The sequence below is a fragment of the Passer montanus genome, unplaced genomic scaffold, assembly GCF_014805655.1.
Source record: "Passer montanus isolate IOZ18808 unplaced genomic scaffold, ASM1480565v1 scaffold2, whole genome shotgun sequence".
Classification (NCBI taxonomy): Eukaryota; Metazoa; Chordata; class Aves; order Passeriformes; family Passeridae; genus Passer; species Passer montanus.
In genome coordinates this window covers 23,958,963-24,015,948 of record NW_024366591.1, presented here as the reverse complement: position 1 = coordinate 24,015,948, position 56,986 = coordinate 23,958,963, and the positions used below count along the sequence as shown (strand labels likewise).

General features: G+C 39.0%; 1 long non-coding RNA gene across 2 annotated transcripts; it reads left to right on the top strand.

Moving 5' to 3' along the window:
• The first annotated feature begins 10,652 nt into the window (after positions 1-10,652).
• On the top strand, positions 10,653-38,612 carry LOC120501319. 2 transcript variants are annotated; one of them, XR_005627260.1, is made up of 5 exons: positions 10,653-10,776; positions 11,617-11,634; positions 14,942-15,051; positions 30,881-30,979; positions 37,852-38,612. It is a non-coding gene; the product is annotated as an uncharacterized LOC120501319 (long non-coding RNA). The 2 variants fall into 2 exon arrangements; XR_005627259.1 differs by lacking the exons at positions 10,653-10,776; positions 11,617-11,634 and having other exon boundaries at positions 14,618-15,051.
• The last annotated feature ends 18,374 nt before the right edge of the window (positions 38,613-56,986 follow it).

Here is a 56,986-nt window from a genome sequence, read left to right as displayed (position 1 = left end):
CTCCTGATGTTGCAGTAGGAGTGGAGAGTGGAAATGTTAACAAAGGTGTGTTTAGAACAGAAGAACACAATATAAGACTGTAAAGACCCCATTCCTACAAGGCAACAGTGATGGTGTGATCAGCATTGTGATTATTGAAAAGAAGCACAAAGCTGCTCCCCCAGTGACACCAGCACAAGCCCAAAGTGATAGCACTAGCTGGTCAGCAGGCATGAAGCTTGTGCCACTGCAGATATGGGTGAGGATACTGAGTTGTTGAGTGCTGGGAGCATCCGTGGCTCAGTTGCAGCTGTCAGACCTTGTGAGGGGAAGTTGGAAAGTTGGAGAGCAAGAGGAGATGCTGAGGCAGGACCTCCAGAGACAGTGGTCAGCCTCACTAGGCGTCCACCACATTCTTCACCTTCTGCCAGTGTTACAACATGAGGGCAAAGGGAAACAAAAATGTTGTTGCTTTATGAGCAAAGATTGAGAATTACTGGACTGGAGCTCAAGAGGAGAAAGAAAGAAGTATCTTAAAAAGTGACATCTGTAAATATTTTTCTTGTCAGTATAACATTTCTTCTTTTGAGAGAGAAAAGTCAAACCCACAGGTTTCAGGAGTAAGAGAAAAGGCCACTCAGGTTTCCAGGTCAGGTTTGGGTCTCCTGTTCTGCATGTTCTCTCCGCTTGGTCTCCAGCTCCCCTGCTGGGAGCCAGGAAGGGCAGAGCATGGCCAACAGGCCAGGTTCTTCTGATCACAGCTGTCCCTCTGTGTGCTTGCCTGGTGTGTGGCCCTTGCTAATGCCGGCTGAAATGTTCTGCTTGTTTTTATAGAATTGTCAAATAGTTTGGGTTGGAAGGGACCTTTAAAGGTCGTCTGGTTCCAAACCCCCTGCCATAAGCAGAGACAATTTCAGCTAGATTATGTTGCTCAGAGCCCCATCCAGCCTGACCTTGAATGTTTCCAGGGATGGGGCAAGACCACTTCGCTGGGAAATCTGTGGGTTCCAGTGTTTTACCACCCTCATCATAAGAGAATTTCTTCCCTATATCTACTCTGAATGCACCCTCTTTTAATTTGAAATCATTACCACAGGCCTACTAAAAAGTCTGTCTCCACGTTTCTTGTAGACCCCCTTTAGGCCCTGGAAGGCTGGAACAAGGTCTCCCCGGAGTCTTCTCTTCCCCAGGCTGAACAGCCCCAACTCTCTTCACGGGAGAAGTACTTCAGCCCTCTGATCGTCTTTATGGTCTCCCTCTGGGCTTGGCTCAATGTCTTTTCTGTGCTGAAGACTTCAGAGCTGGATGCAGTACTCCAGGTGGAGTCTCACCAGAACGGAGCAGAGGGCCAGAGTCACCTCTCTTGACCTGCTGGCTATGCTGACATTTTAAAATTTTTTTTAGCAATGAGCACTTCCCCTTTGTGCAAATAGGGGCCACACGGATAGTTTGGTCATTCTTCTGGTTTTAGTAGGGTTCTGCAGGGGTTTGGACCACGAATATGCTTTACCACAAGATATATGAGAGCTGCTGTCCCACTGTCATTTCCTGGGTGTGTGTGAATGTTTCAGGGGCAGCCATCTCTCTGTCTGTCTGTGTGCATATCTGGATAACTGAGTGCAGTTATATGGCCATCAGCTGAAGGTCTGCAACACTGCCCTTGCTTTGGCTCAGCTTTCAAGAGCTTATATGACTGCTGGGTGTCCTGGCATGGTGGATACAAGGCCAGCCCACTCAGAGAGGGTTACATGGGAAGTGCCAAGCACCATTACCATATGGATTTTCTCATGGCAAGAGAGGTCTTCTCCTGGCCCAACAAACCTCCTATAGGATTTTACCCCAATCTCATTGTACAAAGTTGCTCTTGTATGGCAGTTGAAGACCACAGTCCCCTTGCTGCAGTCTGAGCTTTTCAGTCCACTTTTCAGTGAGCCATGAGTTTCTTTCTGGTTCCCCTTTGACAGACATGTAGAGACATATCTTGTAGTGGATCCCTTTTCCCAAGACATTGTTCTCCTAAATACACCACATTACAATCTAAAAATCCAGGTGGGCCGAGATTTTCTTAGAAGTACTATCAGGTCTGATAAAGTGAATTGACTTGATAATGGAATGAAAATCTTGTTTTTTTAAAAAATCAGTTTACAAAATGGAGACCGTTGAGCGGGGAGGGAGGGGAGAATTAAGTTTAGAACTTAATTCCTCCACACTCAACAGGCTCATTTACAGGAAGAATACAACAAATCTCTTGTTTTTGCAGCACAAGGCCTTTATACAGGTAAACATGTTGAGAATGCTGCCTGTAGTGTTTGCCCAGCTAGACCATAAAGAATTCCTGGTAGCAGAGGGTTCTAGTGCCATTGCCCAGCCCCGGCAACCTCTACTTTCCTCCTGCCTCTATCTGCCCTATGCCAGGGAGGGAGACTGCCAAAGTTGTCCTATTCCTCTGAAACTGTCCAGCAGGTTTATTCTGAGTACAGACAGAGTGGTCTTCCATTTTGCAATTACAGAAACAAGAATATCCTGTTGAGCTTTCTCACTTTCCTCCCTTTCCCACTGCCACCGCTTGGTATGACTGTAGGGAATATAAATGGAACAGGAAATTTGACCGCATCCAGGATCAATGTCATTAAAGACACATCTTGTTTTAAAATCTAATTTTATATAACTGCTGTGTTATATAATATGCTTTTGTTTGTCGTCTTGATTTTTATCGAGGTAGTGTACATTCCCCTGGACCTTTTCATGAAGGAATGTTTATACCTGTGGGCAGGCACTAATGGCAGTGAAAGGCTTGCATTCATGGGAACAGCATTTAGCAATTCATGGTTGCCAAGGTAAGCAACAAAGGCATGCCCTCTGCCACTCCACTGCCTCTAAAAGAAACAGTCTCTAAGGTAACAGGCTAGCACCCCTTGAGGCCAAAAATCTTTAGCTTTTTAGACAGAAAAACGCATTAAATAATACCAAGAAAAGCATTTTTTTTGTCAAGGAATTTTTTCTTCACAACAGAGAAGGGGCTCAAAGTGTTCTATTTTTGGTTCTGCTCAGGAATTTAATTCAGCTGCTGCCCAGTCTTTGTGCACTCAACACCCCTTTGACAGTTTGGTTTCGGGGGCACATAGGACTAATGAGCCAAGGCATGACTGCAGTTGGAGACTGGCGCCTCCCAGGCCTGTGACTGTTGTTCAAGTGAATAGGCAATTTCTCTGATTAGCTTGGAATTTGCAGCATTATCCAGATGGTTATTTGGCATGAGCCCTTTTTCCAGGATCACAGTCAATTTGAGAGATTGAGTCACCTGAAGAAAAGGTCTGCAGAGACAGCAGTCGCTAGATGCTGCTTGTGATAGGGTGGGAGAAAGGGCTTCTCCTCAACTTCATCTTGCTCTGCAGCTGCTTGCCAACCTCTTTTATCTTACTGTAGCAAAAGGGAAGAAGTAGGTGAGTCATCACATTTTCCTAGTGTGAGACATTAATTGGGAGAAGAAATAATTAATTGGGAGAAGAGTAAAGGGCTTCTTTTTAAAACTGAAGTCGAACAAAAAGTGAAATGCCAGATCACCTTTCTACTAATGTTGGTGTATCAGAGACTCACTGCATGCTGAAGACAACTTGTCTTTGCAGGACATTCATAGACTCTAACATGGGTACAGTTTGCTGCATGTGGGGAAAAGAAAAGAAGCATTTTCTGCAATATTTTTCTTTCTAAATGACTCAAGTTATCAAAATTGCTTGACAATTGTAAAGTGGCAATTCATGGGTTGTAACAGGGTAATACAGAATCTGATGGATGTAATATGTCTTTTTATACCTAATGGAGTACCTGCAGTTCCTAGGGTAGTAACAATGGTCTTAGAGCTGTTCACAAAAGGAGAGATGTGTCCTAGAACCCTTTTGCAGCTTGTTCAACAGACTTGATGCTGATATTAATACGTTTTTACTCAGGACAGAGGCAGGTTGATAATCAGACCTAGTTGTATCTTCAGGTGTTCAACACACGCCTCACATTTCAGTCAGTCTGTGAATAAGGTTCAAGCTGTTGAGCTAACTTACAGAGTGCAAGGGAAAGACGATTTGCCTGCTTTCTACTCAGTCTGACAGAAAGGTTGCTGCCCTCACTGCATTCAAAGAAAGCACACACAGTGCTGACAATTCATTTTGCTTACTTTCATTTCATGTTCTATAAAGTAATTATGGTATAATTTTAGACTTTCCAATGATTTAAAGAAAAATAGCTTTAAAAGAAGATTAAACAAGGAAGTGAATTAGTAACATCATCCACCCCAGAAACACCAACAATGTGACAATTTGTTATTATGCAAAAGATGCAAAGTTGAGGCCATGCCAAGAAGTATCCAGACACTCTTTTTAAGTTCAGCACCTTGTCATGTGCACATTTTGATGCAGCCCACGTTCACATGCTGTTGTGCAACAGAGGTCCTGTTCCATTTGAGGCATAGATTGACTGGTGCTCACTAAAGAAACAATTTGGTATTTGTTTATTGCACATCGTTATTCATATCTCAGATGCAAAAAAGGAATTAAATGTCATCTAAGGCAAGATGGAGACACGTTGCCGTCTGAGCAATCTGTGCTTTTCTTCTGAGGAAGCAATATTTTAAGCAATAGCTTTGTGTGCTTACCACATGCCCACAGCACTGAGCTGGGCAGTCATAGTTACTTCTAGCTAGAGCAGGATCAAGTTCTGAAATGAGTCTGGTCAGGAAAACAAAGCACTGAATCTCTATTTTCTTACGCATTCCAAGGAATATCACTATAGATTTGGCTGAAACATTTCAGAAATATTCATCTTGAGGAAGATATGCCATATGGAAAACTTCACTTCGACACAATTTTAACTAACAGATTATGAGTTCTTGAAGCTGATGTTTGAAACAGCAGTAGTTATAGGTAGCTGTATTAGACTTATCACAAACTTACAAATAATAAGAGAGATTAATTTACAAAAACAAGTTTTTCAAAATTCTGGCTTCAGTTTATTTCCTTGAACTTAGTGTTGATATTTTTTGTTGACTTCACAAGGTAAGTTAACATAAGTTAACATTCTGTGACTATAATTATAAAGTATTATTTAATATCTAAGCTGTCATTATTAGCTGAACAGTCTAAACACCTTTCCTTCCCCCCACCCCAAAGAACAACTATAATTTTACTGTGAAAAGACAGAATCTTGGGAAAATTAGAGTAAAAACTGATTGCTCATATTTGACAATGTGGTTTATAAAGATTGTTTTCCAACAGCTATAAAATACTTTCATTTCCCTGTCAGAAAGATGAAAATATGTAACCACCATTTGCTTAAGAGCTCTTAACTGTAGCTGGAAAATATATTTGTTTCATATGATTTAATTACTGTCACATTTGTCTCATATTTTTGATCTGTGCTTTTGCAGATCATAAGGCACCGTGTACACATGCATTTATATAGTGATCCTTTTCCAAAGCACACATAACCTGACATCTTAGGGCTGATCCAAAATTCAGCAAGGTCATGAGGAAGACTCTTAGCTAACCGTCATTCTATCCCCCTTATGCTCTGAGCAAATATTTTCCCCCTAATGTACTCCCTAGATTTCAGTAGTTGCTCCCAGAGTAGGTACAGGGACCTAGTTTTTAGGGATTCTTTTTTTCACATTCAGGTTTTATTCCACCATTTAGCATAAAGTTGATGATGAGATTTCAAATAATGGGTGTTTTGTACAACAGATGGCTACTGGAGCTTTTAGAATACCCTTCCTATAATATTTAAATTGAACTAGTGCCCAAATACTTTTGTCCCAAAGTTGGGAATTTCAGTTTAGTATCAGACACAGGCAGGAGAGCCCAGTCTCTTATTCAGACCTTATCTAAATAAGTCAAATGTCCTGATACTTCAAAATTGGAGAGGAAGCAATTTGAATATAAGAATTCTTGGACAGCTTTCCAATATTTCTGGTCCCAGTTGCCACTATCACAGTTTTATTTTTTATTTTGTAATATTGTCGTTTATTTCCCTGTCTAACCCACATCTGGAAGAAAGTCCAAAACATTTGTAAAAATAGACTAACCTAACATTTTAGGCAGTGAGGCAAGCTTTAGACAGTACTGACTCTAAGAATAAGCAAAGACCTTTAATTTTGCTTCAACTACTTTGCCCTTCTTCACATCAGCGCTGGTCAGGAAATCTCAAGATATTAAAAAGCAGACCTCTTAGATGACCAAAGACAAATATAATGATGCCTAATGGAATATGTATTAGTGAATGGAAAATAATGGTCAACTGTGTTATCAAGGATACCTAATTGTATAGTAGTAGATACTCATGGGGAATGAGAGGAGCCCTTCTCTCAGACCAATGTATTTATGGATAGACTGAGTCTACTGAAGTGTTTCTCTGAAGATGCTTATATATGCTTTTTTCATGCATTTACAGATAAAAATATCATTAAATATTGTTTTTCTTTTAATCCCATGGATTATGAGCATGGTTGATAAGTACAAGCTAGTATCTTATCCCTGTGCACTACTGCTTACCCACCCATAGCTAATTTACCTCATTGTTGTAAATGATTGTCACCTTGTGGTGCTTTCCTGCTATTTGGGCTTCTAAAGATCTCTTCACTTCTCTACATTAATGTCTTACTGCAGCTAGGATTGGTTTAGAGGTGATGATACATGGAGCCAGGAAGGACTCCACTTTATTTTCAAACCAGGAAACAACTCAATGACCTTACAGCTAAAACCACCTTTTGTTTTTAAACTGAGGAGAAGTGATGGGAAGTCACTGAGAGACAGTAAATGTTAGTTACTTTTAAATTCCATCCTAGCTGTAAATGGTGCTCTGACAACACATAGAAAACTATTTATTTTGGGACTTACAGGACTTCTGCAGAGTTGGTGCAAATACAATGAAAATTATAGTGTTTACATAATCTATAAATAAAACAGTAAAGAAACCCAAGTCCCACCAGGATAAAAAGTCAAAAAGGAGTAGGAACAAACAAGATAATTAATACATGGATTGGTTTTTTCTCCCATAATAAACAATGAAGTCCTTGATATATTCATATTTGCAGATATGTATAAACGTGCAAAACACTGAGAAAATGGAAATGTTTATTGAGTTCCATTTCCCAAAATACTATGAACAGGAGGCAGTCAAAGATTTCACAGAAAGGAACTGGTTTCTTAGGTTCACAACTAGAATTTCTTAAGAGAGTGGGTTAGGTCCTAGAAAGGCACAAAAGTACTCAGATAACATTTTCTAGAGATAAAATAAAATAAAATAAAATAAAATAAAATAAAATACATCCTTTCAGACAGAAACACAGTGTAACACTACATGTAAGAAATTGTCCACATGAATATGTGCATTCTTGCTCACTCACCCAAAACATAAACTCTTCACTAAAAATGTGACCTCATTATCATATATAGTAGAAAGGTAACTCTTGAAGTTGAAAAATATCAGGTGTTTGAGGAGGCAGAGGGAATTACATATTTTGATTCTTAACTTTCCTTAGGATTATTTTTTGACAGTTCACCCAACACTAATGGAGATGCATCTAAGTTCTTTGGATTCAATGCAAAAGACACTTTCTTTTCACTCGAATTTACTTCCTATAAAATGCAAGTGTTTCCAGTTCTAATCTTCGAAGTAAATTACACCCAATGAAAGGATAATGCAAAAAGTTTCATTAGGCTCATCTCCATAGATACAGGATTAAAAAAAAGTCTATTTTCCCTGTAGACATCTGAATGTATTTATGGTAATGGTATATATATATATATTTTTTTTTTTAATACACTGGTGAGGGAGTCACCAAATATACAGATAAAGCAAGATTTGAAAAGTGAAGGTAATTTTAGTAGAATCAATAAAGTTTCCTCTGGGATTTGAGAAAGCTGAAGTGAATGACCTGGAATGCTTAAATTGTTTACACTTCCCACAATGTTGTCAGGAAATAATAAAATACATTTGAAAGATTCCATATGATTTTCATTAAATACCAGTAGAATTCAGGCATTCCATTTCTGCCTAACTCAAAAAAGGAAATATAAACTATGTCTTTCTTTATACAGTGTATATAAGTATGAAGAAGGCTTCCAGTCACTGAGAGCTATGCAGAAAGATAACATTCTTCTTTTTTTCCTGCTGGTACTACATATTCAGCTTGAAGGAAGGCCTACTGGAAAGGCTTTGGAAAGGTGTATTTTGTTTCTCAGTGGACCACTACTGCTCAGGTTGGTTAGATAAGAGATGTAAATTCTGGAAGTGGCAGGCTGTGTGCCAGGATTCACAGATGAGACAGGATGTGTTTATGCATTGCTACATTTGCAGACTTTCATAAAAATTACGATAAAGGCACCATTTCTAAAGCTAGTACCAACAGAATAGAGAAGATGGTGAGACTTAGCTTGAACTATTTGGCCTAGGAAGTTTGCAAAGTGTTTGCCAGGTTTTTTACATTCTTATCAGTAAGTTTTCTAGTATTGGCAAGGAAAATTCATGCCCATTAACTAAAAATTTTGGTTCTCTAGGCTTTATAAGCAAATGTCTGCTCCTGAGTATGTGTTTAAGCTTTACACCTGAGCTGCTGATAAGTGATTTCCAAAAGCCCTGTGTGACTGCCTTTTTCCACTTGCAGTGCAGTCAGGGAAAACTTACCTTCAATTTTTAATGCGTCCTTCACAAGGCTGATTTAAGGAATCTCCAGAAACCTCTTTTTGGCCACTATTTCTCTAAAATAATTTTTTTCACAAGCTACCATAACTTCCTTATGAAGTGTGTGCTTTGACTCAGACTAAGAAAATGTGGAAATCAATGGGGCAGTTAGTACCAACTTTGCTGAGAATAGGGTTAGGCACTTGGAGTTTTGAAAGTATCAGGCCAAGAGTGGCAGAGACAGCTGAAGGCCTGTCAGAACATTGTTCCTGGACTTTAAACTCCTCTCACCAGAGCAGGTACCTAGACTTGCTTGCACAGTAGTGACGAAGATTGGAATGACTGTCCTGGCTTGTAATTTCAAACCAAGACAATGACCCACTGAGATTAAACAAAAACTAATGGAAGGAGGTAATTGTCACACCAAATTCTGATCAGCTCTTTTTTTTAAGGCTACGGAAAAAAGTTATGAAAAAATGCAAAAGTTTTCATTTTTGTGTTGGTAAGGAGAACATTCTGAACCAGTCAACCTTTTGGAAACTTTCAGAAATCATGCAGAGCCCTTCAGCAGACAGGGATGTGCTCAGTTGTCATTTGCAGGACCACCTATAGCTCATTAGGAAGAGGAGTTGAGAAGCTAGCTGTTAGTTAGAAATGTCAGAGGCTATGGGTAGGTCTACACTGTAATTCAGGTGCTAAGCCTGTTTTCATTCTCTGACATCTATTCATTTTCTCCCATGGAAACCAGAGGTTTGAGCTACCGTTTGGAAGAAATCAAGTCTTTCCTAAGATGAAATCCATTAATAATTATTTTGGGGATAATTTATTTTCAGAAAACACTTGTTCAGGTCTACGCAGTTTCTCTATGTAATTCTAGCAAGTTCATTCTCTTGACTACCCTCTTGCTAACTCGTAACATGCTCCATGGTGTGCATTACTTACACATCATGCTATAAAGACACCACTGCAGCAGGCTGAAATGTTTTGAAAGGTCACAACACAAAATAATTACATCTTAGGCCGTGGGGCCTCTGGTGTACTTCAGAGAAGACAGTAGGTGAGGTACTCCAGAGTATAGCCCTGAGCAGTATGGATGCAGTCACTCTGTGCCACCTGGTGTAGGATTGCTCCCTGAGAGGAATTCTGTAGTAATGTGTCTACAGAGATAAAATTGAGAGTTCCTAAACCAGGAAAGAAACAGAGGAATTTTAAAGGATCCTCAGAAGAATTAGTAAGATCTTAAGATAAAAAATATTTACACTCTATTCAGACAATAAAAGGGATGATGGATGAAAAGCACACCAGTTGGATAAAAGAAGCTCATTCTACTTTTGCCAATTCTTCATTGTAATATGCCTCAACCAGGCCCCAAATAGAGATTTGCTCTACCATAATTCCTGCATTCAGTTACCATTGAAATATATTTATTGCTGGTGGTTAGCAGCCAGCCTTTGAAATGGTGCACTAAGTGCCTCATTTTTATATTATTTAGTTAAAAAAAGTCATAATTTAACTTTGTTTTGCAAGTACTCTGACAGACCAAGGAAGGCTTTCTTTATTTTGCTGTCCAGCGGTTGTATGAGCCCCTTGCAGAACATTTGGCATCCGAACACTTGAGTGTTAAATGCAGCATCCTTTCTTCTTGAGCAGGGTGATGTGCACTGAAGGCTCAGCCCTCCTCCCTTCCCGTATCCCAGATCCTTGGAGAGAGGAGAGGCAGAACAGTTCCTTGAGCCAGCATGAGGCTTTGCTTCAGAGACACTGTAGGAAAGACTGTGCCATTCTGGCAGAAGTGAGGAACAATTATTCTTTCTGTTATTGAACCTTCTCTTCAGGAAAAGACATGGACCAGGGAGATGAAATACTTTGAACTTTATCTGTGTCCAGCAATATGCCACCATCTGGGATATGCCACCAACTATAGGAAGCAACCTATGTGAAAATGGAGAATGTGCTACAAATGTGATGGTCTTTTTCAATAATTTCTGCTTCTCAGAGAGATATGACAATCCTGCACCAGCTGGTGTGTGGCAGGCAGTCTGGCCAGGAATATTGGCAGAAATGTGAAATCTCTTCAGTCCTCTGCGTGGCCTTCTAAGAAGCTGTGTGGAGGTGATGTTGTGTCTGCAGGTAATGATGTTTGGCAACCTGTCTGCCCCAGCCACATAGTCTTGAAGGAAAGGGGATTGCTTTGGGTGGGTTTGGTGGGTGCAATCACTATTTTATTGACTTCTTTCTTAGCAATAGAGGTATAAGGAACTGAAGGATCTGTTGCAGATACAGAAGAAATAGTGTGCATTTACGCTAAACTTTAATTGGAGGCTATTAACATACAGCATTTGACCTGCATAGGAAGAGCAGTGCAAAAGGGAGGAATAGTTTTTTTGCATCCCCTAACTCCCAGGAGAGTACACAAGAGGAATCATGTCAGATTTCTTCTTGGTGCATTTACTCTGCTTACTAGCTTGGAAAGTTGGTTTTTTTTGTTTGTTATACTGGATAATATTGAAATGCTGGGACAGGGAAAAAAAAACCTGAAACTGTTCCATAGGCTGGTATAGTCTTATAACTCTAAATAGTAAAGTAAAAAAAGTATTATGTCTGGCAGTTCTTTTTAGCTGTAATAGACATTTATAGTTACGAGTACAATGGATATTTTTAGCCATCACTTTACCTTCACCTCCATTAATGATAATAAAAAACAGTTCTACAGCCATTCCCTAGTTTTGTTTTAATTGTAGAAATCTTAGTTTAATATGTAAAATTTCATTATAAGATCTTACGGCTCTTGTTCAGAAAGGCTTTTCTTCCTCTTTGTGCAACTAAGTCCTTTGTAGAGTTCATGCATAAACACTTCTGTGTACTTCAAGATTTGTGAATTGATCTTTTGGTTTTTTCTACTACTACTACTATTAATGTTATTATTATTGTTATATCATTTTGTTTTGTTTTACTTAATTTTATTTTTAGCTGCTCATGGTTCTACATGTAAGTACTTCCAAAGTGAGTAAAGTTGCTGAGATGGGTATCTCATTCAGAGAAAGTAAGTAGACTTAATGCATGCATAACTTGATTCAATAATCATGACGCTCTACACTGGCACAGCTTTCCTCGTGCCCTCTTCCTCACCTTCCTTCAACATATACTGTGGCACATCCTGAAAGAGAAGTCTCCCACTACCACTCCCTTGATATTGATATAAAGGCAGCTTCACATCCACCCAGATTCTTCCCTTTCCTCAGTAACCATGAAAACACAACATCCATCTTTTCCTCTCTGACTGTGTCTTTGGACATTAAGCCAGGTAAGAGTATGAGCTATAAATTGAAGTGAATTATACAGCTGGGTAAATAAAGTGGGATGAAAGGGAGAAAAAGGGAAATGTGTTTCCTATCACAGAGTTTAAAAAACAGACTTGGCACACAAGGGGAAAAAACAAAACAGGAAACAAGTTTCTACATATAAATTAAACTTTTTCACCCTCAAACTTTTTAGATAGCTCAGGAGTAATAAGTACGTGTGTTTCTTGGACCAGCAAAGCAAGCATTCCAACACTAAATGGCTTCCTGTTCAACACGTTCAAAGCCAGAGACTGTTTTTGGGGGTTGGTTAGAAATATGTGTGAAGTATGCACTTTTACTTCAGGCCAAATCAAATGTTTTTAATCTCCCTCCCATCCCCCTACCCCCCCAAAAAAAGAAAAAGAAAAAAAGTCAAAAAAGGAAAATGTGACCCAAGTTTTTTCTTTCCCTGAGGAAGTTCAATGATTAGCCTTCAGTTAATGTGCAAATATTCTCACTTCCATGTAAAGATACTTAAAAGGCAACTGGTCAATGTCATTCTACACTGGCATTTGATGCTGTTGAACTATAATGAGTAGGTGCACACAGGAGCAGAAGAACTTGGCCCCATGCAAAGACAGGAAAACAGCAAATATTTTAGGGTGTGAAATGTGTTGCAGCATTTTCCCCCATTAGTGTCAAAGCTATAATTCACAAATTTTTGATCCATTTTCTTCTTCTACCACATCAGCCTCAAATATTTGGTACTACATCTTGTTTGCCCATAGATCTTTAGGTTTTTGGTTGCTTTTTATTTTTTTTTCAGGTTCACAACATTTGATTACATGGCCAAAAGTAAAAGTAAGGCACACATGGGAAAAAAACACGGAGTACCATATGCCATGGATGTGTCAATGTGAGGGGGTTTTCTAGTTCCTCAGTGAAGCCACAGGGTACTTTTTGCAAAAAGAAAAAAAAACAACACAAAAAACCAACAAGCCAGAAAAGTACACCTTTTCTTTTCTCCTTACAGCTGGCAGGCAATAGGTACGTCTAACTAACCTAGACCTCAGTTTGTCCCTTTCTATAATTTCACTAATTACTGCTTCTAGCAACATATTTTCTGCCAGCTCCAAGGAAACAGAAGCCATGTAAGTGGTAGCCAACTATTTTCTTTTAGTATTTTTCTCATTCCAGTGTTTTTGAGCAAACTGAGGTTCTAAACACTGTTCTGTTTCAATATTTGAAGAATGCTATGTACTGAGTACTCTCCAGGCTGGTATGTTGTTGTGAGGCATCAGTCTTGTCTGTTGCTCTCGTCCCACCTTGAATGAACTGAGCTGCATACTTTGTTTTTGCTCTTTCTGCCTGATTTTTACAAAAACCCAACCAGCTAAGAAAACAACAAAACCCCTTTTCCCCCACTGCTAGGTCCTTATGAACATTTAAGTTTGGGTTTTCACTTGAGGAAAATGAGTCCTAGGCAGAGTCTCAAGTCTCACCTAAATCAGTAAAATTCGACTTGTGCTAATTTGCACCAAAATAAGCCAGGGTTTTGTTTAGGCCCTGCCAAATATAGTACTATTTTCAGAGGTTCTGCTGAAGTTAATAAACTTAAATAAATAAATAAACTTAGTAAAGTTAGTGGAAGTTAATAATGCTAGATAGAATTCACTGACGACTCATCCCTGGACCTCTACGTACTTCAACATCATACCATACTTGATATCCAGAGCTATTCCTGGGAGTGGGGAGGGCAGCAGGAGAGACTGGTAAAGAATAAGTTTTCTTCCTTGAAAGTCCAGCTTTCCCAAGAAGAATTGCAAGATTTCAGTTTCTACTGATTCTGTGGCAGCTGCTCAGTGAGGTTCTTCTGCTACCGCCCTGGAGCGCTTGAATTCAATTTCAGTTCAACTCCATTGTCTTCTACCCTTCAGACTCCTTCTTTTCCACAAACCCATTTTCCCATATTCCCAAAATAAAACCACTGTGTTTGTTTGTTATTCTGAACCTTGCAACTTCCTTTCCCTGATCTTCACCATTAACACTTTAGAGTTTCTTTTCTTGTTTCTTCTCATCTTATATAATATTTGTATATACCAGTAATTTTTCTGGTGTGTTAAATCAGCCACTGGCAAACTAATATGAATTTGTAGGAAGGGGAATGGGTTTAAGTATGTCCTATGGAAACTTCAAGGTCCAAACTTTCTGTACAGTCATGTTGGCCAAACTTCAGGCTCACAGCAATAATCAGTATCAACAGATCATAATCCAAGATCATACACTTTGATATAACTAATATGTTTCTTGTAACTCAGCCTGTTCTTCTAAAATTGAAACTCAAACCTTTCATTTGCAACAAGAGAAAAGAAAGATCTGAGAAATATTATGAAGAAGCACACAATTTTTTTGTCTGAGCTGTAACAGTTATTCCTGGGCTGTCCACATACACACTTTTGAGGGAGGACAAAAATGGAGCAAGAAAAAAGATGAAAAAAAAAAAGAAATATAGAGTTGGAGAGAGGCAGAATAAAGGAGAGGAAGGAAGGAAGGAAGGAAGGAAGGAAGGAAGGAAGAAAGAAAGAAAGAAAGAAAGAAAGAAAGAAAGAAAGAAAGAAAGAAAGAAAGAAAGAAAGAAAGAAAGAAAGAAAGAAAGAAAGAAAGAAAGAAAGAAAGAAAGAAAGAAAGAAAGAAAGAAAGAAAGAAAGAAAGAAAGAAAGATGTGGTTGAGAACAGAAAGCCAGCTAAAATTGGAAAAGAAAATGAATGCAAAAAATAATATTTCAGGGAGAATTTATGGTAGTTTAAATCCCTATTTGTTTTGCCAGATAGAGAAATCCTAAGCCTGTTACATGATCTTAAACATCTTTCCAAGTGCTTCAGTGAATCACTGCCATTACCAATATGGGCAGAAATTTACTATATCAGCTTCCCAGACACTGAACACAGTGTTGGCAGAGCTGATAGGTATTAACTCAGTGAGTCAGATAGGGTGTTCTTTTTTTATCTTCAAGGCACACAGGAGCAGCTCCAGCCATGTTGTCCCTGCAGCTGCTGCCGAAAGCTGGCTGGCCAGTGTGATGAGGCTGGAACTGCTGATGACTGGTACGGCAAGACTTGCATGGTAAGTTCAAGCTGTTCCAGAAGGCAATGAGACTATTACTGACATCCTGGAGTAGTTCCCTAAGGTCATGTCAGTCATACTCAGGAATCTAAGAAAACCCTAACAAATAATACTATTGCTATCATTATAATGATACATGGTTTCAGGCATCATTATCTTGGTTGATAATGTTTGTCAGTCTCACAAAGCTCCCTCACTGGAGCTTTGTACCTGTGTCATTATTTACTGTGGAAAATTTCATGTTTAACTTTTTTCTTGCCCAGTCCTAGCATTCACCCCTTTCAGATACAGATGTCTAAACAAAGTTGTTTTGTTTTGTGGAAGCAAAGTCTCTACATTACTCTTTACTTAATGGGAATCTAATTTTTTTGTTGGCAGGAAGGCTTTTGACTATTTTCTGTACTTCTCCTAAAGAAATAGCTATGGTTGAAGATGGTCAGGGTAGAAGACAGTAAAGAGTACACTCTGCGCTCTGTAGAAACACAGCATGAGAGCAACCGGAAGGTGCTTTGAAGCAGTTGCATGTGCTGTGGAGATATTATGTGGTTGACTTCTGCCAAATGGATTCAGTGGATGAAGTAACAGCCAAAGTCTCAAGTTGCTCTTCAGGAGACAGAAGATTTTGTTTTCTCTGATTTTTCCATTATTTTCTGGTTTCAGCATTCCATCATTTGAATCATTTAAGAAGTCTGAATTTCAAAACCAAATACTCACTGAGAAAGTTAGGCAATGCTGACCTATAGCTAGGAAACAGCAGCCATTTCTTCCAGATGAATGCATCACTCTGTGCATAGCTCTCCTTGTACTTTCCCTCAGGCACAGTTGGCCACTGTGGACAAAAAAGAATGCCAGGGAGATGGGTGCATTTACTCCTTGTGAGCAAACCTACCTACCAGAGTGCACCCCATCTCTGCCTCCATACTGCATTACCCTGAAGAAATCTCCTGTGAGTAACCCCAAAGCATCAAACCTACAGGGCTTATTAGCATTTAGTAGAAGGGACTTTGGTCTTTTTTTTTCAACAGTGCTTGGGTTCATCCTGTTGGTCTGTACCATTTTGAACAAGGATATTGAGGACCAAGGGCTGTATTCATTAAGTGATTTGGACAGTCTTATTTATATAGCAATTGCTTTTTCAACAGAGTCACAACCATCACATTTCTGATGAACAACCAGATGGGTACCAATTCACGTCAGGGAGATCAGGGGTGCTGTCCCAGTCTGTCTTAATACAAGTTTCCAGCTATTTCCAGCTTACAAAAATTCCAGGGTCTTTTGCAACTCACCAGATTAAAGGCTGCAAGTCTTGACAGTGCGACTTCAGGTTTCCTTGAGTGCTATACTGCAAGAACAGCCAGCAGGAAGTCAGCAACAGACTAACAGGAAATAAATTGCAACTCCCACAGGAATTTCTTTCCTAGTCTGCTTGGATTACTGATGCACTAGTGTAGCTTTAAAAAGCTGTTGCTTGACTGGTATCCACTGGTAGATGTCAAGGTTCTGGGTGCAAGGACTGCTCCATCTGCACCTGACGGTGCTCTTCTGCCTGCAGTGCTCCTCTTCCCCTTAGTGTCTTGATGGGAGATTGAACCAAATTTGAGTGCAATGCCAATCTAGGTGGTTGATTGTAAGTGATACTTACTCTTTATTAGCAGCAAAGCCTTTTCAGGACCCATACACATTGTAAACTAGCAAGTCTCCCTGTCTAGGTGGTTGATTGTAAGTGATACTCTTTATTAGAAGCAAAGCCTTTTCAGGACCCATACACATTGTAAACTAGCAAGTCTCCCTTACTTCCTGGCTCTCAGTCAGTATGTACACATACACACACACACACACACATGTGAATGAGCCCAAATTGATCAAATTAATTTCGGGAGTGCCCAAACGTCACTGAGTGTGCTGGAAGATGGCATCAATGCAAGGCTGGTACCATGACTGTTACTACATTTGAATGCTGCCATCACTAAAGAAATGCTCTAACCTGGTAATTCAGGAATGGGAACTAAACCATTTTAGCCAGCTTGTTATCAAGACACCGTGTATTCACTGTAGACTAGCTCATCAGCATCTTGTCACAAAACAGGGACTGGAGATTTGCTCTTTCTTAGTGGTGCTTGATAGTCCATGATTCCTTCTGAACCATATAGAGCAGTGCTGTCAAAAGACATCAAAGGTGGGAAGATGCAAACAGGAGCAAGTAAGAGGGAAAAAGCCCCCAGAAGTTGACCCTTTGGTTATACTGGGTGTCCTTTTCCTTTTCTTTTTGTGCATTTAGAAAGTGGCCATTTTGCAAATAGATTAAAATACATGCACAAGAGCTGGGAACATCTTGTACACAGATGTGAGTCAGTACTTGGCAGGTGGCTAACGGGAGTCAGATTTCCCAGACAATAATTACATTTTCAAAATAAGAATTAAAGAGACAAGAAAAAAGGACTTATTCCCATTAGCTGAGAGTGTGAGCTCTGAAGTGAAATTATCCTTTCTTTCCACATAATTTATTCTACATCACTTCAGAGGTTGCCTGCATAAAACATCCAGGAATGATAAGCTGAATCTTTCAAGGACTTCATTTTCTAAATGGGTACAGGTTAAATGACTACTTGTTTTGCTCCTCCAAGCTGTCCAGCCATTTCTGATCTAAAAACTGTAAAGACATGACAACAATATAATATAGTGTTCAAAAATGTCACAATAGGACCCAACTATCAGTGTAGTTAGTCAAGGAGAACTGCATGTGGCACACCATTTGTTTTATTGTTACTGTGGATCAGAAAAACTTTTCCATAGCAAGACTTTCCATATCAAATTGAGGACTATGAATTCAAGCACGTCTGCCACTTCTGTGGAAAACAACATCCAGCATCTTCTTAGCCTTGCAGGATCATGACTTGGGCTTACAGTGCATTTCCCAATTTCATCATAAAGAGACAAATGTGGCCAAAACCACAGAGTTGTAGGTGGGTTGTGATTCTGTTCATTGCAATTTGACTTTTAATTGCTATCAATTTTAATATTTGGTTATTCTGTCAGAGTCAGTTTTATTAATATGTCTGAAAACTCTCTTTTCAAAATCAGTTCTTGAGAAGATGCTTGCCTTTGGTAGAAAATCTGCCTGTCTGTCTGCCTGTCTACATGCCTATCTCTTTATCTACTATCCTACACATTGATAGCTATGGAAAAGTAGAATGCCAGTAGTCAGAATAAATTAGTTTTGGGGCAGAAGTATACTTGAAAGTTTGTGTTCAAATTTCCTGATGTAATGGCACGCTCTGGTTGTTGTAATGAAACAGATCTCCTCTCCAGGTAGGGAGATTTTGTTGTGCCCTGGAAAATGTGTTTAACCAGAGAACTCTGCCTAAAGAGGGAATTAAGAGCATAAAGTCCCTCCAGCATGCTGGTATTATGTTGCCATATTTTCAGTGGAGTATTATAATATTTAATATTTTTGTTAATTTGTCACCAAATTTTCTGTCAAAAAATTTTCGCTTTCTTCTTCAACCCCAGTTGTCAAGGCAGCTCTAGGTACTTTTCCTGTTTTTTTGTTTGCTCTAATGCAGGATAAGGGGTAGGCCATGGAAAAGTGTGGTCATTATAGTGCTGGATTTTCTCAGAAGCTGCATCTGAGAAAGTGTGAGCCACAGGAACAATATTAGGCTACACATCCTTCACAGGATTTTTTAAGCTTCTAGCTGCAGTTTGTCCAGGATGTTATAATATTTTTCTGTAATATTGTCCTTTAACATGCATATATCAGTCCAAAGAAAGATGAGTGAGTAGAAACTACATCTTGATGAGAGCCAGATATCACCACAAAACCAGTGGGGTGTAATGCTTTCCAAGTCACAGAAGTGCCCTACCATGAGATGGGTCAATAGCTCAGAACAGGATATATTTTTATTCATTTTAATAGGAGAAAAGGGGATTTAGTGAGACAGAAAGTGCAGAAACTAGCAGACAGATTGTATAAAACCAAAACAAAACAAACTTGTAAAAGTACTTTGCTGGGAAAAATGAGATTAAATATTGCCTGCCATGTGTTATGGTACTTGAAGACTAAAGCAAAGAAATTTTTTTGTATCCTCAGCTTCCTTTTTCTAAGCAAATTCCTGGGGATACTTACCACACTACAACTTCCAGTTGTTTCCCATGACTGAAAGCTTCCAGGTTACCCACCCACTGTTAAAGGAAGTGCTTGTCTTGGCAGAAACATCCCTGTCAGTCCAGTCCTGACTGGGGCCAATGGGAAACTTCTGGTTGTCCAAAATACAGCTGGGCTGAGTTCTAAGCTAACTTCCTGAGGCTCATGAAGATGTGGAAATTCTCAAGCACAAACTTGTTTTTGGAGTCATTGTGTGCATGACAGATATGATAAAAAACAAATTTGGGCTGCAGCTTGGACATACCCAAGGAAAAGGGGCAGCCCTTCTACATCTGGTCCTCAAGGCTCCTCATGTGGTCTGTGAGAACAGCTTCCTGAGGTGGTGACTTCATCCTGCCCAGGGAAAATACACCCAGGGTTCACTGGTAGCCTGTGGAAAGATTCCAGAATCACAGATTGGGTCAGGTGGAAGTGGGCCATCTTGTCCAGCTTCCCTGCTCAGTCAGGGTCATGCTGCAGCACACAACACAGAATTGTGTCCAGGAAGTTCTTGAATATTTCCAGTGGGAGAGACTCCACTCACAAGAGAGATGTTCCAGTCCTTGTTGGCCTCTGCTGGACCAGCTCCACGGGCTCCATGTCTCTCTTGCACTGAGGAGCCTACAACTGGACACTCCAGGTGTGGCCTCACCAGGGCTGACTATAGGGGCAGGATCCCCTCCCTTGTCCTGCTGGCAGTGGTTTTCCTAATGCATCCTAAGGTTCTGTTGGCCTTCTTGGCCACAAGGGCACACTGCTGGCTCATGGACACTCCTTCACCACTGCTGCTTTCCAGCAGGTTGGCCCCCAGCACTGAGACCAACTTGGCAGTGAGGGTCTGTTTCTTATTTGCTTTTGGCCTTTCTGTGAATGCAAGATCTTCAACAGGAATACATGCTTCTTGACCTGAAGTAGTATCTCTGTTTCTGGGCTCCAGATACAAAAAGACATAATATAAAAGGTGTGTTATAAAAAGAACAAAATATTGACCTGTTCCTGTGGTGAGTGGGTGTGAGCAGGCTCAAAGTGCTGTGCTGTTACTTTTCCTGATCCCTGAGTAGAGATCACTGTTCCTAAAAACAAACCAACAAACAAACAAGAAGCTAATTTAAAGCATTTCAAATCTAGTTATTTCTGAGCTGCAGAAGAATGAGCACCAACTAGTTCTGTATTAGGAGTATGATATCCAGTTCTGATTTTAAGTCATAGCTTACACTTTCATGGACATTTAGGGTAAGATTTATCCTGCCCTAGTTCTCAACAAGTTACTTCATCCTAATAGAATTGCCGAGTTCATGGGAAGTCTGCTTTCAGATGTCCTTGAAGAATTTCTTAGCCTTTGGAAAACTTGTTTTCCACAGCTCTATTAAAGGGGAAACCTTATGCAATGAGGAACCCACAATGGGCCAGAAAGAGAGGGAGAGGGAGCATGACACTGAAGGGTTAGCAGGCCGCAGTTTCTATATTTTACCCAATGTTTGCATAAAGTGACTCACTCTTCTTTTGGCATCAAGCAAAATCTTGGGGAAAGCAGGTACCAAAGCTCAGCCTGTGCCATCTGACTTGCTCCTAAGCAGCTGTGAGTGATGGAGTACACATGGTTTGGTGTTCAATTCTCAGGTGCCCGGCTCTGCTGAGGCCTGGTATAAGGCAACTGCAGATCTAAGCTTTTGAGCACAGCCAGAAAAATCTAGTGTTGCAACAATACCTGTACTTCAAAAGCTTAGCTTTGCTTTTGTACCTAATGTCCACTCTGATCCATGCACACTGCATGTGTCCTGTGTCTTAGTATTCACCCATGTGTATTTCTTTATTTCCAACCTTTCGACTCTTGCTCCCTTAAGGATTATTTTTATTTAGACCTATAGCGTTTAGCATGTAAATATTTTTGGCTGGACTGAGTTCTGTATCAAAATGTCTTTTTGTACAAAATTTGTAATTCTCTCTAAGATCTCTTCCCCTTCAGTGGTCACTTGAAGGGTAAAATATCTACTAGTATCAAATGCAGTTTTGATAATGGGGTACTGGTGCAGAATAAACACTTCTCCACAGCATTTGTGTACTTCAAACTGTTCCTCATTAATACAGTTTATTCTAAATTGAGCATAAGGTTGTAACTGGAGACCATTTCACTAGTGTCTATTAATATTGGGTCAGATTCTACAGCACTGGCTACGTCAAAAAAGTCCTTACTTGCACCAGCAAGTTCTGTTTAAAGTGATGGTAATTTAATTCCTTTTTGACTGCCTAATCTGGCCCACTTTTAGGGATGCAACAACATATTTTACAGCATTAGTAAGATGATAAAAAAACTTTACAGAAAAAAATTTAAGCTCTTGAAGAAAGTGATAACTGATGTCATAAGTATCATTCTTTCCAAATCCTTCTTATAGAAGTGTAGAATGGTGATCTTCTGCTGTCCTGATTGCCAGTATTTTCAGTTTCACACATCTTTTTCAAGGGGTTATAACCTTTCTAACAGTAGTTTGAGCAGAAGGTTGTTGTAAAAGTGTCTTTTCCTATCTTGGAAGAGTGATATTTGATTTAAATTGAAAAATTAAATAGCTGTTAATATTTTTTAGGTACATTTCTGAGACATTTGTTCATGTATTAAAGTGACATGTGCAAGCAGTTAGCAAAATGTTGACTTTAAAAACAAGGAAGCATAGAGTACAGAAGGACAAACAGTATTTTTTCCCACTCCTTTAACTATTGTAAGAAATCTGTTTTTAGCAGTGATATGTGTTGTGTCAGCACCACAGAAGGGCTTGAGTCCTGTGTAAATGGAGGCATCTGCTATACCTCTTTCAAAAGACCTGGCACTCGCCATTTCTGTTGAATGGAGGGCTCTCAGCCTCTCTCCTGGGGTCCCACATAAAGCCAAGAGTTAATCACACATCCTGAAAGACATGCTGCTGCACTGCTCCATTCTGACAACCATCGTGTGTCTGCGGTCCCTGTGTTCCCACCTAGTCTTCTCTCAGTGCTGTGCTTTCATTTAAATCTTGCTTGTATTTTTTTTTTCTGCATTGTATTTGTAAAAAGGGAAAAGTATCCCCTTTTCATTGTCTTGCCAAACCAATTATACCAATCTAACTTACCTTCTGTGCAAATTTTTTAGCACTCCTGATCTTTTGAGAGGTTTTCTTATACTTCACCTTCACTTGAATGTTGGTCATTATACCTGTTCACAATAAATTCAGAATCTTGCCTGTCCACATTGGGAAAGGATGCTTTATTAAAACTTCTGCTGCCCTTAGTCTTATCATGCTAACATTTTCATGGTAAGAATCTGGAGTGAAATTTATCATCTCTCAACTTGTAAACACTAATTCTTGTCTTATCCTTTTCCACGCACTGTGTGCTTAGGGATGTCATCTCCTGTGACCAGAATTTATATTCACCTCACTTAGACACTGCCACTTGAAAGCTGACATCTAGTCCATGCTATCTCTCTAGAGTAGGGCTCTAACCAAAGCAAGGCAATTCAGTTCACTGATCTGAAGCTGGAAAGGCTGGTGGCTAGAAGTAATGGTTTCTTTCCTTTGACTACAGAAGGATCCAGAGGGGCTGACTTGACCACAGAGCACTTTGTGATGGTTATGTGATATGAGTCCTACTCCATTATTAGCATGGTAACAAGCACACATATTCAAGTATATTCATAGTCAAATATATTAGAGATACAATGATGCAAAAAGGCTCGAGGGAAGAATTAATGCTGTATGTTACCAATTCCATTTATAAGAAAGAGGGGGCATACCTAAAGCTGCCAGTTACAATGCATTAGCTGTTGCTAATAATAAACGCTTTGCTAAGAGCTCTCTGTGCTAAAAAAAGGTGAGGAGCAAAGAAACTCCTCACAATTTAAGTAGAGAGTGGAAAACATAAATAAAAAATTTCCCTTAGAGTTCAAAATTGTTTATTAAGACTTTTAAAATTAAATAATCCAGAGATTTATAGCAAAAATTGCAACTGTGGCCTAAAGAAGGAGCTAATGTTAGTCTTCTTTCAGCAACTCTATTCAAAGTTCATGATCTGCCAAGATTTCCTAACCTTATCAGGAGAACTTCAAAGAAAATGTCTGAGAGTGGGTGTCACCAGGGAAAAAGAAATAAACAGGGGCTAGCATAACTATAAAATTCAGCATGTGAAAAGGTTCTAGGCAGAGAGTCAAAATGACAAGAACAAATACACAAGAGGGCAGAACTCTGTCTGCCAGGAGTTACAGCAGTATTGCATATCACTTGTGTTCCTGCTTATGGTAACATTGTGCTAGTACAGCTCACTTGATCTTTCTGGATCTAGTCCTGACTTTCAGTGATGTGAAAGCAGAATCATCCACATGTACCTCTTTTACTTCTCCTTTGAACTAAGAGCTGAGGAAAGTGGAAACTTCTTGTGAGTGTTGATATTATACCTTACAGAAGGTTGGGCTGAGAAGCAGGAGTTGAATATCTTTGTATATATTCTTCTGTTACACAAGAAATTATTTCTGAATGCAATCAAAACATTGGTCCTGGATCCTATTGCACTAAACAGTGGTGTTAAGGGCTCTCTTAAAGCCAGATGAGCAAAAGTAATGAAAACACTAGTCAAAGTTCAAAGCCAGATGTCTTGCTTCTGATGGGAAAATGAATCAGATGCTCCAAATCAAGTCTGTCTCTGATTCTGACTTTAGGGACTCAATATATTATTCAAGATATTTTAAAACACTTCAGTTGAATAAATAGTGCATATTTAAGTGTGGATTAACTTCTTCTGTGAAATTATTAAAATGTATTAGAAAAAGATACAAGCATAAGGACTATTTTTCCATTTCTGCGTTTGTTTCAGTGCTGATGAATAATAGTGCCTGGTTAGTAGCAGTCATAATTGCTTCTACAACCACAGCTATGGAAAAGAAACATCTTGAGAAAAAGCAGCTGTATCACCCTTAATATAAGGAAGAAATCTGAATACTTGAAAGCCTTTTAATTTACTGTCTCACACAAGCAATACCAGCCTCCCATAATTAGCACACCTTCCTAGATGAGATGTAAGACAAATATAAGGAAAAAATATCTGCAGTCCAGGGAGGTTGTTTTTCTTCCTTCTGAGATTTAGAGCAAAAGCCCAACTGGGCTATTTGTTGGTATCCTGAACAATTATTATTCTCCGAGTCTCATTAAAACAAAAGAAAACAAAACAAAACCCCTGCCTTTGTCTCGGGTCATTCCAGAACATTTGCCCTCTGCTGTAATGTATCCAGGCAGGAAATGTTTTTCTTCTTTTAAAATGAACAGTGCAAGGATATTGTGAAGAATTCATGTAGGATAATATGCTATCAGCACCCTCCAGTTGTTTGTTATGGCCATTTTCAGCTCAAATGGGGACGCTGAGTTCGCTTGAATTCTCACGGTTCTGGCAAAGTCATCTCTGTGTGACAACAAAAAACTCAACAATCACTTCCTAAAAAGTTTCAGAGAATTATTTTTCTCAGACTTATCTCACTGTTTAATTCCACTGCTGAGAAGAAATACAGTTTTACAACAGAGTTGCCCCTTTACTGTATATTTGTCAGTGGTGACTGTACAGTTTTACCTTCTCACATGTTTGCTTCTCTCTGGAGGAGATAATAAAGAGGACATGCTCTCCTGTGTCCTGCAGATGGATGTGGCCCATGCTTAAGGTCATTCCAAAACAACAGACCCTCAACTGCAGTCATGGCTAGAAGCCTTTTCTATAAAAAAAGCCTTGTTTTGCTGGAGGCAGCAGACTTCGTAGGGGTATGGCATGCCAGAGATGCACAGGAATGTGAGGATACTTCATAAGCACAATTTCCAATCTCAGGATGTTTCTCCACAGCAGTTCTCTGTTATAAACTTAATGTGGTTGTTTTATGCAGAAAGCTTTATGTTCTGAAGACCAGCCATGATGCTACTTAGGCAAGGATGGTTTCTCTCTCAGTTCAGTCTCAAGACCAGGAGCAGAGCAAGGGTAAGCCTCCTTGTTGCCCAGAGAAAAAGGAGAGAATTGACAGCAGTGGAAACCTTCTCAAACTTCCTCAGACATTTTCGCAGAGAAAGCAGTTCTCAGGGTATTTAAGTGTTAGTGGTGTTGGCTGCTTGGTTACTTTATTGCCCAACTTGTGGCAGTTCTCCTCTATGCATATTTTGCACATGTCCACAAGGAAGAGCATTTATAATTGCACCCAGAACAGAAAGCAAAGCTCATTTTCTAACTGTGGATGCCAGCTGGCAAGTACAGGGCTTGTTTTCTTTCTAAAACATAGACTTTCTTTTTAGCCTTAGCAGCTACCTCCCACTTCCTCTCAAAATATGTGTTTGATGCTTGGTAAAGATCACTGTGGTGATATTACTGAGGAGAGGAAAAAGGTAGGAGGATGGTCAGGATGATAGCCACAAATTTAGGAAACCTAAATTAAAATTTCTGTCACATACTTCCTGTGTTATCTTTGACAAATCACTGAGCCACAACAGACTTAGTTTTCCTCAAACTCTGTGCTTCAATTTCACATCTGTCAAACATGAAGCATAGGATTTCTCTAGCATGAGCTTATTTAAATTCTGACTGTGAAGTTTCTGAATATTTGCTCTCATGGGTGCCACATTGCTTTTTAAACTAAGGCTTTTGAAAGGGATAATTAAGATATATAACAAGACGACTTGCTTTTACCTATTTGTTTATTTTCATCATGAGGAAGCTCAAAAATAAATACTGTGGAACTGCAGAAGAGGATTTCTTCATCAGGACCAGATGAACAAGTCCTTGCAACCTTTTTGGGAAAAACTGCTCCTCTGCTGAGTTTTCCAGAAGAATAAGTGTAAAAGAATGGTTGAAATAATAAATTCTTCTGGAAAAAAATATGGTTTCCTGTTGAGTAATCCAAGGCTTTATTGTTTCTCAGGGAGCAACGAGCTGCAGAATCTTAAAAAAAAAAAAAAAAAAAGAAAAAAAAAGAAAAACCAAAAGAATCAACACACTAGTTAGTACAGACTAACAGACTAATAAAGTAACTGTTAACATGATGTGACATGCCTCTGGAAGTATATTTATTGCCCCAAGAATTCCCCAATGATAATTTTCTGACTAGTTTTGTTTGTTTTGTGTGATTTAGAATCTATTGATATGAAATATAATTTAAAATACATGAGGATGATAAACAGTTTATTTTATTTAAATAATTATTTTACTTTCTTCTTGCCAAGTACCTATGCAAATCTATCGAGCAACTGATAAATAAAAGTCTCAATCCACTGAGGTAGGAAAGAAAATTATTGCCTGTAGTCAGAGTTAAGACAGTGGGCTTTTACAAATAACCAAACACACCCAAGCACTGAGGTCAGGGGTCTTTTTGAGTGAACCAGCACAAGGATCAGCTGTCAACTATGTGATGTAAGTGCATTGCTGTTGTGGGACTGTTGTCTGTGATCTAGGGCTGAAGGTAAGGGCTACAGAGGCCAGCACCAACAAAGTGCGAGCAGCAGGACAGAACCCACTCAAAATTTCCCATAGCTTGACTCAAGCTCCTCAACATCCTCTGGAAAGAGAAATAATTTTTCAAGAGGACAAGTTAATCTTCAGTTGCTTGCCTTAAAAAATGAATTTTCAGTTTTGTTAGTGCAGTGCAGCAATGAACCCTTTTGCAGCGGTGAACATCTTCAGAGTGATGCCTATTTCCCACCCACCGATACCACCTGCAAAGTTTTTACTGAGCTACTGAAGTGAGAAAACTGATGAAACTTATTTTAATCAATTATTTTCTTCACAAGCCTTAATGTTGTTAACTTTAGGAAGTAGTTGAAATGGTAGCATGAACAGTAGACAACAGTTACAGGTTTTAATCTATGCAAATGGGGGGAGGAACCCTTTCTCATCTTTTAAGAAACAGAAGGGATTAATCTAAAATGGTATACTTAATTACCCAAATCATGCCTTCTTCAGTGAAAAGCAATGAAAATGAGAGCCTGTGATTATTTCTATATTTCTGAAATAAAATGTTGATGCCATTAGCTAAGCAATACTTTAGTGACAGTTTGAAACAGAAGTCTCCAATAGACTTGCAATATAGATTTTAAGGGTTCATTATTCTTGGTTTGTTTTATGCCAGTTGAACATTAAAACCAGATTTTCTGAGGCTTAGGAAGCATACATCCTTTACATGAAGGCTAATCCTCAAACAAACATGCCTTCAACAATCACTTAGTTCACTCTATATGCATAGCAAGGAATTCAAGTCACAGAATCCTCATAAGATGCTTATTTTAAAGTACTATAATTTCCCTGCTTATCCTGTACTTTCTTCTCTAATTCAATGAAAAACCGATTATTACATAGGCATAAGAAATGTTTCTAATTTGGCTTTTTCCAGATCTCCTCTTAGCAGACATTACTTTCTCACAGATTGCCCCAGTTTAATATAGAAACTGCATAAATAAGGTGTCAGAAAAAAAAAAGCTGGAAACAAAAAGAGCACCTCTTTGGATCCTAAGGAGAACAACTACATGTGAAGAGATACATGGTTTGTGAAAGACATAATTCTATCCCGAGACTAGTGACAATTGATTGAAGCCTAAAAGGTTCAGAGTGGCCTTTTCAAAGACCAGAGGCAGATTAAAAATATGTCTAGTGTCATGTCAGGGAAAATGTTCTAGTACAGATTCATTCAAGGACTCACAAACAACTGCAGCCATATAAATTAGTTGTGTCAAAACAAGTCTTGCTACAAATTTTCTTAACATTGGAAGACAAAAGGAGATTAAAAAATCCAGATCTCAATTTTGTAGCTCAGTCAACCTTCTCCATTTTCTAAGTCGTGGGTGAAAAGTGCTTTCAGGTAGAAACCCTGTAAAAACAGGTGATGTCATCTTAAAATAAAAACTTGCTATTCTAGCTTAATTTAATTTTGAATTCTTGCCTTTAACACAAAATTCAACTAAAATTAAGATTTGATAAAGTAAAGAATTTAGTCAACAAAATCCTTAGAAGAACATCTATCCTTCCCTCATTCTAATTCCAGTAATTTTGTGGGATGGAGTTTTCCCTCTCTCATTGTCATATCTGTGCAATGCTGGTCATTTTAATCTCAATGATTTATGCTTTTTCTGAAAAGATGAGATATTTATGTAGCCAATATATATTCAGCTGTGCTTTTATTATTTCAAATGTATTTATATATTGACATCTTTGAGCATAAATTTATAGATATGGCAAATTCTTCCTGGCAGTTGTAAGGCTTTCAATTCCTACTCAGCTCTATGTCTAAATAGGGAGAAAGGTAGCTATTGCTATATGGTAATAAGGTAATTATTGCTATATGGTATATATTGGAAGGTAATTATTGCTATATTGTCTTCTGTCATCTCTTCTGTACCATCTACACAGGTATTCAATATGGAAGTAATTATTTTTGTTTTCATTTTCATTGTCTTTTGATTACTTTAGCTGTAGAAATATCCTTGTATGTAGGAGGGGAAGACCACAGCATTCTGCACAGCACTGCACTGTTAAAGAGCTGCATGAAGGTAGAAAGGAGTCTGCTTGCAGGGCCACTGTGTGAGTTGCCCCAGCAGGGTTTGGTAGAATCCTTCTGACTGTACTGCCTGTAAAACCTGTTAAAGTGGTAGAAAAGTGCCTAGAGGGCAACCCTAGAGCTAACCTTTTGAGATTCACAGACATTGTTGCAAAGAAATTGCAGAACCTGAAGCTTTTTTAAAGCCAGGGAATGAATTCCTGGTTTTCTTTAAGGCAGCAAGTATTTTGCTAGTGATGCTACCAGGTATATCTGTTCAGGTGAGATGCAGGGCTCTTCCTTCAAGCAAACATTTGGGTATCAACAAGTCTAAAGAAGAACATTTTTTCTCATCTAGGGAAACGTAAGAACTCTTCACAGGATGTGGGGCTAGAGAAAAAAAAAAAAACGAATCAAAACTTCCCCTAGACTATTTGCAGTCATCTGTAGTTATGCTGCAGATCAAGAAAAATGACATAACATTTTTTGCCTGTCAGTTTTACTACAGAGGATCACAGGCTTAGCCTACAGTAAACTATCTCACTTTGCCTTTCTTTCTTTTTCCTTTCCTCCCAGAATAGCCCAAACCCGAGGTTCTCCAAACCAGGTTACTTCACAGGGCATTTTTTTACCCATGCCCCTGAGCCAAACAGCAGGTGTAGCACAAGGCTGAGAGTAAGCCTCTGGGCAAAATGCTCTTGGCCAAGCTGGACCTCCTTTGCACAGATGACAGATGCATGCTTCCTCTGAGGCTGTCCCTGCCATGGGAAGGTCTGGGCTCTCCAAGTGATGTGTGTGTACAGCTGCTCATAGAAAGTAGAGGAATAGACCTTTCTTGTAAGCAAGTTGTCCTACTCGCCCTGAATTTGAGACTGACTCTTTCTTTTCTGGTAGAATCTAAGACCAGGTGGCTTTTTGCTTCTTGAAAAGCAAGGTTATGTACAGGGCTCATGTGATGATATTAATGATTGACGATTAGTAGAAGGAAATACCAGGCACATGGCCTGTTCTGTAGGGAGTCATCAAGCTAGACATGGTAGCTGTATTTCAAGAAAATGCCTAAGAGCCTAAAGGCTTTCTAATAGCATTAAAAGTTTTATGATCTGGAGTAAGGTAATCAAATCTCATGCTTCAGGGCACATGCTGATCTCCACAGGAACCAGGAAGGCATTTCCCACCATGAGAGCTTTATGCAGTTGTCTGGGTGGTTTCTATCTTTCCCCAGACTGATGGTAAATGGAGCCTGTTGGAAGCAGGACACTTGAACTGCATGGAGTGACCCCCACGTACCTGTATCTCCATGTAGCTCTTAAAGAGCTAAAGATTTTGAATCCTATAGAAATGAATGCATTATGACTGAAAGCTCCTGCAAAATACCTTCAAAGTGAAACTCCAGGCCAGCTTTCAGTCTCTAATAGGTAGGTGCAGTGCTCATTGAATGCACTCCCAGAACAGAGAACAATACTTGGCAAGCTGCTTCTGGTGAGGAAAAATGATTTATGTCATATGTCAAGTGCTCATAAAATGGTGTGGCACTTGTACACAGTGTCTTTTCTCATCTTAGGTATGAGGCTAGTCACTGCATCAAAGCAAAGCACAGTGTTCACAGCATCGTTTTTGTTCTCCAACCCCTAATGCACTGTCATGCCAGCCAGCTTCTCTGTATGCCCATCTGATAAAATCTATGCTGTTTTGGCTGCCTCCTGCTCCTCTTCTACTTTTAATTGTCTCTGTGGCTTTCTTCTTGCCTTTTTTGTTTTTCTTCTCATTGTCTTCTGCCCAACTGAAGGAAATAATTTGCCATTTGTTATTGAAATTTTTACTTTGATCTGGATAATGTAAAATATTTTAATCTGGAATGAAATATGATGCTACCACTTTGTCATTAGAAAAAAAAATTCTCATGGGAACATTTATATAGGCATGTGTATATACACATAATTAACAGTAGCATGGACAAAAACAAACTGCTTCAGCAAGGCAGCATTTACCATCAATCCAAGCCAAGACTTCTTAATTTTTCCTGCTTGGAACACAATGTTTAAGAATGTTTTTCTTATGATGTCACAGTCAATGTCCCTTTTGGGTCCAAAGTTAATATCCCTTTTGACACCTCAGTCAGTATTTTCCCCTAATAATACTCTATATTTTTTTGTCATTATTTTTCACAGGCTTGTACAAAGTTGTGATGATGCAGCCAAAGAAGAGTTTTGAAAAGCTACATCTCAGGCATCAAGGTCAAGAAAAACAATTGGCTCCACATATGCTTTGTGAGTTTAATGACCAAAACAACTTGAGTTTTTCTAAAATGGAAGCTAGTCCTCTGTCTGAGAGAAAGAAGACAAAGTAGTCAAATTACTCTGTAATTTTGTTTTTATTTACTAGTTAAAAGGGGCGGAGACACCCCCCCCCCCCCCCCCTTCAGTGGAAAATATAGAAGTAGCAATTAAATAGGTGCAGAACATAACAGTGTTACAGTTGTCATTCTGCATGGAAGCAGCAGAACAAGGTGAAATAATTCAGAGAAAATACTGAGAAAAATTCAGAGAAAAGCCTCCGGTGTTCATGTTGGGATCTACCCAGAAATGCTGGAACAGACATGCTCTCAAAACTGTGCACATTTGAGGTGAAGCAGGAAAACAAGGAGTGACGGACAACATGTGTCACACAATGTCACTTGCACCTATTTCTTTAAAGGGGGCCCAAGATGATTTGATACAGCTTTACCCACCCTTGTGAAGCTGTCATGATCTCCTAGGGTTCTTTCCTAGGGTTTGATGCAAATGGCAGATTTGAGAAGTCTGAAGATGAGAACTGGATTTTAAGAAGTGGTTTGAGGAAGGGAGAGTGATTAACCTGAAGAGGGCAAATACTAAAGCTGTGACTTGTGATGCAGGAGGGTTGGCCTTGGAGAAAAGGACAAGAACTGTTATCCTCCTGCAGGAAAAGAAGGAAATCCAGTAGACAGATAACAGAATATGGTCAGAACTTTTCTTAATGGTTTTGCTTTTTGTGAACCAGAATGTTTCATTACTAGAAAGCAGTGAAAGCAGAGATTATGAGAAACATAGCTGCAGATATGTGGGACACAGCTGCAAACAGCTTCTAGAACATGTTTTATTTGCTTCTCTGCTTCAGCAGGAGACCACCTTACACTCAGTGAGAGAGGATAGAAGTGGCCCACAATCATCAGCCAATCAGTCAAACACAACTCTCTAGGCAGAGAAAGGGAGAATGCACAATCTGCAGCTTTTTCAGTGGGTTGGAAGGTAGGTGGAGCAGTGTCTGGGCAGGGAGAGAAGCACGCAGGAGATGTGAGAAGGTGAGTCTGTTCCACCTAGGATGTTTAAGGAGCCAGTTTGTTGCCATTGCAACATCACTTACAAAACACAACCCCAATCCCTAATGAGCTTATCTTTTAAAATAAGAGAAACCTTTCTTGCCTCAGAGTACTTGTTATGTGCTCAAAATGTGCTGTTCTCTTTCCAAAAGCTTTTCATCTTAAAGTGAGTTTTTGCCAACTGGTCTGAGACGGAGCTCTGTGAAACAGCATGGCAAAAGAACAAGGCTGCATGCCATTCAACTTTAATAAGTCATGGGAGAAGATATTGTTTAGCCTTGCAGAGTTTATACTCTCAGATTTATAACTGTAAGTAATTAAAAGGAAGCAAGCCATCTTGGACCTGTCTATGCTCCAGCTCTTACAGGGCCCAGTGTCTCGCATCTGGCATGGCTCAAGGGTCTGTGTCCTTTTTGAAAGAGAAGGTACTAATTGGGTTGGCTGCTCCTTGCCAGTGGTGCAGGCAGCTCTGTGGGCATTGAGGAGAGTTCATGGGGTCTCCAGGCTGGCTAGGGAAAAAGAACTTTGCTAAACTTTTCCCTTCTTACAAAGCAGATTTTTGGACTGTTGCCATCAGAGCGACTTCTGTATTTGGGGCTTTTGTACAAAGCTTTGGATCCTGAAGATCTGGGCTGGGGAGTGGGTGCACATACAAAGCCACAGCAGAGATGCGGTTCCATGCTGCCTCTGGGAGGCAGGTGTGACCAGAAGCTGGGAGCAGACTGGGGAGGCATGCAGAGGTGGCAAGTCTCCCTAGGAGTCTGGTCTGACTTGTAAAATGTACTAGGAAGGATCCTGGAGGTCCAGACCCAATCTCTATATTCCACTGCATAGTCATTCAGGCTTTCTCAGAGGTGTGTGCTGTCTTTGTGACCCACTGTTTGATCTCTCTCCATATGATTAACTATAGCCACCAGACCTGTATACTCAAGTGGCCATGAATATTCATTACCAGCTTTAAATTTTTTAAAAAAATTTATTTTAAGAGGATAAAAGTTGCGGTGAAAACTTGTGTCATCTGAGAAGGTGTTTTTCAGTCATTTTGACTGAAAAAGCTTGGGGCAGCACACACTATGCACTGTTACCTAGATTTTAATAAATTCAGACAAATACAAAAGACTCCCATTGTTCAAAAGCTGTTCTGTAGCTGAACATATGTGCTGAAGCGCAGTGGAAAAAATACTAGCAAAAGTGCCCAGTGTCTAGAGAAGTTTAAATACAGCAATGGCAACAGCCTGGTTGCTGATGCACCGTCCTTCCCGCTGTCTTCTGGGGTCTGGATACAACAAAACACCTGGGCTCAGAGCCATAGACCTCAAAATATCAGTATCAGAGCAGAGGATGGTTTATTTTCTTAAGTCCTGAACATAGACATTTGCGTAATTATTTAAAGATGTTAAGTATCAAAATATGTAAGTAAAGATGTAAGTATTATCCTCTGGAGACATGTTGGTTTCCTTTCGGCAAATTTAGGACAATAATTAGGAACTGTGGCAAAACTACTTGAAATTCAGAAGGACCACTGAGATAAAACATAGGTCTAGACTGAAAGAGAAGAAGACATCATCGAAAGAAAGAAAGGTTGTCAGTGGTTCATAAGGAGAAAAAGGAAAACAAGGTAGTCTCATCATGACAGAATAAAGTATTTATTGGGCATAAGCTATTCTACAGGAAAGAAATAAAATAAATGATAGAACGAAAGGAAGTATTGACACTTAAAGTGGAGACTTTAGTGACAGTGATGGAAACTTTTTTATTAGGGTATAGATCATTGAAGCATTAGTCTGCTAAACTGGCTGAGACCAGTGGGCATGATGGTTGCTGCCTTTGCCAGTCAGAATCGAGAAAGGGCTAAGCTGTACTGTGGGTGCCATTTGTCACAGAGGATCCATCACCAGCAAGGTTTTATGGTTTTGGCTAGCATATCCTTCCCCAAGCACCACTGCTGCCTCTGTCTTTGTGCTCAGGAGCAGACAGGATTGATGATGAGCATATATACAACAAGAAAAAGAAAAAAGTGAATACTTCTGCCTCCTTCAGGTCCACTAAAATGGTTCACAGTCTTGCTTCTTGCTCAGAGTATTTCAGAAAGCTGCTTCACTGTCCTCCTACAGTAAGGACCCCAACAACTTAACCACAATAACAGATCATGAATAACTTTACTGAAGCATGAGTCTGATGGAACATTTAACATTCTATTTAAACCAGTTTACCAGATTGAATAGTCTATCTCCATTCTAACAAGCTCTTTCAGATGGCAAAATAGAGGATTTCCACGCAAAGTCCCCACTGAGAATGATCCTGGGAATGTTCAGACCACAGATTGTATCTAGGAATTATCTGGGGATGCTGGCTGGCAGAGACCTACAGCATACCTGGGAGCCCTCTAACATGAACTGTAGAGACAATTGCATTCCAGTGCATAGGACTGTTCTGGGAACTGTGTAATTTACTAACAGACATAGCCTCACTGTCTAAAGTTGTTTACTCCAGGGAGCTTCTCAACTCCAGGATCTGGATACATGCTCCCTTGCCTCCCAACCATGTTCTGAAGTGAGAGAAAGCCAATTTCATGCTCTTGGGAAGGAGATTTGAGTACACAAGTGAGATGGGCGACTGACTGTCCAGACGACTGTGGGACCAGAGTGCTCTGGCACATATTTCATCATTGGTCACAGTCACTCTTACAAGGTATTTCTTCATTTTGTGCCAGTCCCAGACCTACTTAATGTTTGTGGCAGCAGGTCTTTGCATTTATTTTTCTTCTGCCCCTTTTCTATGGAAAATGGCTATGTTAGCTCCTGAATTCCTTCCAGAGCACTATCTGAGCATGAACAGTTCTATAATTAAATCAAACTATTTTAGCTCACAGGAATAACTGAGTGAAATTTGTCTGAGAGGAATGATGTATATGATCCCAATGGAAGCCTGGAAAGACTTTATCAGCATGTCAGAATAATTTCACAGCTTAAGTAGACAGGCCTAGAATAGACTTACGAGGTACATGTGTATTACAAAGAGCTTTCCTATATTATTTTCATTTCACTTGCTTAAAAACACCCTCTATGGGAAAAAAAGGAAAAATATTGTATTTTTAATTTCACATTGGGCAAACACTTAGGAGTTATATCTTGAGCCCAGCAATGTGACTAGTGCTCAGTTTGAGAGCTTCAGAGCTCATCAGAACTGCTCGAGTACTGGTAAGTGGAGGTTCACCTTCTCCCGTTGCACTCATGATGTGCTTCACGCTTCTAGAGACTTTAATGGTGTTAAAAGAGGTCAGAAGGGGTTTTGAATCTCAGAACATCTGTCTGTCAAGACCCACTTCTGGGGTCATGACCCCACTTTCAATTATACTGGCAAGCTTGTGCATAAAAGTAAGGTTGTGACCTTTGTTTATTAACTAGTGGCTTAAAATAAGTTCTGGGAAGAGGGAATAAAAAAACATTTGCAAAGCAGTGTATACTTGGAATGCACGTCAAGTGTAGGGTACTTTCCAGAGAGACAAGACTAGGGTGAGGTCATGCACACATGCAATGCTTTGTATTTCTGTTTAGGTCATTCTTTTTCTCCATAAAAAGGAAAGAGCTAACTATTCTCAAGGAGGATAGAAATATAGCAGCAGCAGGGTTCTGCTTATTAAGTGATTTAGATCTCTGTCCTGAATTTAAATCATCAAAGGACTTACACACCTAGAAGTATATAGTAAAATTTTCCATTGGAAACTGGGGGTTCATGTACTGGAAATCAAGATAGAGTCTATGCTACAGCAGATTAAGGTATTAGCCAGTCAGAGGATGACTGTGAAACACAGACAGGACCAGTCCTGAACAAGTCACACGTCATTCTAAGATTTATTAGATATGATATTTGCAGCATAGTATGGAGATGAGTCCAAAGCATCACTGGGAATTTAACCACTGGTTAAATACCTTTTCTAATGCATTTTGTTCTGCAAAGTGAATTTAAACAAAACATGCAGAGGATGATTTAAATGGCCAGTAGATGAGAGTTCTGTCTTGCAAGGTAGAGACTGAGAAGGACAGTGAAAGAAAGCTTGGGTTTCACTCCCTAAGTATATTGGTGAGTAAAGGAAAACAGGGGAAGGAACACTCTGAGCTTAAAGACCATGTTGCACTGATTTTTTTTTTTTTAATATGACTGTGAATCATTCTGGGTTAGAAACTGAAAGAACTGGCAGTACTGCAAAGTTTTAGCAGACTATGGTGAGTCTGGAGCAAGGAACCAAAATGATTTTAAGACACATCTTGCTGAATAAAATTGTATGGGAAGAGGTCTGCAGTATCAGGAGACAGGGACCAATTATACAGACATTGAACACGTGACATTGCTAGTCCTCAGGAGGAAGAATATCTTTCTGCCAGTAGTGTATCCTCGGTACGGCACATCACCCAAAACCCTCCTTAGCCTGACACTGGAACACATACAGAAAACTAAGGTGGAGTTAGCTCTACTGCTTTACAGCAGATTTTCTGATGAAGAGGGTTGTTTTCCAGATATGTAGCCAACATTGTGCATTGCTCAATGTCATAACATCACTTGCAGTTATATGCAATTCTTTTCACTCTATGGTGTTTACCACTTCTAAATGTGGGTAGTCAGTCACAATAGCATTCTTATAGTGTTAAGAAATGTCCTCCTACCCCATTTGCTAATTTCATTTTATGTGAAACAAATGTGATTTTCCTCAGTTTTTAACTATTTTAATTCCATATATTCTTTTCATGATCAATTTAAATATTTTTACTGAATAGTTTACACAAATTTCCAAGTAAATGCTTATTCCTTTTCCTCCATCTGTGATTCAGGTGGTAAACTCATAAGGATTACAAAAAGGATTAGAGAGTGACAGGAGCTGCTGCCTACCTTGTGCAATTTACTGACTTTTCAAACCAGATTTATTCTGGAGAAAGAAAAGACAACTCATACTTTAATTCTTTGTATTCTCTGCAACAAAGAGCAGGCAAAGTTCTTAGTTCTTAGTCTTCCAACAATTCAGTCAATCATTGAAGCTCAGGTCCTGATTGGAGTCTAATCACTGGAACTCCATCCCATCAGCTTCTTCTTTATATATATATATATATATATACACATGCACACACACATACACACATATATATTCCTCTTTTTTAGAAATAAAATCAATAAAGGAAGCTGTTCCAGACCCAGGCCAAAGAAGACTCCCCTGGACGAATATGTCACATGGAGAGATGATAAAATTGAAATGACCTTTCTTCTAATCTAGAAACTTTCCCTAATCAACAAGATCTATAAAGGGCAAGTACCCTTGCACTGGATCTGCATAGCTCCCTCAGCATTCGTGAGTGTATCCCATTAGGTGCCATGCAGTTACACTTGTCCAGTTTCTTTAGAAGTTCCCTGATTTGATCCTCATCCTCCTCGTAAGTCTTCCTTGCAGTAAACTTCCCCACTAATCTCAGGAGCTGAAGGCTGCTTTTACCAGTAAAGACCAAAGTGAAGAAGACATGAACACCATGTACTTTTCTGTGTCTTTTGGCAAAGGGCAGCTGTCCTATTCAGCAGCAGTCCCACATTTTCCATAGCATTTTTTTTGTTGTCTTCATTCCTCTTACCAGAATCAACTCCAGGTGGGCTTTGGCTTTTACAAATCCCGTCCATGAACAATACAGAAATGTCCCTGTGTCACCTCTCCCTGCCTTGACCTCTTTTATGCTCTCTTCTTATATTTGAGGCTGATCAGGATATTCTTGTTCATCCATTCAGGCTTCCTGTCACCTTTCACAATTTCTTTCATTTCAGAATGGGCAGTTCTTGATATTGGAAGAGGTGATCGTGGAAAACCAGTACGAAGCATCAGCACAGTTGAAGAAAACCATGAGAAGTGAGAAGCACCATGGAGAAGAACAGGCAGCTGTTATGAACACAATCCAACTTCCAGGACCACCCACTGCTTCACTGCAGGAATTGGGGCAGATTGAGTATGTCCTGCAGCAAGAATAAGGGAAATTGAGACTAAGAATTAAGGAGGATAGGTGTTTGACTTAAGGTGAGCCTGAGGAAGGAGAAGAAAAGATGTTTACTGGAATGTTTTTTTTCTGATACCTGGATCGGTGATTGAAAATTTCTGTTGATTGGTAATTCACTGAATTAAGTAAAACTTGCCCAGTTTTTGCCTTTAATGCTGGCAAATGCAATAGCCAGATCTTCATTTTATGGACACCCTTTAGCATATTCTGCTTTGATAAAATGGAGATGCATTAATCTTTGGAAACTACAGATAAATACAGATTAGGACTCTTTATCCTGTCTGAGTACTCTGAAGAGGGGAACACATACAAAACTAAAAGAAACTTTGACTACATTAATACTAGGCTGACCTAAAGATAATTAACGCAACCAGCTGATATGCTGGTTTGAATTTACTCCTGTACTTCTGTAATTGCTCAGCTTCCAAACCACATCTGGTTTATATCTGTTTTGGAGCCATAGAACAGACCACAAAAGGTTGCACCCATCTCTAGCTATTTCCTATTTCTTTGTATGTTTTAAAAAATGTAAATTCTAAAATTCAATAAACAACAACCAAAGCAAAGAAACAGTGTGAGTCTTTCTTCTAATAATGTTTCAAAATCTCATTTTATGAGATTCATAACAAGCTTAAGAACTTGAAAAGGGCATGGTTGGTCAGAGGACCCTCTACTATGTGGCCAAGAAGAGATGCATGTGAAGACATTCCCAATATATTAAAAAGAGTATTCTGTCAGATCCTCACTAACAAAGGACTAGATAGCATATCTGTGTCAGCATATTGTACTGTCAGAGGGTATTAATTCTCAGCTTAGCATCCTAAACACATGAAAGTAAGTGGGAATTGAAGTGGCAACACCTTCTAGGGGTAGGTCAGCCCTTTTATCCCTCATTGGAGTGAGGTAATTTAGCAGCTCAGGAACACTCCTCTTTCCCTTTGGATGGTTCTTTTGCCTTTTTTGGCTTTTTTCTCCCCAGGTGTGAGGGTGGATGAGAACTTGCTGAGTTGGTTTTGAAAATGTAAAATGTGAAGAAAGGGAAATTAGACCCTGGCTGTGGTTTAAATTGAAATGGAGATCAATGTCCCGCACTTTTGAGCATAATGGGTGTGTATGCATTTTGGGAGAAGTTCTGTAAGTTTGATGTAAGTCAGTCTGCTTGTGTAATTCTACCATACCTTGTCCAGATTCCTGTCTGCAGCTATGTTTATTTTAGAAAATGTCTCTTCTAGTATTAAAAAAAAAAAAAAAGTCAAAACAAAAGTTTTGTTGTTCTAGCACAGTTCACAGTAATATCAGGATTAGAATTCTGCTTCTTAAAAACAAAGGTCGCTAGCTGCCACACTGACTAAGCCACTTCATCCCTTGTTACTCTCTGAACTCTTAAGTGGACTCAGAGATTTGCCTGCAGTGTGTGGAAGCAAAGGCCCTGTAGAAGGCTGGGGGGCTTCTAGAGTGACTAGGTGATTTCCGATTACAAGTGAAGGTGGGAATTATGTCCCAATGGATGCTTCTGATCTTCATGCTGAGGCTGATGCACAGTCCCATGGCTCCTGCTATAAGTAGGAGGAGATGTGCTAGATGTAGTTTCAGCATATATGGTGAAGGATGTTTCTTGTTGCCATCTATCTCACTTGTATGTGGGACAGTTATCTATGATTGAGAGATCCTTTTTCTCTTGATAATCCCTTCCTCCGTAATTGCACTGAACTTGAAACCAGAGTAGTTTTTTACAGTTCCTGTTGAGATCCAGAAAGAGTTCTGTGGTACTAGCGGAAGAAAATAGATCTCCAACATTATTTGTTTTAATGTCCAAGGGCATGGATTGCTCTAGCAACTGACTTAGGAAGCGCTGAAAAAGATGGAGTAATCTAGAAAATACTATACTAATGGCCTGTTTTACAGAACCCTGAGCAATGGTGAATATCACTTTGTCCTGGATACCTACTCCATTCATAGCAAATATGTTATTGTAGTAAGTTTCCTTCTGGAAAGCTTTGTCTTGTAAATAGATGTCTGCTAAACTTGCCTGAAGACAGGGTCTGACCTGTATGTTCTCAAAGTTTATAATCTTGGAGGGTGCAAGTCTTTCAGATACATTGGTTTTACCCTGCCAAAACAAGCTGAGAAATATCACTCTAAAAATAGCGCTGTCTTTTGGCTCTGAGCATGCTTTAGGTAAGACATTCCTAAAACTTAAAATAATTAATAAATTACTCTGCAGAAACAAACTGTAAAGCTGAAGAGGATTATAATTTTTTTCATTTTTTATTTGCCATTCTTTGCTCCTTTAAGGTGAAAACCTGGCCGCATTTTTTAATATACAATGGTTTGGGTAGGTTTTTTATTTGTTGTTTTTGGTTTTTTGGTGGCTTTTTTTTTTTTTTTTTTTTTTTTTGTGGTCCTAAGACCTCGGATGATAAAGATTCTATCCAGGAACTCTGAATAAAGCAGAATCCATATGAGTTATGTGCTTACTGTATAAAGGAATGAAAGGAATGTCTCCAAAGAGGTTATATTCAAATAAATTTATCCTCCTCTTGATTAAAGTTCCCTGTCTCATCTATCACTTACAGCTGCAGTTGAACTGAAAAATCTGGTACCTTACTTCATTGGAAGAACCCGATGAAACATTAATACTTCCTGCAGCATGAGCAAAACAAGTGCTCAATTGTTGGACCAAAATGTTTTTTTTGCCTGGGGATATTCTCTCATCCTTCTCATCATGACACTGAGTCTGTGAAAATGCACTTTTGATACATATGTGCTATGCACATGTTTTGCAAGTTAGGAAATGTGAACTCTCCACTGAGAGGTGAATTGTTTTGTCAGCTGAATAAGCCTGGGAATAAAACAGAGGGCAAAAATCTACAAAAGAATTTAAGACTGTAACTCTTTTTCAGGCACCAATCCTCACTATGAAACAGATGAATGATAGGAACCTAAATACCTATGTGGATCTTGGCCTATATCTTGTTGATCCTTGTCCAGTGCCTTTTCTTGATGGCTTCTCTTTCTGTAATGACCTCCATGTTTCCTGGAGTCCTGGTTTATAGCTATTTTGAGATTCACCTTGCAATACAAGAATGAAGAATGATAATTCTTTCTGGGCTTTGAGATTCCATGTTGGTAATGTGAAGTCTGACACACCTTGCTGTTTATATGAGAGGTCCATTAGTGTGCTGGCTTTGAAGGTGCCCTTGTAATGGTTCTTATGTGAACTTGGCTGCCTGTCAGCAGCATGACTGCACAGTTTTGGTAAGCTTGGAAAGCTCCTTTAAAGGCTTGAAAAAGGGAAAGGCCTCATTTCAGCACATTTTTACCAGTGACATAATCCTCTCTTAATATTTTGATATATAAAGCATCATGCCATTTCCCAGGTCAAGAAACTCATTCCCAAAGAATGTATGCCTCTGACTCTAGGAGAGAGTGTTTTTAAACAAAAAATTATTGTTGCTGTTCAGCAGCTTTCCTGGGTGTCTCATTCTTTAGCTGATCCACATTCTTTCCCAGTGAACAAGAAGATGATAAGGCACTATGCCTATTTATAACTTGCAGGCAGAAATGCTTTCTTAATGATGCAGTACTTGGTGAAGGGGAAAGAGAGAAAAAGCAGCCCAGTCCTAAATGCTTGCCATGAGTTCTGTTGTAGGTTATACCTCTGTGTTGTCATCCTTGTTGGTATGTGGAGGGCACCATGTGCCACTTGGCCTCTGAGAGCAAAATAAAACTACGGGTTCAGAGCTGCGCAAAATGAGTCACCAGGAAACCATGCGTTCTTTCATCTCCTCACAGTTTTGTGTTTGATTTTTGTTTATCTGAGAATGGCTATTTATATGATGGTAGCACTTAGAGGCCCTGATCCAAAGTGAAGCCTGCATTGCTAGGCTGTGTGCATGGTGAGAGACAAGCTCTGCCCTTAAAAGTCAGTGATCAAAGAGACCCTGACAACAAAAGATAGGACAGGAAATGGATATGATGTGACTGCCCAAAAATCATGTCATAGTTCAGTCACTTCATACTGATGTACCATTTACTTTTCGTCTTCTCCCTCCAAACAGGTAAGAATTAGGTAGAAGGTAAAAGAAAACTCCAGAGGCAAGAATTCAACTTCAGTGAATAGCTGGTCGTCGCTTTCTACTCCTTGTTTGCTGCATTGAGCTGGATGAGAAAAAGAGGGATCTTGGTTCTGTTTTCTACAGATGTCCTCACCACAGTGGTATGAAGATGGCAATTTTCCAGCCTTGTTGGTTTTGTGACTCTACTCTTTTACTTTCAGTTTAAATCTCCCACATTGAATATATATGACGTCAGAAATGAATTGTCATCAGCTCAGAGGTAGCCTCTATACAGCTTTGTTTTTAACATCCTGTTCAGATGGGATTGTGTAAGAATTGACAAGGAATGTCCTTTTCATCAGGCTGGCAGTCCAGGGTGCTTGTTTTCTAATCTGGCAGGGAATGGATTGGTTATTTTATTCTTTTTCTAAGAGGTGGAAAAATCTCAGTATTAGGAAAGGAATGTAAGGAACAGACAGCACATCTTTAGCAAATTTTCAATGAACATGACATTTTTATTTCTGTGAGGTCTATATCCATATTGTTTCACTCAGGAGAAGAAAAAGCAAGGCACCACTTCACCCACACAAGCTGTCTTCTTGGATGTAATTTTGTGGTGTGTCTGGTGTGCTAATATCTGTTATAGAAAAGATTTGAGGAGTATGATTTGAATAAAAACAATAATTTTCTAAAGATATCAGTGTTCTACTGGAATCACTTCAAAGTTTATTTACTACATCAGTGGCTGACACCCTTTTTAAAGACTTTGCTAGGATGATCTTTTAATTGCCCACATATTTAGTCAAATTGTATTCTATACTGTAAGAAGTTTTTGTTATGAGCTTTGATTAGGGAAAGCCAGTCTCTGCATGCACCTGTAAATATCTGAGCTAGAAAAATTTGAGGAAAACACAGCCCCATTTATTTAATATATTAAATAATTTATTACATTTGTTTATTATTATCCTGAGTCATGAGCAATACTGCTCCGGAAATTTAAGCATGTGATGGACAAAAAGAACTTCCTGAATGCCTGGGCCAACTGTAATGGAAAAGTGAGCTATAAACCCCCTGCCTAGTACTTTTACTAAAAATACCTTTTTGAAGTGATGCCTGCATTGTGCCTAGGAGCCACAGTCCTAGACTATCAACATAGTGTGGATAATATTGTCAGCCAAGGTCAAAAGGGGGTGACTGTTCCAGAAATTTATGGTCTCTTTAAGAGAAGATGACAGACCTGGATAAGACTGGTTACAAGTATGTTCAACTGTTTTGGCTGTCAACCCTACAGTAGTTAAATTTTGTCAAGTTTTCTCAGGCATCATATCAAAAGAGAGATTTCAGTAGGGGTTTGAAGACAACTAGTAAAATTGCATTGTTTTAAAGACCATATCTGAAATCTGAAATATGGGGAGTTAGGGTGACTGTAAAAGATGGAAGTCAACTATCAGTATTGGGGAAATAGGAAAAGATATAGGAACTAAATATTGAGGAGACTGAAGTTTTCCTCTAATGTGAAAGAGTGAAGAAAAATAGTTTAATTCCAAGAAAGAAGTGATAGTAGTCTAAGAGATGGATTAGGAAAATTATTTTTGTAGTAACTTTCCGGATGGCTAGGAGAAAGGTAACCCTGTATGAATAAAAACAGAGGAAAGAAACAGATATATAAGGTGGCATGGCTGGGCAGCACATTCATCTCATGGAAGAGCAGCTCTTTACATCCTTTTCCCACAGAAGTGAGAGAGGCTGAGGAACTGTCTTGCCAAACAAGTGCTCCATGCAACTGTGACTTGTAAAATGGGGGTTTCTTTGGCTGTGAGAAGACAAAGCTCCTACTTACTCCCTATAAAATTACCCTCTTCTTCTGTTTAATTTGTTTAAATAGAAAACACAGAGGAAATATTAATCTCTGCTCTATTTTCCTTTCTGCAGGGTATGAATGTCCAGGAAAGCAGGAGGTGACACAGGTGTGAGGCACAGAGCTCTTCCCACAGCTCCTGAAGTGGCCAGAGACTGCCCAGGCTTGTTCCACAACAGCGAATCCCTCTGTCTAATGTACACTCACTTTATATAATGCAAGATGAATTAAGCAAACCAGATAACTTGGCCTTGAGATGCTGCAGTTGTGAACAAATCGTCCAGAATAAAAATATTCAAAAGACACAAACCTCACAATCCTCCCAGACTCTGGATTTTCCTTTCCCCATGCTGAATCCATTAATTTAGATATTTTGAACATGCCTTAAGAAGGGCCTTAACTCTGCACATACTGACTGCCACCAGTTCATACAATCACTCCATGGGTGGGATTTAAAAAAAAATACTCAGAGGTGGCCCACAACAGAATTCCATTTTCTTTGTGTAATTCATTGGCAAGAGGGTGGAATTTTCTTTTCCCCACTCACATTAATGAAGCAAGCCAGGATGTAACAGATAGCTGATGTCCCCACAGTTTAGAAAGCATATACTTAAATGAAAATATAATGCAGCCTTCTTACAAACTGTGAGATTGGACAGCCTGCAACCATCTGACATTCCACCTCTGAGACATCATGGGTAGGGACAATGTTATTCTTTCTGTTAGAGCACTGCTCTCTAACTGTGACCACTACAGAAAGACCCTTCTCAAGTTGAGTTTTATTCAAATTTCCAAGTGCATGTGAAAAAGTAAGTGCTGTTTCCAGTGCAAGATAAAATATTCGCAGCTATTACATCCTTAAAATACACCTTATGTCTGCTTGTAATAGTGTGGGCAATAAAATGCTGTGCATCTCAGCCCTACCTCCAGAAACTTGAAATACATTTTACAAGATTAAATACAATGTAGACATTAGTGAAAATAAACAAACAAAAAAAAAGTCTGGAGAGATTGAAAGCAGTGCACAGTGAAGTTGCATGCCAAATAAATTTCCCCTGAGTTGCCTTTGATGGCCCAGGTAAGGATCTCTGATGTAACGGCACTACTTTTTCTAAAGAAAACTTGAGATCAACTCCTCTAATTGGTACTCCCAATCTAGAAAATCTTGGTGGTAACTCTCAGTTTTTTTCTGCTGTTCTGTAGTAACTCACTGCAGCACTATTGTATAACACACATTTGTTTTTTCATTGAATAAAAAAAGCATTTAATTTTTCATTTCATTCATTGATACTAATGCAGGTCTTCAGGGCCAGAACAATCCAAAGAGATTGGATTGTTCCAATCGATACAGCTCAAATTCTAACCTTGGATCAAATGAGGAACTTGATAGTCTTCTTTCAACATTTGTTTTTGCTGTCCCACAGGATGACAGAACAAATGATTGGCAGTTTCTGCTCAGAATATTTCCTTACCAGTTTTCTAAATGTGTGTTGGAGCTGTCTGGGAAACCTAACATGAGGATTGCTGTCACGTCTTAGTGCTACTCAGGAAAAAGTCAAGAATGAACTCCGTTTAAAATATGTGTTTAAGTCTTGATGGGAACATCATAGACAAACACTATGCATAGGCATATGTATAGTGTTTGTCTGAATAAAGCCATGTCATTGAAAATGTAGCCAAGGTGACTGGTCAGAGCAGCATCCTGAATTTAAAACTAATTAATATTTTTCTTAGTCCAGAAAGACTAATTTCTATCATGATTAGAGCTAGGCAAAGAAATACTCAGTTGTAACATCAGCTCCTCTGATATCTGTTGACCAGTCAGAATGGAAAAGATGTCAGGCATTTGGAAATGCTTCTGGCTGAAGCCAAGCAGGCCAGGCTGCCTGCAGGCCTCTTTCCTGCTCCCCTGCCTGCTTGGCTTCTTGTGCTTTGGTGGCTCTTCTGCTGATTATTCAGTTTCACAAGACTTTCTAACGAGGCTGTACTCAGATATGGAAATGGCAAAGTCCACTGTGGGAGAGAGTCGCTATTCTTCCTCCACACTATTTTCTGGTGTACTTAAATGTCTGTAATTTAATGAAATTTATAGTTGGGTTATAACTTTCTAATGTAGAGATATTTTTAATAATTAATTCACCTTATAGTCAATTACCTCATAGACTATTGAAGCCAGCACACATGCCAGTATTGATAGAATAGGAACTGATGACAAGATAAGTGTGCCCCAGAAATGTGATAGTCTTTGGGCATAAAATAGATTGAATTTTGCTTCACTGAGTAAGAAAATTAACATTGGTCATGCGTGACATGTAAGTCAGTTTGCAGGGTCTTTCCAAAAGAAGTCTGTGCCTCCATTACACAATGAAATCTGATTTCAGAAAGTAATTATTTGTACCAACTTGCTGGGTGCGGACAAAGCACTCCCTGTTTTGGATGCATTTCTAGGCTGCTCTAAATCTCTGGGGAATCAATCTTAATCTTAATTTTGGCATATTTTTTAAAATTTATTATAATTGCCCAGCAAAATAGACAGCCTTTCAGTGTTTTTTTCAATAATCTGATGAACCCATATTTTTTCCATTGCAATACATCATAATCCGATTTTTTTGAAAGGGTTAAAAATTACATTAATTTTTCCATTATGACTCTTTTTTTTTCTTTTTATTTTTTTATAAAATAGACCTTTCCCACTGGCAACACCTTTTCCATTTCTCTATAGAAGAAATTGCAATATTATGAAAGAAAATGCCAGGAATCATGTATGAGAAAACAGTAGTGCGTTAATCAAAGTATTGTAAAGTAAATAGTGTGGTAGTCAAAGAGGTCTAGATGGCTCTAATGAGTAACAAATACTTGTTTAGACTGTGACTTCATATTTGATTGTGAGACAGTGTCTCACTAGGCATCAACATAGTTTTGACATCCTGATTGTTTTCCTCAACACTTATTTTACTGATGAAAATGGACAAATTATACTTTTGTGTCTGGGATCAGTAGAATAGCTACCTTCAGCCTCCTGGCAAGCCCAAACACAGGTGTAATAGAGGATCTGAAGAAATGCCAGAGGCTCTTTAAGGATATGCTGAGTGGTACAAAAGAACTGTCAGGTTTGAGCAGCTCCTCCTTTCCTCACATTTTCCTTTGTGAAAACAGAAAGCACTGAAATCTCTGAAACATGGTTTTCACTCTGTGGAAGGCAGTGCCCCAGGTCAGTATTGTCGCAGATCTTTCATATTGTCAAACTAGAACTTTGATTTGGCACAAGAATACAGGCTAAAAAAAAATGAAAGTCGCCATCAAACAAGCTAAGGTAATGAAACTCTACTCCATTTTCAGATATTAGGATGAAGAAAAATATTTTCCTGCCCTAGATGGATTATTCTGTATTTCAGCACTTTTAGTTCCTTTTTTAGCTGCTTAGAAGACCTTGCTTGAAAAGGTACTTGGCAAACACAAACCTTTGTGAAGAGACCATATTTCATCCTGGCCTTGGATCAGACTTATTCTGCAGAAGTTTATTTTCTTGTCTGAAATGAATTTCCTATTGTTTTTGACAAGGGTGGGAACTAAATCTGGCTACCTTTGTCCATCAGGCTTCTATCCCATGGCTTGATTATTTTACTGGGTGTTTTTAGTGTTTATTAATCTTTAAAATTCAAGAACAGGGCAAGGAAACCAGAGGTGTACCGTTTGAAGAGCTGTAGTTTGTACAGAATTTGTACCGCTGCCATTCTTCTATTTTATCCTATTCTTTAGGGATCCTATGGCCAGATTTTGAAATAGCATTTAGAATTTCCCTTGCACTTCCAATAGGGACAGTGTTTTCCTGTACCTCAGAGAACCACTTCTGGAAAGACATAAAAGAGGACACAGTTTATCTTCAGGATCTCAGCCTTCATTTAAAGCAAACAAACTGAAGAAAAAAATATTTAAAAAAATTATTTCGAGACTGCAGCAGTGAATATTGTAATACCTTGCTTTAAAACATCCAGGTTCCCTGTGGAATGCACAGCAGCTGTCACCCAGGAACAAGGACAAGCACCCTCCCATGCAGGGAGTGCCTTTGCCAGTGTCATTGCAGAAGGGACCTGCTGTGTGCTGAGGCAGCTTGTCAAGAGAAAATGTTTGTTTCCACTGCTTTTTCTGTCAATACAGCTCTGCATTATGCATGATTTTTCATGTCCCATTGGGAGAGGGAGAGGGACAATCTACTTTGACAATACTTGCTGTACCCATGTGTGAGTTAAATTCATGGAATTGTAGGATAATTCAGGTTGGAAGGGACTTCTGGCATGTGAGGTAACAAATATAGACACACTGGATTTTTTTATGCTATGACAAGATGTACATAAAATTTAGTTTATTCTAGGGCTTGTTGATAGCTAAAATGAGATTTCCAGGACCATGTTTCTATTATTTTGATACTAAAAATCCCATAGGAGTTTACTTTTTCCCAGAGTGGTTTCTTAGACTGTTGATACAGAGATTCACAAAACTGAGTTCTGATCTTTAGAAACTCCAGAGCAGTTTTTCCCTCACGTTCTGTCAAGGTGGTGACGTACAGCAACAGTTAAAGAAGTTACAGACTTTGGACAAACTTGTGATGTGCAAAATGTTATAACAAGTTCCCATAGAAATGGTTGTTTGGGAAGTTTTTCTACTAAAACATAAATTTGTCAGACATTCCTGTGGAGCCATGGGTCTGCTTGGTAGCCATCAGTGGGAATTTTGCTGCTTATCTTCATGCTTGCAGGCACAAGAGTGTAGGAGCTAGGACTGATCATAAAGATACAAGGGATTTTAACTGACAACAGCAATGTTTTTCTGTTTTCCAATGTCATAAAAATATATATTATATATTGGTATTACATTAATGATAATAACCTCTCCTCTTTTTGCTTTATTTGATGCTGTTTTACTCAAATCTCATCTATTAAATGGGTTCATACCTGTTTGCAGACACATGTGGACAGACTACAAACAGAATGAAACAGCAGCTCTGTGATGTGAGTTGTCTAGCTAATTTGTAGAATGCTAGCTTTAGTTACTCATTTTAATGCTGCAAATATCTGTTTGCTTAAGATTTTTAAGGTCAGAAGATTATATGGGCTTTCAAAACTGTGGAAACCTTACACTACAAGACAGTCATTTCACCCAGAGAGCAGACATGAAGAACTCTAAAAGCACAGAAAGCAGGTAGAAAATGAGTAGTTCAGAAGAACAGTCGCATTTGTGAAGTACTTTGCCTGACTTAGGCAAAGGAAGTCAACAATTTCATAAAAATACCTTTCAAAACCAGAATACTTGCACAGAATGAGAGAAATGGACTTACAGCTTTGATATGTGACTTTCCTTTGAAATTCTCTGTGTGTTTGATCTGACAGGTACCATCATAACCAGACATGGCCTTTAATTTAAATAACATATCATTTAATCAAAATTTTATGGAGAAATACTACCCGCATATTCTAAACAGTAATAATATGCAATATGCAAAAAAAGGCCCTGCAAAAGTATTACTGAATGGTAGCTGGCCAGACTCTTCCACAACAACTTGAAAATGCATGACAGCACAAAACAACCTCCTGAGCAAAGGGCAGTGATCCCTGAGGATCTTTCTTCTTGCCCTTTTATCCTATCCAAGCAAAATAACCCCCGAAGCAATCCTAAGTGTGTGTTCCATACCCTTTGTGCTCACCACACAGAAAAGACACGTGACTCTGGAGTATCGAGATCTTCACACTGTAAATGTGCTCACAAGGTTGAGGAACCACAACTTCCATTAAACCGGATTCCTCTGGGAGCTCTACTAGAGTTGTGGCCAAGCAGAACCACGCAATAACCAGCAGTTAATGTCTTTTCCCAGCCAAGTATTATTCAGGGACTGCTTTTTAATGGAAATAAGGACAAACTATGGACACTATTTTGATCCAGTCTTATCACAGTCACAGCCCTTTCTCTGGCAGTCTATCATTCTTTTCTCAATGGGAAAATAAGCCCTGATGTCCATTTCTGTGGCATGACTTCAAGGTTTACCCTATTACGATTCAGAGTGGGTGGCAATTCTCTCCTGACTTCAACATAAGAGAGGAAAAGGAGTCAGCATTGCAGATAAATAAATCTCTAGCCTGGGTCCAAGAGTAGAACTGAAAGATGAGCTGTGTATTTACATGGCTTTTCTGCACTGCGTTCAGCAGAGAGATACTGGGACTTGCACTAACGCAGCCAGTGACAGGCTGGAAGCACTCTAGCTGTCCTAAACCCTCATCTGCTGTCTTCAAGGGATGCTGCCCATTCTGACACCCAACCAAAATTTTTTAGGCATTCCCATATTCATTCCCATCTTCACATATGGTTGTCTGATTCAGCACCTGAACTCCACTCATAGATGGATTTTCAAAAGATTTTGGTCCTAAAGTTAGCAGTTAAAAGCAAATTAAAAAGAAAAGTCTCTACAGGAATGAGAAGTATTGTAGTCATCCCCTTTTACCAATGCTAATGGTAGAGGGGTGAATAATACAGGAAAGTATTTGGAGCAGGTGCAAATTACTCTGCACCCACATATTTGGTAGAATTGCCTTTACATAGCTGTGTGTATAGAGAGGAACAGGAGGAAGGTCAGGCCCTACAGTAAGTGTTTTGTGAAGTGCACTCTAGGCATAGATATCTAGCTGAGAGGCACTTGTATAATAAATGCTAACTTTTACTGTGGTTCTGGAAAGTATCATCACCAATATCATCTGCAGACTCCTGAGCTCAGTACTGCCCTTGGCAGCATCCAGAGTAGACCAGGAATTGTCCAAGTGAAGTCAATAGAGTCATCACATGTGGGAGTGAGGACTCTGAATGTACTCGTGTTTCCCACTAAGAGAACTGGAGTAGCACTGGCTGCCTGAAATCTCCCGGTTTGTCTGTAACCACAACCCTAAAATCTGCTCAGAGACTTCGATGTTCATGTCAGAATTTTAAACAGAGGAGTACAATTTCAATCAGAGTCTTAATAGGATAAGATTTGGTCTTAGAAGAAACTTGAATCTGTTCACCATAAGGCTATATTAGGAAATTGCTATGTTATTATTTTAACCTCTTTCTGGGATGGTGGGATTCCATGTTGGAAGAAAGGTGGGGTCAAATCCTGAGTTTTATTCAAAATTGAGTATTTTTCTATGATAGTTTTAAATTAAATTAGATTAAAGACATGGACAGGCATGTAACTGTGTTATCAAATTAAATTTTAAGATATAATTGTGTATATTAAGAAAATAGTAAAGTAAATATGTCGATATGTAGACTGAAGTCTCCTTTTTTAGGGAAAGAGAAATAGACACGAGAGAAGGCTCAGGAGTGGTGGCAGTTTCATTTTCCCTGTCTCTTGGCTTTGCTGTAATAGCCCTTAAGAAAATATAGAGAAGGCAGCAGCAGTGAGACCTGCTGGAGAAAAGCTCATACTCAGGAGAACATTAAAATGTGCATGAATCCTTTCTTGATGTATTTGAAGCATCCAGTATCAATCAGAGATCATTTTCTTTGGTGCTGTGCAAACACAAATTATTTTTTCTCTCAGCAAGAACCAAGTTTTATAACTTTTTTTTTTTTTTTAGTTCTATATTGTTCTGTGTTGTCCTCTCTTACCCAATTGACTTCATTTGTACTGGGTTTGGGTTAATAGTTTAACAATTTCTGCAAACTTTTTCAAACAAAAGGGTACACTGCAAAATGTCTGAGGGGAATCTGCAAGACACGGTTTTATCTAGATGCCTTAATAATTTTTAAAGATAAAATCATTTGCTCATTCTCCTAGAGTTCAATGACATTTCAAATTTGTTACAAAAGAGTTCATATAATTTGCCATTAAGATATACTCTTTACTCTGTCTTTTTCTGAGTGAGCAGTTCCCTCAGATATTTGTCAGGATGTGGGAAACCAGGATAATTTCCTTCATTTTCTTGTAGAAATCTCCACTCCCATTTCCGAGATTTCATGATTAATAGTCCTAGATATTGTGAAACTTAGCTTAAGGAAGGGACACCCCATTTTTCTCTTGAACAGTATCCTGTTTTTCTGAAATAATGCAGCCATGGCCACCAGTGGGGAGAGAGCTGCCCCAAGTTGCCTGGGCTCCATCTGCCCCCCTCACCCACACCTCATTCGCATGCTGCTGAAGCTGGGCATCCATCCAGAAACTTTGCAAACCAGACAGGTAGAAACAGGTCTACAAGTGCATTTTCAATCAATAATATAAAGAGTTTGTCATCCTTGCTTTACATTGGCTGACATTTTTAGCTTTCTTAGACCAAAACCTCTGGGGCTTCCATGGCTCTCCTCCACCTGAAAAGAAAAAATCTGTTATTTTGTTAATTCCTCAAGAAATGTCTTCAGCTAAAAGATGTCATCTCAGTGGATAAGATACTCAACCTCACTTCTACAGGCTGCAGAGTTCACCAGTGTAGGCTCATGTCTGTGGCTGATCACAAGGCAGACAATTAAAGACTCAGATTGACTGAGGGAGAATGTGTAAGTGTACTGGTGCATCATTTTGAAAAAAGAACCAAAACATCATATACCAACCTTAGAAGATTATAAAATATGATTGCTATTTTAAACTTATCTTTTCCTATAAGTAGTGATTCCATGAAAATGAACATATTTAAAGGGTTAAATGTCTGATCTTCAGATCCCTGCTCACAAGTAATCCTTGTTGTTGGGCTTATTCACGCTGGTGTCAGGTGGAAAAACATGAGTGAGACTATACTCTTATCTAGATCACCAAAGCACTTAAAAATTTATCTTTATTATTAACTGTATTCTGACTGCTGTTAGATGCTCAAGGGTGGTTTTGAACTGAGATTTTATATATTTTGCATGGAATAATTCACAAATAGTTAAACATGTAGCCACCATGGTAGCAAGGAAAAAATTGTAAATGTGTTGCATGGATTCTGCTATCATAAATGTGCATCTAATCCAAAATGCTTGGCTGAATTAGTTCAATGGCACCACCAGCTCCTTAAGGCACTTGTAACTCAGACTGGAAAAGTTTCATTCTTCCTCCTGTTGTGCTGCAATCAATTTTGTGCAGACTGGGCAAAGCATGCTATCCAGGAAAAAGGCAAGGCCAAAGACAAAAACCTGCAGCATAAGATGACTGTAATGATCTCTATTATCTTGCTATATACTACAACAACGAAAAAGAGGTTTATTTCCTGTCCTGACCATGCTTCTTTAAGTGAGATAGCAACTTATTTTTCTCTCTTATCTTAGTGATAATTAAATTTAATTTTAACTAACTTCAAAACAAATTTTTAACTTTCTTTTTCTTGGAGGCTGGAAAGGTCTTAAAGGATTTATAGGGCTTTTTGCATACATAAATTGAACCAAGATTTCATCAGAGGCACTATACTAAAATGCATAAGGTTCCACTTCAGGAATAATAGCTATGGAATGGTTCAGAACTCTCTGGAATCTGGTATATAATCCATTAATCTCTGTAGGTCTCTATAACTGTGCAGATATGTATTGATTGATTACATTATTTTATATACTTGTATTAATATCTGTTATATGAATCTTTGCCCCTTACTTTTGACTATGTTATACAATTTTGGGGTTTTTTTTAACTCAAGGAGGTTCTTAATGACTCAATTTGAAGCACATGACCTTTGGACTTTGTGTTGACACATGAAACTTACTTTGATGGTTTAATCTTACTCCAGCTAGCACCTCCTATACACATGTTCCCACAATTAATATTGTATGTCCTCCATCTGCTACTCCTTTTACCAGAGGGGGAATTCAGACAAGACCTTATCACACTGGGTACTCCGAAAATGTACTATTTACTTATTTTAGATATTATCATTACTAGAATTAGGACTAACAAAAAGTCAAAGTAAGCATGCATCTTCATATACCAATGCAATATTGATTCCAAGAGGAATTAAATCAAAGCTCTTGCCAGATACTACCAGCTTTCACTGCTTAATTATGAAAAATATTTCATTAGCATGGCAGACTGGCAAGACTGGAGCTATATTGAGAGGCAAAAAAATGAGTGTTGTTGTAGTTTCTTTCCAAAATAAAAGGAGAAATATGTTAATGACTTCTCCTATAAAACCCTTGTCCCTTTCCACGTATAAAGCTACCATTTATAGTGCATTTGGATTTTAAAGTAACCTCCTCTTATTTAGTCTAAATAAGCATGTCTCCTTAGCAACAAATGTCACCTAATTAAAGTATGTCACTCAACTTAGCATCTCAATGAAAGATTGAAGTAGAAAGGGCACTATGAAGCAGCTGAAAGCAAAAGGGAAAAAAAATGCAAGGAATGCCAAGGACCCTTCAGGAATATCAGATAAAAAAGTCACTGAAAAATGAGGTCATTGAAGGAATAAAAATATATTGAAGTGGCACTTGTTTAGAATTGCTTGTAAACCCGATTTTTATTCTTTGCAGGTTTTTCAGATTACCATTAGGTACAATTTTTAGGGTCTTTTTCTTTTTTTCTCAGAGAGGAAAAATATGTATCACTAATTTTCTTAAGGTAATTACATTAAAAATGTCCTAAAAGCTTGAGGTAAGAAACCCTCATAATATTGTTCACCACTGACAAAACAGTGTGGGAAAGTTCAAGTTTAAGAAAGAAAAATACCTTATTCCAACATCACAAAAGTGGGATTGAAGAAGGACCTTTGGAAGTGCCCTGGAATTTCTTGAATGCTGCTGACATTTCTTTGAATAGTAGCAGGTCTAGGGGAGTGCTGAGGACTTCCTGTGAATCCCATTTTCCTTAGGCCTTTCTACAGCAAATAGGTTGATGACTAAACTGAGGAACCACTGAAATCCCAGTGGGACATGAATTACACAGTCCAAATGACTTCTGAGGCTTTGAAGGGATCCCTGTGACTGTTCTGGAATTGTGTGCCATTTCCAGATTGTACCTTGTCAAGTCTTTAGGACAATTAAGCTTTCATACCTGAGATGGTCTATGAGCCTGCCTATGTAAAGCCAGCTGAGTGGGTATTTGATCACAGATTATTTTTCATGGCAAGGTCTTATCAGAAGAAGCAATACAACAGGAGAGCCACCCTGAGCAATCAGGTGAGATGGACAATCTCAAATACCTGTCTCCACAAAATTTCTTTAGAGATATAAATGTCAGTGGACATAAATGTCAGGGATTTCAGTCACTTGTGACTCTCCTCTATAGATGAAATGAGTGCTCAACCTCTTCAGTCCTTAATCATGGCTGAAACTCAGGATAAGCTAAAGCCTTTGCAGTCTGAAATTGGCCTAAAGCTGATTGCACTTTGATTCCTTCCCTATGAACTTCTCTTTGCTCAAAGGTTTCCTCTTTTGTGTTATTTTCACAGCCTCCAATTTCAGCTGCTCTCCCCTTGGTACAAACTCTTCCGTGTACCAGTTTCAGCTGCAGGCAGCCTCAGCACCAGAACGGAGCCTCTGCTTTGCTTAGAAGCAGCTCAATGCCTCTCATCTCTGCCAAGGTTCACCCTTGATGCCAGTTTGCTTGGTTTCATGGGAACCCATGCATTAGGATCAATACTAACCCTGTTTAAAGTGCCATGCTATGTAAAGTTGCTCTTGGACCCTCTGAAGTTTGTAAATTAAGGTAGTACCTTGCAAGAGTGATGATGTCATTCTGACATTCTGCAATTTCCTCTATGAATTCTAATGCTGGGTGACTCAATCCAGGCTGCACCTCAGGAGGACAGAAGCAGACAAACAGGAAAACACCTAAGAAGAATGCAATGTTTCTCTTGGACCTCCAGGAAAGTTTGAATTGAGCTCAGGTGTTGACCAAAGACATTTGGGGAAGGATTTCTTACCTGAAGGTGGTATTTATTTTGTAGCACCAGCATGTTGTCTGGATTGGATAATAATATGCCCACTGAGGTTACTTTCGTCACAGCTTTTCCTCTGACCTCATTCTGCTTCCTGATCACGGATGTTTTCATAGACAATGACTTCCAAAATTTTTTTAAAATAATTTGGGAGGCCTCTATGTACAATCAATGAAGAGGTTTGTGTATTAAAAAAGACCACTCTTGACAATTGTTCTGCAGTTCCATATACCACAATGGTTATTTGTGAGTTTGGTAGTTTTCAAAACCATGTGGGTAAATGCTGCTGAACAAGGTCTTCATTTGCAATTTTAATGAAAGAGGAAGCCTTCAAAATAAAAGCCTTTGCCAATCCTCTAACATAGTGAAATAGGTAACTAGTTGCAACTGAAGTTCAGTGACAGAACACAAGGTATTTTGATCACAGGCTTACTAGCTGGTAAGAGAGGTGAAAAAGGAAAAACTCTCAGTGGCAAGAAAGATTTCATATTCAAAGACAACTTTGCTTCACTGTAGTAATGGTAAAATCCCTATTCCTTTTTGCTGATCCCATAGCAAATTAGGTTCTGCTCTTATTCTCCCTTTTTTTATATCCCTTAAAAATCTAGAGATAGGAACAATTTACATCTCTGTGGACTGGTACAATTTTCCATGGAGTATCACAGCATTTATGACTATTTCCCTTACCAACCATGTATAGCGTCAATGAATATGGTGAGATCTTCAGAGCAAATCTTTGAGTATCTGTTTAGATAATGAAACTACACCAGATTTGCCTCTTAACTTCCCAGTAATGACTTCCCTGCATCCCTGCCTGCCCTAGGATTTCAAGTCTAGGATACCACCTCACGTCTGGACTATTCTAAAAGAGCCTTACTTAACATGTTATTCACTTGCAGGAGGATGGCACGGAGCTCACATCACCAAAACCTGCTAAGACAACACATGCAGTATGTTTTCCAGCACATTTAGACAGCAGAGAACACAGAGTACTTCTTGCTAGAGGGTTTTAAAACCATTACAGCTCAGCAAGCAAAATGTGTGTACTGTGTAAATATCTTGGTCTACAGTTCTCCTCGGGTCACCTGGCTCTGGATTTGCATGCAAGACAATCCTGCTACGTGAAATAGA